Source organism: Meleagris gallopavo, chromosome 12 (assembly GCF_905368555.1).
Source record: "Meleagris gallopavo chromosome 12, MGAL_WU_HG_1.1, whole genome shotgun sequence".
Classification (NCBI taxonomy): Eukaryota; Metazoa; Chordata; class Aves; order Galliformes; family Phasianidae; genus Meleagris; species Meleagris gallopavo.
The window spans coordinates 12223991-12284938 of record NC_139415.1 but is presented as its reverse complement, the minus strand read 5'-3'; the positions used below and the strand labels follow the sequence as shown (position 1 = coordinate 12284938).

Below are 60948 nucleotides of genomic sequence, written 5' to 3'. Positions count from 1 at the left end.
CTATATTTCCCTGTCCTTGGCAGACTTTGAGCTCCCCTCTCTCAGGCTGTGAACCCGAGGTTTCTATTTTTTCCCCCCAGCCAACCACTTCCGTTGCTTTATAACAGGCGCTGGTTCTGGGCGGGCTGCTCGAGCCGGGACTGCAGGCGGGCACCGCGAAGCTCCCATCGCCCCCCGAGGGCTCCTGCACCCAAATCTGCCCGAGAGGAGGTGACAACAGTGACGTCACGGTCACGCGCTCCCTCCCGCCTTTAAATTTTAAATTTGCAGCAGCGACCAATCAGCTCGCTCGCACCACTGGCCCCACCCCTCCTCAATGCGTCACGGACACTGGCCAATGGAACGCCACTCTTCACCCCTCTGCGAACGGCCGCTGGCTAATGGGCGGAGAACTCATCTCCAATGGCCGCCCTCGCTCCGCTCTTCCGCTCCGCCCTCACCTGGTGGCGCACAGCGCGGGCGCCTCACCGCGCAAGCGCGCTCTCCCCACGCTGCGTCAGCGGTCCAATGAGAAACGAGAAGCGGAGGGGGCTGGCTCGTGGCGGCGGCCAATGAGAGCGCACAGTGAGAGCGCGCGAGCGGTTGGAGAGGATGATGGCGGTGGTGGGCGCGTAGGGATGGCCGCTCCGTGAGGGGCTGCGGGCGAGGCCCGCTATGGCGTGCTCACCTAGCGCCGTCTTCTTGTTGGACACCGCCAGCCCGGGGCGGCGGGAGCGGCTGCAGCTGTGCGCCCTGCGCCTCCTCAACCATCTGTGCTGCCGCTTCAGCCTGCCCCGCCTGCGCTGGGCCTACCGCTTCTTCGACTCCCTTGGGGGTCGCGGCGGGGCCTCTCGGGGCGGCGGCTTTCGTCCTCCGGCACCCCGGGCCTGGGCGCGCTTCGAGGAGGAGCTGGCGGAACGGCTGGGAGCTCGGGGCTCCTCCGCCGCGCTGCCCGGCCCGGCGACCCGCCTCGCCCTCACGCACAGCGGCCTGAAGGAAACACTCCTCGACTTCCAATGGGACCGCCCCGAAATCGCGTCCCCCGCCAAAGCGCCCCGCGGGAGCGGCGGGGCTGGCGGAGAGCTTTCCCCGAGCGACGGCTTCGTGAACGCCGTCTTCCTCTTCTCGCCGTGTCCCCGCTCCAGCCGGGAGCTGCGGCGGTTCGTGTCCGGAGGCGGCGCGGCCCCCGCGGAGCCCCCCGCGCTGCAGGAGGTGGCCGAGAAGCTGCTGCCCCGCAGCGTCCGCGAGCTGCTGGCCGAGCAGAGGATCACGCTGTACTGGGTGGACACCGCCGAGAGCTCGCAGGTGAGGAGCGAAGGGAGCGCGGCTCTGTGTTGCGGGGCCGATAGGCGTTTGTGTGCCGGCTTCCCGTTGTTCTCAGTTGTAATCTTTGAGTGGGGGAGGTGTGAAGGGTCTTCGCTTACTGCTGAGTAATTCTGTTCTGCGCGATGCTGAAAACGAGGAGCGATGATCCCTGTGGAGGCTGAGCTGTGTCAGCAGTTTATTGATGGGCTGTCTCCTGATTGGAAGTTACAGATATCCAGAATGGCAGCCCAACAGTTCCAGTACCTTAATGCTACATTAAAAAGCCCACACTTAAAAATAATGGTTACACCTTAATTCAGTGGCAGTTTTATCTTTGTTGTATGCCCGGGTAAGTTACAGTCCCTGAAAGTACTTGGAGGATGCTGCATTGAGATACTCTGTATAGATTTCTTGTGCTGGTTCGTCTAAAATGATGCAGTGCAGTCCTTGTTGGTTGTTTGGATGGATGTAATCTTACTGCTAGCATTAGAATCATAGATTCAGAAGGGTCGTTTAAAGATCTAGTCCAATTCTCCTGTAATAAACAGCTCAGTCAGGTGCTCAGAGCCCAGTCTGGCGTGACCTTGAATGTTTCCAGGGGTGGAACATCCACTGCCTCTTTGGGCAGCATTAACTCGAGGTCTTTCTGTGTCTTCATTTCAGCTGATTAAATCCCCAGATCACGATGGATACTGGATAATGCTCCAATTGCTCCAGCAAATAGGAGGCACCATTTTGCCATCTGAAACCTTAGTGCAATGTCCGAGACAGCGCAGGGCAGACCTTGCTGATGTCTTTCTCAGAGACCCAGGTTTCCCAGTGCCACAGACTGTGCCATGGACAACACTTCTGCCATCGGATTCAGCCTTGAACAGTTTGTTTTCAAAGCCCTCTGTACTTCGTGCAGTGTTCCCCCAACAAGAAGGGACGTTATTTCTCAGCATGCCTGGTAATCTTTCTTCTTTTTTTAAGACATAATAATAATTGGTCTGTGATGTAGAGTTCTTGATGAGCTTCCCTTATGAAGAGTATATGTGTGGCAGAAACTTCAGGTATTTAAAGACCTGTTTTTTTATTATTATTAACAAAGTTATCAAGGTGCTCTAGTAGCTTTGATACGAGAACTATTAGTCTGCATTCCTAGTCTGCTCTCTATGTACCCAAACTTTGGGAAAGCTTAGGAGTCTGATGAGCTCTTTGCTGAACCCACACTATAGAGGTGTGTGCACTCCTTTACATGCTTAGTTCAGTTTCTTCAATATGGTTGAACTAAAGGAACTAATTGAAAGGCCTGACAAAAGAAAGAGATTAGCTTTAAAGCAACACGTTGTGTGCATCTGCTCTTTCTGCACTCTTCACTCTGCAGGCCCCTTCTGCACTCTTCTCTTTTGTGAGAGAAGCTGGAGGGAACTCACTGTAGAGCTGTCTGATGTTGCAATTTGTTTTCCTTGCATTGAAGTTCTCTTCGTGTAGATGAGAAATACGTTTTGTACTGCTCTAGACTTACACTTTCTTTTACCCTTACACAGAAGGAAAGAAGGAAAGCTGTGCTGTGATTCTGGAACCTCTAGCCATGAGTCAAAGACAACTTCATTGTCCACTCAACATCATTCTGAAAGGCATCGTGATGAGCTGGAACTGGATGCAGGCTGTCAGCTTTCTCACAGAGAACTGGATACTGAGAAGCTCTGAGACTGAATGCACAGAGCAGAACTGGTTCTATCAGCTGTTACGGAATCTAGTGATGAAAGAACTGCATGTGGTAAATCTTTCTCTTTGCCATAAGCTAGTAGCTAGTTTTAAATGAACTGTGGCAGGAAAGGTGACAGTCTCACATGTGATATCATAAAGACAATAGCAGTGGTATTTGTTATGCAGCAAATTGGTCATTTGGAGCTAAATTCAGAACATCCATCTAATTAAGTCTCTGTATATTTCTAGAAAATGTAAATACATTTTCTTTTTTAATGTAGATTGCTGAAGTGTCTCAAACTACATCTTCGTGCCCCTGCACTGCTGTTTTGTCACCGCTTTCTGAGAGTACTGCTGTCCTCACTCTGTTCTGCACTGAAAAGACAGCTGAAGTTCAGCGATGCAACCTTGAGGGTGCTGTAGTGCAGACCTCTTCCCAGGATGATGCTCTGCACCTCCCAGATGTTGTACATAGTGTGTTGAGTGAAATTGACATGGCAGCGGAAGACTCTCTGGCTAGTACAGGTAGGTGTTAGGAAACACAAAGCAAGTCTTTTGTTCATCTCTAGATCTGATTTGGGCTGGAAGACTCTGCTGCTTATGAGTTCCTTAATGAGGAGTCTCATTTCTTGGGGCTTGTTTTTTGTGGCTCAGGTTTTATTATACAGAAATCTGCTCTGATGTACTTTACAGTTTTATTGACAGTGTTAGTTTTTATCGGCTTATAGATAAAGCACAGCTGCACATGCTTGGGTGCAGGTTTTTATAATGAGGGTTCCTGAAAACTGTCACACGGAGCATCCCTGGCCAGTCAAATCTTTACAAGTGCTTTCAAGATAACTGCATTTGGCTCACCTGTTTTGTGTTGTTGTGAATCTTATGAGTCTCTAGGCCTGGCAAGTAAACTGCCCCTCCATGATCAGAGTTTTGGGAACTGCTGCCTTAGAGCCTTTGTGAAGGCCAAGCTTTCTACCATTTCATTTAAAGCTTTGTTCTGATATTTTAATTTCTCTATTCAGAAGAAACTCCTATGCCAGAGTGGGTCCAACGAGAGCTGTCCAGTACAGGGGGCTGGCATCCTTCAGTGCTCGAAGCGTGGTATTCTTCTTCAAATGCTTGTGGAGCAAGCTCAGATCTGATGGATTCATTCAGGTACTTTTCTGAAACAATGCTATGCTTCTTTTCCACTTTGGTGCAGTTCTTTTAGAATTGCTTTTTGTTTTTCCTCAGTGTTCCTTAAGTAAGGCTTTTGGGAACAGGCTTTGGAAGAATACTGACGTGTTACTTGTGGTATAGAATTGTGTTTTCCTACCACTTGGATGTAGGAAAAACAGGTCCTGCGGAGTAAGAACAAGTAGTATGCTTTCTTCTCCACTGCTTTTCATACCTGTATTGACTTATCCTTGTCTGCAGACTCCTGCAGGTTCCATATACTAATGTGAAGGATGATGCAGACCAATCTGAAGTGGAACTCTCAGAAAGTCTGTCTGAGCTGTACCAAAGAAAATCAAGCGAAGTATCTGCTGGAGCAGGAAATAACAAAAAAAGACGTATGTATAGTGTGGGATTGTGTGTATTTTATCAATGAAAGATGATAGAGAAACCTTATTGCATAAACCCTAATGATCCATACTCAGGATCATGAGTAGTGGCATGCTTTAGATTTTTTTCTCCATTTTAAGGACAGCGTAAGTTACGTATCAGTATTATTGTTTAGAACAATCCAAATGACTCTTAAATGCAGGGTACTCAGTGACTGACAAATCTGTTAAGAGAGCAGAGTGCAGAGCTCTGCAGTTTCACTGATTCTTGGAACAGGGACCACTACAACTTCTGAATATTGGAACACCTCTACTTTATTTGAAATTGGAGAAACTTCAAATAAGAGTTTCATTGCTTTTTAATGTACAAACCAAAGGTGCATATATACTCATCTGATGTATGCTTAAGTCAGCTCAAGATTTCTTTCCTATATATACAGATTCTGATTCTACTTCATAAGCAAAGTCTTCATCTACTTTTGACTCCAAGAACTTGCTGCCTCCTGTGCTGCTTGTACATCTATTTTATGGAGGAAATAAATACCTTCTAGAGAGTGTTCTTAACTAATGATTACTTATCTTGCTTGACTGCAGTGCAGAATTCTATGTTGTGTTCTAACTTGATGTTCCTACCTCACCCAGTGTATCTGAAATTCCCTTCTTGTGGTGTTACAGGGGGGGTTCCTCGAACTCCAGTCAGGCAGAAGATGAAGACCATGTCCAGATCCTTGCAGATGCTCAATGTAGCAAGGTTGAATGTAAAAGCACAGAAGTTTCAACCTGATGGTATGCCAGTGGTGAGTGAGAAGGTTCCACAGAAGCTTTCAGCAAAAAGATTGGATGAGAAGTTGGAAGGGAAAGAAAAGGCACTTAAAACATCAGTAGGTGCGTACTGACTTACTATTTATTCTAATGTGGGGTAAGGCTTTTCCTTGTAGCTGCCTGTGGCTGGTGTGGTGAGCAGTGAGACATTACAGTAGCTTAGAAGCTTGGTGAAATGCATATATCTGAACTTTCTATTTGTTCTGGACCTAAGGCACCTCTGTTAATGTTCTGAGGTCTTGCATGCATATTTGCATAATAACTTGAATTCCGTTTTTCAGCTGGAATGAGTTGGTTTATTTTTTTTTTTCTGCCAGTAATGTGTGGTAAGCTGATATTTGGTTGATGTGGACCATTTCCCTTTCAGACTTGAAAACTGAAGAGGAGCTGCAGTCTCATTTAATTACGAGCTATCAGAAGGTGGTTGCTGAGGAAGTTCTTTCATCTGTGTGTGCACAGAATATGATCATGGCCATTAAAAGGTTCTTGAAAATACAGGATACCAAAGAGAAAGAGGTAGGTAAGAACATGTGAGCAGAGCTGTCACTAGTTTAAGTATGAAACAGCAAGATCTTTAAAACTACTTTTCCTTCAACTCAAGTTATTTATATGCACATTTGGAAAACTACTAACAAGTTGTTCTATCTTGGCTGAATCGGTACTAAAAACTAAGAATAAAGAACATAGGATAATCCATTTCAGGTGTTAGTTTACACCTCTGTGTAACACACTGAAACAGATTTTTTTTCCTTTACATTGACCTCCATCTGAGTTTTAATTTCATTTAAAGACAATGTTTTCAAAAAAAGAAAATTCTTAGAAGACGACTTTTAAAATATGGTGTCTGTTTTTGCTTTCGTGGTTAATCTAGGCAGATTAATTCTCCAAGGGAGAGAAATAGTCAAAAGTATTTGAGTTTGAGTAGTGTTATGGATTGTACAAAGATGATCAGGGGACTGGAGCACCTCCCCTATGAAGACAAACTGAGGGAGCTGGGCTTGTTCAGCCTGGAGAAAAGAAGGCTGCGGGGTGACCTCATTGCAGCATTTCAATACCTAAAGGGAGCCTACAGAGGGGAGGGGAATCAACTCTTTGAAAGGGTTGATAACTGCAGGACGAGGGGAATGGTTTTAAGTTGAGGGAGGGAAGATTTAGGTTGGATGTCAGGGGGAAATTCTTTACAGAAGGAGTAGTGAGGTGTTGGAACAGGCTGCCCAGAGAGGCTGTGGATGCCCTGTCCCTGGAGGTGTTCAAGGCCAGGTTGGATGGGGCCCTGGGCAGCCTGGTCTAGCATTAAATGTGGAGGTTGGTGGCCCTGCGTGTGGCAGGGGGGTTGGAGATGCATGATCCTTGAGGTCTCTTCCAACCCTGCCCATTCTGTGATTCTGTAGCTGGATTAAGCTACAATTGGTAAGTTGTCACTAGTCAAAGCAAGTACTTTGAGAGACAGATCCATAGGTAGGTACTGAAGACTTGAAGCTGCAAGCAGTCCTGTGCCTTTTGTCGTTAGGCTGTATGTTTTTGTGCATCTTGCATTGTGACTTTACTACTAGAAGCAAGAGAGAATTCCTTCCTTGAAGGAAGAAAACAAAATTAAGCTGTTCTAAAAAGACTGGGAGAAGAGAGGCGTGGGAAGAACCTGTCCTGCATACAAGGAACACACCTGAAGTTTTTGCTCTAATTATGTGTATCTGCAGGTCGCCTGTGTGGAAAAAGTCAGAAACCATCTCCTGAAGACAAGCAAGTTGCTCAGACAACAGCATGGCTCAGAGAAGGAAACCAAAGTCAGAGAGTATGAGACACCCTACCTACTTTAACTCCTGAGATGCAGTGGAGTTGGTTAGCACTTCTCAGTGGTAGCTTTTTTGTGCAAGTGAAAATACTTATGTTGGTGAAATAGAAGCATGAAATGCAAATATACGTACGTTCTGTGATAAACATTGCAGCCTAAGTGTAAGATGTGGCATCCTTCCTGCTGCCAAAAGAAGTGCTAACCAAATTATGCTGTCCAGACCTTACTGCTTTATGAGCAATTGTTTTAGAGTAAATACCCTGTTCCCACCAGTAAATGACTGCTTCTTTTCTAAGGTGTCGACTTCAGGTTTTTTTGCGGCTTGAGTTGTGTCTTCAGTGTCCTTCACTACAAAACAACGCTGATGAAATGGAGCAACTGTTAGAAGAGGCAAGTGTACTATAGAGACCAGAAATATAGACCCAGAACTTGTAATTTTCCCCTCAATCTATTGTGGCATTCTGTGTTCTTTGCTAAAAATGCAGTGTTGACAGCTGTTATATCTTAATTCTTTTTCCCACCTGATGTTCTCTTGCAGATGACAGATATGCTGCGCATTTTATGTCTGACTGAAGACCCAGGGTACCTTACGAAGTTCTTAGAGGAAATACTAGAATTGTAAGTTCTTTGGGATGCCTTGAGTGTTACTGGGGACTGTGGGTTTTGTTGCATCTTTTTAGAGAAAACAGATTTGATTTGCTGCATTATTGTAATGTGAGAAGCTTACACTGTTGTTTGCTGCTAAATCTAGCTAATGAGCAAGTAAACTGATAATGTTTTATTTTTTTAACTGATGCTTAAAAACAAAGGTTTGGGACTGTAGTGTTGACTGTCTTGTTGGTGATTGTATTTGATGTGGGTTCTCTAATGTTCTAGGTATATGAATTCTATACCAAAGACCCTCGGAGATCTTTACTACAGTCTGGGTACACAAATACCCCCAAAGCTGGCTTCTGTCCTGCCTTCAGACTTCTTCAGTGATGATTCAATGACTGTGGATAGCAAATCTCCAGGCCTTCCACCATCTTTATCGTCTGTCCTAACTCCCACTGCTGTTTGCCTACTTAGTGAGAGTGATCAGCTGGAGGAACTGCGCACTCGATCTGCCCAAAAGAGAAAGTAATAATCCCAAATGAGGGAGCCAGCTGGTTGTGATCTGACCTGTGTTGGTGGAGCTATCTAAACTATAGCTCAATCATTTGGATTTCTGTTGCTGAATAGCTAGTTAGGGTGAGCTCATGCTTGTTGAGAACTCTGAGCCTGAGGAACATATGAAGGACTCCTATTTTTCATGTTAATTGCTTATTGTTACTGCTAAGAGTGAATTTGGTGGGTTCTGTATGTCTGTTCTATGCATTAGTAGAGTTTGTGAGTCTCCTGTAAGAGGAAGAGGATGTTCCAGTATGCACGAAGTGACCCTGTATCACTGAAGTTAAGACTGAGGTTTGCTGTGGACCTCTGTGGTGGGGATCCTGTGTTCATTTCTGCAAAGTATGAGATGAGTTCTAATACCAACCTTAAAGTTAGTTACAGCTGTTTATATTGCAGATGACCTCTGTGTTGTAATGTGAGGGACCACCACAAAGAATTTACAGTCTGAGTTTAGGTTAAGATTTTCTATCTCTAGAGTCAAACCGGTGTTGAATTGTCAATTAGATTGATAACTCCATTTCTGATCTTATTTTAACTGAATCTTTGTGTAACTTCTAAAGGAATAATGTATTAGCCAGACACAGGAGCATGACAGAAGCATCACAGAACTTGCGTCAGATTGAGATTCCCAAGATAGACAAGAATCTCATCAGAAAGGTAAAACTCTCCCAGAAGCACTGTGGGTGGGTTGCTCATGCAGGGGTGTAGCAGTGCTGTCAAGTGACACGAGTGCAAAAAAAATAAATAAATCATGCTCTGTAACTCAGTAGGCATATAAGAACTACTGGTATAAGAGCTACTGCTGAGTCTAATTATAATTATTACTTTTTTATTTCTAGGAGAGCTCACGTTCTTACCTTGCTATTGAGAAATCCCAACCAATGCCTTTGCTGCAGAAAGAAGCAGTGCAAGGTATATTGACTTCTAGCTTTTCCGTGGAAAGGTGCGTCTTCAGCACATCATCCCTGCATCCCTGTGAATTTCAGTGAGCTGTGGTGCAATCATGCTGAAGCTGGAATTCTGAAGGAAGTTTTACTGAATTTTGGAAAAAAAAAAAATAATAATAATTGAGAAAAGTAGTTGTTTTGTGTGCTTACACACAGCAAACTTGTATCAGGTCCTGAAAAGAAAATGTCTCAGTTCTTTCTTGATTCTTGCAATTATTTCCATCTATTGAAAAAAAAAAAAAAAAAAAAAAAAAGAAAAAGAAAAAGAATTGAAATTGAGGACAGGAGTAAGCATTTACATCTGGAAACACATCTCTCCTCAGAATGTCCAAGAGAATTAAATCCTGTATGTGTTCCGTGAGCCCACATGTACTTCATCTGGTTAGCATACTTTCTGCTGGGGTGCCTGCTAATAGCATATTCCTGTAAAGAATGAATAATATAAACTTGTAGGAAGTCCAAGATAGATTTAGGGAAGGACACATTCTGGTAATAACTATTCCACCTCAAGGAAAAACAAACAAACAAACAGCTGCTCCCAGTGTGCCTAATTCTTGTGTGTTTTTTTTTTTTTCCTACACTGGTCTCTGATCCCATTTCCAGTGCCCTGATTGAAACATGTCTTTTTTTTCCCCTTTTAATTTCTTGCTTTCTCTCCTCACACAGAGGTTACAAAGGTAAGGAGGAACCTTTTCAATGAAGGGATACGTTCACCATCAAAAAGAACTACAAAGAAAATGCCCAGAAGTCAGTCAGTATCTGCTGTGGAAGGCTTAAGATACAAATGCCCTGATGAAGGGGCTAAAGGTAGGATGTGGCTTGCAGGTGTAGAACAGCTATAAGAGCTGCACTGATAACTAATTTGTGCATTGTTTTCAGTAAAGGAGAAAACTTTGGATCACAGTTGTTACTGTATAGTGAATAGGATGGTTTTGAAACAGAAACCTACTTTAGTTAAAAGTTGATAGACCTCTCAAATCAAATGTTAAAAATAGTTACAGAAATGATGTGTGAATGAAGGATGAGGAATGAAAGTTACCTCAGTAGGCTTATTACATCTGTCACATCAAAGTCAGTGCTATTAATAAATAATACTGAAGGAGTAGGAGATACATTTCAGAGTCCAGTATCTATATCTATGATTATAGCTTGTGAGTGTTGGGAGGCTGATACACAATGATTCTGCATTGGCAGTCATTCTTAAGCTGAAGCCCATGTGAAACTATTTGTTCTAACTGCTTTATAATTATGTGCTGTTATATCCATTGGTTCAATTTATTTACTTCTGTTTTCAAGATCATCACAAGCTACTGACCAAGAGAGTTGCAGAAACACCACTACACAAACAGGTCTCTAGGAGACTACTCCATAAGCAGATTAAAGGCCGGTGAGTAAGCTCTTAATTTCTTCAGTAAGTGCTGGATGTTTAATTAATGGCTATGAGCACAAGAACCAGCTCTCCTTTCTGTGGTCAGAATGTTGTTTTCACCTAAGGTAGGAAAGAGAATCAGTGGAGGCATGTCCTATGTATGGCTGTGGGGAAAAATTGCTTGCTTCATTGTGTGTGTCCAAGTATTTGAATTCCTGCAGCAAGGTGCTGTTCAGGTTTAGCTTCTGCTTTAAGGACTTCCAAACGAAGCCCTGTGCTGGAATCTGTGCAGTTCAGGTTAAAACTTTTGTTTACTTACATTTAAAACTGTTACTTCTAATACAGCTAGAAAGACCATAGCTTAATAGAAGGTAAAGTTGATACTAATTGCTCAGAGTACCCCACAGAGCAGTATATTGCTGTAGAGTATGGTACTGCTTTTCAGTTTTCATGGTAAGTTCTGTTTTTGTAAATGTGAATGGTGTGATGAGTCCAACGTTGTGTTGTTTTTCAAGGTTGTCTGATCCAGGCTGTGAGACTGGTGTTGTAGAAGAGTCTCCAGAAAAAGCCATAAGAGGTAAGCACTATTTTTTTTTTTATTATTATTATTAAAGGTGTTTTTGCTGTGTTGAAGCACTCAAAGCACATTCATCCCATGAGCTACAATTTAGATAATACACAAATAGTATACTAATGTTGTATTGACTATTGGTGGAGCACAACATCCCCAGTTATCTAAAGGATGGGTATCAAGTGGATAGGGCCAGGCTGGGCCCTAGTAATGCTCTGATTTCTGTTGTAACAAGCGAGTGCTCTGCGAAAAAGTTGGCTGTTGCTGTTTCTTATGTGCAAGAAGGAAAAAGAAAAAGAGTATGGTTGGGTAAATAGGAAAGTAAATCTCTAGTAAAAAAAGAGACAGGAGAACTAATTTTGTAACCTGGATGCTACTTGAATCAAATATGGATTTTCTGGTATTCCTTCTCATGTAATTGCTGGAGGGGAAGGAAAGTAATCATGACTTAGAGCACAGAGTGCTGTGATTTGGAAGGAGGCTTGCGTGCATTAGCATTCCAAAGCCCCTGAAAGCTGAATTTTTTCACACAAATGTCTCAGTTTGTGAGATGGTAAGCGTACAAAAGCTGCTTCTTAGAGTGTGGTTTTTTCCGCTGTGATCTGTTCCTAAAGATGTCCCCATCGTTGAAGGAGAAAGAAGGCTCAGTCTGTGATATCATTACATTTCAGAAGCAGGTTTAAGAAGAAGTCCTCGCATCAGACAGCTGACTTTGAATAGGACCCACTCTGGTGTTTTCTATTCTGCTACGCAGTCCAGCTCACAGAATTCACAGCAAGTCCACTGGGGACAAGAAGAAGAGAGCTGTACTCAGCAGGATGTAGCAGGTACCAAATGGAATTTGAGTAGGCTTTTATTGCTGCTCTGAAAAGCTGACCTGGATACCTCTAAGTTTGATTTGATTTGGCTCTACAACAGACTGCGAGGAGCTAAGAGCTATTATGTAATGTCTTCTTTAGGCAGGATTAATCCCTAGTAATATTTGAATTGAGAATCTGAATCTGGAGGATGGAATGGCAGCTTTTTCTGTAGTGAATAATATACTGCCAACTTAAACTAGTCAGGCCTGTCTAACAGAATATCACTGATTGTCAGTCTGCATTCCTTAAATGCAGTGAAATCCCTGTAAAATACGAGACAGAAATCCTAAAGTTACCTTCAGTCTCTTCTGGCAGCATAAAGCAACGACTGATGGCATCTTTGCAGGCTTTCTCTGTAGGATTATCAGCTATAAATGGTGACACTTAATTCTTTATATTATACCTACTAGGATCCTTAGTCATGAACCAAATTTTTCTGATGCTATCAGCTCTAAGCAATAGGAAGCTGAGCTATCTAGGTTTTTTTTCCTCTAGAGCACTCTTTCTATGGATGATTATTAGATTGGGAAATAATTCTATTGAATCTTAAACATCAAGCAAAAAAAAAACTGCTAGGGCTGTGAGATGCATACACTACCTCTCCATACACTTTGAAGTGATTGAGACAATTGTGGCATTTTAGTTGATTTGTACCATTCCACTTTCTAGATGTTGGGCTGCATTCTGGGTGTCCAACTCCCAAGAGATTTTTTTTTGGTGCAGTCATTGATGCGTGTAGTCCTGCAGTGAAGCATTCACCTGGAAGGAGGAGAACAAGAAAAGATTCCTTGAACTTAGAAGAGCTGACTACCTGTCAGGTAGAGACAAACACTTCTTTCTTTCTTTCTTCAATCTGTTCATTCTGTTAATGTTTAGTGAGACTTACATGTCTTAAACTTAGTGCTTCTGCAAGTCTAACAAAACAGTTTACTTTTTATTTACTTCTCAAGATTTGGAGGGATAAATAACAGTACTGGAGCAGAACAAGCTTGATTTTTTTTTTTTTTTTTTTTTTTCCTCCTCTCTGTAGACTCCTAGAAAAACACCTCGTAAGTCTGCACAGAAACTACTGAATTCTGCCAGCAAACCGCCGAGGAGATCACCTCGCATTCTTCACAGGACACCACAAAAGGTGGAGAAGATTCCCAGCACAAGTCCAGCTGCTAAGCAGACTGCAGCTAAGTGTTTGGGAAAGTACTTTTCTCATCCTGTACAAAGGATCAGGTCACCATCTGCGTTAACAGAAGGCAAAAGGGCTTGCTTACTGCAAGTAACTAAGGACTGCTCTCCATCAGAAAAACTTTTCTCTCCCTACAAAGATACTGGTTTACAGATGCCAGAACACAATGAAATATTGAGCACTGTGAATCCTCTTTTACCTCTGCCAGACTCAACTCCAGCTGCTGCTTCCTTACCTGACACCCAGAAAAGCGTTTTTGCAGAACTACGAACTCCAAGACGTTCCTGGAGATCCATCTCAAAATCAGTGTCTCCAGTTGGTGCTCGGAGGCAAATCCTTTCAAGTGAAATTGAGATGCAGCTGGAACCAGCATCTCAAGCAATGGGAAGTACTCCCAGGAAAGCTGAAGATTCAGGTTCAAAACTCTTAACCAGCCCACTGAGCGATGTAGAAATGTCTCAGCTCACCATGAAACTGGAATCTCCCATCAGTTCTTCTCTCTCTGAAAAAGCTACAAATGCTTTAGCAATCAGCTTTCCTTCCCCCACAGAAGCTAAGGAATCTAACAGGGAATTTAACATGCCTGAAAAATCTCTTCTAAAATCTCTGGGTGTCAGTGGCACTTTGCTGGAGTCCCCACTTAACACTTCTAAGCAGGCCAAAGGTGAACCGAATTCTGGAGGGGAGAGCCACACACGTGTGTGTGAAACGCCTTCCAAAAGTAAGGACAGTCATCACAATAACGGTGATGATTCTTGTTTAGGAAGCCTCCGGTTCAGTAAATCCCAAATTCCTGAAAATACCCATGTAGTGGAGAATAAACAAATGGATGCGATGGCTCAAAACTCTTCTCTGAGGAAGGACTCAGAAAACTTGAAAAAGCATTCCTCTCCAGAGCTGTCTGCTGGAGAACATATGCTGAGTGCTGAGATGGAATGTGAGCAATCGAGTAAGGAGGGCAACCCCAGTGTAAGCACCTGTGAATCCTTCCTAAGCAGTTCTCAAACAAGCGTTGATGAACTGGAACCAAAAACTCTGCAGAAAGAAGAATGTACAGGGCGAAAGGCACCAAGTCTTAAGAGACACTCCAGATCTGCCCGGAATACCTCACCTCCCCTGCCCAAGTCAGCTCCTGCCTATTCGTTACGCTGTACTGCAGACAGGAGGCAACGGGAGGCTGCAGCACGGATGGGAAATCCAGAGCTTCCAGCCAAGTTCTCAACTCCTAAAATTCACTGCCAGCGGCCTTCTGAGAGCTCAACAACTTACGAAGTTGAGCTTGAAATGCAAGCTTCAGGCCTGCCCAAACTTCGCTTTAAGAAAATTGGGTCTTGTTCAACGTTAGATGTTCAATCTGAAGCAAATGTTAGCAAACCCAAGGGAGGGGAAAGCCCTTTTGGTGATCTTGCTATGACCTGGTGTAGCAAACACCCAGGAAAACTAGCAGCTGCCTGTGTTTCACCCTCCTGCTTTCGCTCTTTCCACGGTACGCCTGGGAAGGGTGGAGGACAGACCTACATATGTCAGTCGTACACCTCGACAAGCTGTGCTTCTAACACCACTTCCCCATCCCCCTTGGAAGCAGAAGTACCCTTGACTCCTCCAAAGCTGAAGGGGAAGACAACTCCTGATGCTATTAAGGACTGGCCTCGGAGAAAGAGAGCAGCAAGCAGCACTGCTAATAGTAGCTGTGGTCAAAGTGAGAAAAATGCAGATGAAGCAGTGGCAACAAGCAGAGAAGGCAAACTGAAGGACTTGGAGAACTGCAGTAGCAAAGTAACATGTGGCTTTGGAGAGTTTGAACTGGAGGGGATTTACAGGCTCCAGGATCAAGTGTCTCCTAATGACACGGAACCCAGAGATGAAGAGAGATCTGCCATGGGGGCTTCTGCCTCGACATCTCGTAAGCGGGTCTTTACGTATCTATCACCAGAGAAGGAGAATCACGAGACCAAAAGAGCTTGCACTGATAAGTGCAACATGGTTCTCAGTGCCTTTTCCCCAGAAGAGGGCAACAGAAACAAAGCAAGGACAGACTTGGTTCTTCCTGAGAAGCCCAGAGCCTGTTTGCTTCTAACTCCTGGGCGGCACATTTGCATAGGGGATGATGATGTCTTCCCTTTGTCAGGTAATTAAGTGGAACAAGTGACACTACTGAAATTCAGAGTGGGGAAAAAAAAAAGACAACTGTTTTGTCTGACTGTCTGAGGGATCCTAAGATGGAAGGGGAGAGTGGGCTGCAAATGGAATGTAAGCTAATTATGTGGAGAGGCAGATCAGGTGTGAGGAGTTCTGCTATTGTCATTACATGTGAGCATTTAATCAGTGGAGTAATAATTAAGAGACTACAAATAGGGAAGAGCAGGAGGCTGGAAGAATTGAAATATTAAGAACTTGGCTTTGTTTAAGGGAGGATCTCTGTTACAACCAAATGCTATCTGTAGGAGCAAATAATGAAAACTTGAACAGGGGAAAAAAAGATGCTGTAAGGTAACTGCAGTGCTCAGGATGCAATACAAACAATGACTTGGCAGGGACTGGCAGCACTAGTGCAGTATGTTTTGAAAATTAGACTGGGCAGCAGATTTGAGTTTGTGGATATTCTTGGCTGTTTCTGCCCTGTTTCTATCCAGCACTGAATATAGCTGTCTCAAGTCTAAAGCCTTGGCTTCTTCAGTGTAGATCAGCACCCTGGGGGTTGATGTTACATGATGTTGGTATTTATTGGTGCTCCAGTTCTCCCGTGGGCCTGTGGCAGTGTAGCTGTTGAAAGCATGTATCAGAAACCTTTGCTCTGTAGCAGTGATATTGTATCAGGTGTTGAAGTTTAAGCAAGGTTTCTGCTTTTATTTTGTGTCTGACCTTGATAAAGCTATCTCTGAGCAAGGCCCTGTGAATTTCAAATTCTTCTAAAACAGTTTTTATTTTCTAGAACAACCTTCAGCTTTACAGAGGACTATGGCAGATGGTGTTTTATAGTCATTGCGTGCCCTGAAGTGCCAGTGTCTTATCTCTTAGAAGAAAAGTTTTGTTCACAGAGGGCGGTGCCTTAGGTGTTACAGCAGGTATCACCAAGAAAAAAATGAGTGAACTTCCAGGCAACATTAGATCACATTCAGGATGTGAAATAACAGCAGTGCTCAACCTTGAGTTGGTTCTGTAAGAGAACCATCTGTACCTACAAATCTTATTTTTGCATTTACAGGGTGGCTGTAATGGTGATTTTTTTCATTCAGGACACTTGAACTGTGAGCAATGATACGTTTAGATGAAGTGGAGTGCTTGCCTGCTAAGCTAAATCCTTCAAGAGCTATTGCAGACTCTTTTGGTGGCAGAAATGCACTGTGCTAGCCTGGACTATGCTGGGAATAAATACCAAGTATTGTGCCGATGGAAGCTTCAAGGCAGAATAAGGGCTGTGTTTGAGACTTAACTGAAAGCACTCTTGAGCTGTCAGTTTGCTGCAGTCTGTCACTGTGCTTCTCCAGGTGCCACCCCTCCAGTGAAGAGCTCTCTCTGTGCCAGCAGCCTCCTGGCACTGACGCAGTCTCCACTGCTGTGTAAGGGACAGACGCCGCCATCTCGGAGAAAGTGTGTCCAAGGTAACCTCTTGTGCTGGAAGGAAGGGCTGGGTGTGTGCTCTGCGTGCCTACAACCAAGTGAGAACTAAAGCAGGCTGTGCTATGGATTGTTCTTCGGGTTGTTCTTTGTGCAGAAAGTGTGTGGGTGTGTTTGCCATTGCTGTGTACCATGTCTGTCTTGCATGCTTCCAATAAACTTTGCGTGAGGTGGGAAGTTGAGGAGGGTGAGGTAGAAGCAACGAATAAAAGAGTAGCTTAACAAGAAGTGCAGCGTGCTGATCCTGCTACTGTTGGTTTTCTTGGAGTCACTGGGAAGTGAGTTTTAATAAATTGTGGCTTTAATTTCATCTTTGTATTCTGTAGATGAGGAATCTGATGACCTTGAAGTTATTACCAATCAGGAGCTGTCTCCATTCCACAGCATGGCTTCCAGGAAGCGCTCCCTCAGCAGGACTTACTCAAGGAAAAGGTTGCTGAGCTGAAGTCTGGAGCCAGAACACTATGGGAAGTACTGTGTTATGTGAGCTGTACACTATGGATTTTTACGAGGAACTCTTCTATTTGGTTCTGGCCTGGAGCTGTCTACAGTAATGTGAGATGGGATGGCAGTGGAAATAAGGAACTACTCCAAATGTTTTAACTTGAATCGCAGCATCTCTCCATCCTTTCTGGCTCTTCTCCTGTATATAGTTAGTAGCTGAGTTCTGAGTGAAGGGTTCAATCCTGCTAGGTAAAGAGGGGGGATTGTCACTTTTCTAATTTACTTATAAAATAAACTGATGTGGATTCTCATTGTGTCACTTCATCAGAAATCTGGCCTGTCTCATCCTGATCCAGGCATGGCAATTCAGAAGCTTGTTGATTGGTTTTTCAGGCTTTGAGGGGCTAATAGTGTCAAATGAAACTTGCTTTTCATGCAAAGGTATTTGCTTCATGGAAACCCTATTTGTTGAGAAGGAAAGCTGACTTTCCTTCTTCAAGCAGAGGAATGGTGTGCTTAAGTGATATAGGTGCACTTCTCTTATAAGCTTTGGGAAGTATTGAGCTCTAAGACTACTAATTCTTTTTAAGAAAGTAGGATGAGTTTTCCTTTTCTCTGCTGAATAGCTCTGTAGAGAATAAAGGCTCTGAACTTAAATGTACACCTCAGCCAAACCTAGAGTCCTCAATAACGCTAAGTTCCTGTTTCAAGCATCAAAACCAGCCCTGCAGCCAAGATTAAGTGTGTAGGAAGGTGACTTTGTGCTTCAGATGCTGGCTCTTGGTGCGCTATGCCTAGAAGAGTAGTTGTGGTAGTGCTCATGATTTCAGCTGAAACAGAAAGGCTTGTTTTTACTCAGGCAGAGGAACGAGCGCCTGTTTCCCTCCCTCTTGCCCTCCTCAAATCAGCTACCTGGGTTTTTATTTCTTGTCCTGCTGGAGCAGAAAATGGTGCTGAATCAGGTCTGCTTTTATCCTGGATTTTTCAGGCATCTGTGTTGCTGTCTGGAAATGCTTTTCCTACTTAATGTAGGAAAAATGTAGGAAGCCTACCACATCTGCTACGTGAGTGGAAGAAATGCTGAACTAGTAAATGAAAAGCCTTTTCATGAGAAGGTATTTGTCCAGATCATTCTGAGCATTTACAGAACCAGATACTCAAACATTAAGGCACCACTGTGGCACTGCATGGCTGTGTTCCCATGCAGCGAGCTTTAAACAAAACATCTTTCCTACATGCCATGTCCACAGAGGTCTCTGACAAATGACTGTTTCACTGCTTCATAGAACTCACTCTGCTTTATTAGAAAAGTTACAGTAGGAATGTATTTCTTTAAAAAAAAAAAAAATGTTACTACAAAAAAATCTATGTACAAATTCTTGAGAACTGCTGAGCATCTCCTTCTCAGGCTGTCGAAGCTGAGAAGGCCCTCCAGCAGAGGTTTCCAAACTGTAAAAATGTTCTTAGTGTTAGAGGACAGGGTGGGAGGTGTCTCCTGCTTTCCAGCATTCAAGCTGCTGAGGGCGCAGGAGGAAAAGTGTTGGATCAGTGCTGCCTAGACTGGCAGCAACGCTGTAAACTGTCTGTCCCACACCTTGCACACTTGTTGCAAGTGAAAAGTTGCATTTCTTTCTTCCTTGGGCCTCATCAGGCTAGCTTAGGGGGGCAGAAAGGCTTCTAATCTCACGCCAGCAATATCCTTCCTGCCCTGTGCTAGCTAAGCATTAAGCCTGTGCCTAGAGGGGATTTTTCCTAACATCGATCATTGTTGGGTGGTAAGGCAGGGGGGTGACATTCAGGCTGGCTCTGCGGGGCTCCCGGCGTGCCTTGGTGGGCCCCAGGCTGCGGGGCAAGTGCACCTCATGCCTTGGGTCTCCGGTGCTGTCGGTGGGCAGGGAGGAACGTCTCCATGTTGCAGGCAGAGGAGCGTGTACCAGCTCCCTGCTCTCATCCCTGCCCCTATGGTTCTCTTCTGCAGGAGGCAGGGGCAGCTCCCCATGGCTGAATTCCTCACAGGTCCCTGTGTGCACATTTCTCTCCATCCCTGCTGGGAAAGAGCGAGATGAGTTTTAGGATCTCTACTGCTACATCAGAAGTTGTTCCATGCCAGCACTATTCCTTGGGGGCTCAGCTGTCTTCCCTCTGGGGAAAAGAATTTAGAATCCTGTCTTGAATGGGTAGGAAAAGCACATGGCCTGTTCTCACCTTTGGCTGCTCCTGGGTGAGGATTAATGCTATTAAGCCTCTGGCTCAGCTCCTGGTTTGCCCGCATGTAACGGCTCAGCTCCTTTTCCAGCACCTGGATCCTCCCCTCGTACTGCAGCTTGCTGCTGGCCAGCCCCTCCTCCATGTGCTCTGCAAGGGAAAACCAGGTTATTGCAATCAACGTTGCAAGTTGCAAGACCTAGGAAAAGCAACAACAGTGCTGTTCTGGGAACTGGGCCTTTACCACGGCTCTGCTGAAGCAGCAGCTGCATGCTCTGCTCGTGCTCCTTCTGCTGCAGGGTGAGCTGCCGGTCCATCTCCAGGCGCTGCCGCTCCACGGCCGCCTCCAGCCAGTGCACCAGCTGCTGCTGCTCCTCCAGCTGCATCTCCAGCTCTGAGAAGGCAATGTGCTGCCGGTGCTGGTCTTCTCGCAGCGTCACCACCTGGCCAGGGCACAAAAGCAAGCTCCTTCAGAGCCTGGGCAGCTTTCCTCACCCCGCTGTGCTTCACCAAGTTAGGTTTTTAGTGTATCATATGAAGGAAGAGCAACGTGTGGCTACACTGGTGTGGCAGAGCCCTACAGGGATGTATGCATCCTATCCCCGGTACTTAAACCCTGTTCCCAGGTGCTGGGAGAAGCAAGGACTTAAAGGGTCGTGTAGCTCTGCAGGGTGGAAAAAAAGGCAGCAGAGGAAAACAAGAGGTTGTTCACACACTACAGCTCCCTCCAGCACAGCCAGCTTTCTCTCCCACCTTGTCAAAGTACTTGCAGAGCAGAGCTCTTGTCTCAGAAGAGGAGAGGTAGCTGAGCTTGGCCATGAGGTTCATCTCACACTGGGACAGCAGGCTGGCTGAGGCCCGCAGCACGCGCTGCCGGCATGTGATGGATTCATTCTTGTACTCAATAGCTGCATCCAGAGCCTCGATTGCCTCATCCAGCTGGAACAGGATCCGCTCCTCCTGGAAGTGCAGAGCAGCAGTCAGTAGAGAGCAAAGGATTTCCTGTGTGACCCCCATCCCTACCTCCTTTATCATCTCACAGCCAAGACAACGCTGGCAGGAAGGTGGGACATGCCCCGTTCGGGGACGCGGAGGAGCATCTGCCCAGCCAAAGAGCAGGTACCTCTGGGGACAGCAACGTGCCCTGGCGCAGCTTGTTGTCAAGCTCTAGCCTCTGCTTGAGCAGCTGGTCCTTCTCCTGGCGCAGGTTGCTGATCTCTTGACGGATCTGCTGCTGGTCATGGGCGCTGCCGTGGCGCAGCTGCCCGTTCTTTTCTGTCAGCTCCTTCTCCAGGTGCTCCAGGCGGCTCGACACACGGACTATGTCATCTGTCAGGGCCTGCAACAGATGTTTCAGGTTGGATATTATGAAAAAAAATATTATCAGGGAGTGGTGAGGCACTGGCATAGGCTACCAAGGGAGATGGTGGAGTCACCATCCCTGGAGGTGTTCAAGAACCATGGGGATGTGGCACTGAGGGACGTGGGCATGGTGGGGTGGGTTGAGCATTGGACTTGGTGATCTTAGTGGTCTTTTCCAACCTTAATGATTCTATGCTTGACTGCTCTAATGGGAAGTCAAGTCCCCAGCCCCTATCTACTGCACCACTTAAGCCAAGCACTACTGGAATAACTCGGTGAGGTGCAGCACAAGCACATTTCCTTCCCCCTTCCCAACACCCTCACCTTATCCTGACATGCAGCCTTCTGCCTGCCCCAGGTGGCACCGCTGTCTTTCAGCCTCCCACCTCTGCTGACAACGAAGCAGGGACACAGGTGTCACACTCTTGTCCTACCTGGCTGGAGCGCAGCCTCTTGCTTTCCAGGCCATTCTTCTCCTGCAGCAGAGCTTCCTTTTTGGCCACTATAGCTTCACGCTTCCTCAGCTCATCCTCCAGCTCATCTAGGGCCTGGCGCTGCTCCAGCACTTTATCCATCTCCATGTCCAGCCACTTCTTCTGTTCCTCAATTTTCTGAAGGGAGAAGGCATAAGTCATATACATGCGTGCATACAGCAACAATTCCGGGGACTCAAGGGCAGTAGAGTTGATTCCATCTCTGTTAACCCTATGCAGCCCTGGCATCACTACTTCTATCATTCTCCATCTCCCACTACTCTTCTGCAAATATTTTGCAGCTTTTTTATTGATGCTATGATTTATAAGAAATCCTGGTCCTGGAAGCAAGATATGATTTGAGTTTTTTGCTGTTTGAATGACACTGTGAGCTGTTCTTAAAGGGAAGATGGACTGCTGCAGGAGCCCCTTTTGGCCAGGATGGTGCCTGTACCTGCTGCTGCTCCAGGCTGATGACGGAGCCATTGCTTCCACTCCGCCGCTTCCTCTGGAAAGCTGCAATTTCCTCTGTTTTGATGCGCAGGATTTTCTGGTGCTGCTCGTGCTTCAGTTCCAGTTCCTACAGGGGAAGGAGAAACCTTCAGCCATCTCAAAGGGATGTGAGCTGTTTCTCCAGAACCGAGGGCTGCGGGTTGATGGGCAGCTAATGTTCTCACAGCAGCGCATCTTTGCTACTTTTAAAAAGCACAGTACCCCCCAAGCCTAATGCTGTGCTGACCACAGTCACCATTGGAGCTGCTCCTGCTGGTTCCTACCTTGACACGGTGCTGCCGCTTGTTCATCTCCGCTTCCAGCCGCCTCTTCTGCTCACTCTCCTCCCGCAGTCGTCTCTGCAGCTGGCCCTGCTGCCGCCGCATCAGCTGGATGTTCCTCTCCAACTCCTGCACTCGCTTCTCACTCTGGGCCGAAAGCGACACCAGCCTCTCAGTTGCCTGCTTCTTTTTGCTCAGAACCTGCCGGAGGACCAAAGCTGCCCCTGTGCTCTGGGCAAGAGTGTTGCCAGCTCCCATCAGGGCAGAGCCATGTGCTCTCTGTCCACACTCACCCGTGCCTTGCTCTGGGCAGCTGCCACGCGTGTGCGGTACTCCTGCAGCTTGTGCTTTTCTCCAGGGTCCCAGGGCTCTTTACCCTCCAGCTCCTGCAGCTGCTTCTGGCTGTCACTCAGCTCAGTCCGCACCTGCTCTGCTTCCTGCTCCAGCTCACCGATCTTCTGGCAGTACTGCTTGTTCAGAGCCTGTGCGTCCCTGCCTGTAACACAATCCCTCATGCTCACTTCTGGGTCCCTGCTGTTCTAGCCCTGCAGGATGGCAGGTTTCCCCACCCCCCCATGCCTTTGGTAGGTAGCTACAGAAAGTGCAGGGGTGGAGCACACCAGGAGGTGAGGATGGAAGCAGGGACTGAATATCCCACCTAGCAGCTCCCTAGCTGCCTGATGCACACTGCCCACCAGTAGCTTTGCACCTGTCTTGATGAGCTCTGTGATCAGTTCCTCCTTCATGCGGATGTTGATGGCCAGCTCCCGGATCTTCTGCTGGGCTTGCACCAGCCTCCACTCTGAGTCCTTCCCTGCAGGGCGCTCCTGCCTCCTGGGTACCTCTGCAACACAAACTGCTGGGTAAGGACGCCCAGGGGACAGCAAGACAATCACACATAAGATCTGCAGCAAAGGACCAGTGCAGCACCAGGATAACTGCCCCTCAGCCTACAGCTGCCACCTACCTTTGGGCAGCTCCAGCTGCTCCTCCTGAATGAAGAAGGGATGGCCTCCGCTTGGCTCCTCACTCAGCTTGCTGCTCACCTCTCTCCTACTCCAGCTGGGAATCCCATTTCTACAAAGATGAGCAAATTGGTCACTTGGGTCTAGGCACCTCTTGCTGCAGCACTGTCATTTCTAACTTGCACAACTGTCATGGCAACGTGTGGTGTTGCCTCAGCCTCAGCTCACCGGCGCTGATACAGGGACCGCCTCAGCTCCCATTCTTCATCCTCTTCTGAGGACATCTCGGCTGCCTTCTCCAAGCCCTGGCTGTGTTCTCTCTGCAGGGCTGTGTCCCTGAGCTCTGCACTGCTGGGTAGGTTTGGGTGACAGCCGGCCGAGTCTTCCTTTAAGGAGGAACTGCTGTTGAGCTGTAGGGGTAGGGAATTGCAAAGAGATGAAATATGCTGCAGGACAGCCAGCATTAAGGAAGGCAGCTGACTTCCAGCTGGGCACTGCTGCTAGGTGCAGCAAAAAGGCAGAGCTCCAACTCACCTTCTGACAATGGCTCCTTCTGCTCTGCTCGGTGGGAACGCTGCTGAGGCCATGGGGCTTTGTGGCTGCCAGTGGGGCTGTGTGTGGTCTCTGGGTGGCAGTCACCAGGTGCAGGTTCTCCAGCAGCTCTGGCACACATAGGTTTGGCATCGCCATCTCCAGGCGCACGTGCAGCTCTGAGATCTTATCCTGCTGCTCTTGCAGTTTGTCACTCTAGGGAGGCAGTGAGAAAAATGTCACAAAGTAACACAGATCCCAGAGGTGCTGCAGAGGAACTCCAAGGCTGGATTGCACCTTGAAGCAGGGGAGGTTCCATTTAAGAAAGCACATCCTATCAATACCTGCAGCTTATACTGCTCCATGGCATCCTCCAAGGCAGCCAGAAAATCCCTGTTCTCCTCCTCCAGGCGCTCCACTTGTCTCTGCAGGTTGGCCACGTGCTTGTCCTTGATGGCCTCAAAGCTCTTCTCAGTGCTCACCTGCCCCTGGGACACATAAGAGACATCAGTCTGCAGACACAGGACAGGTAGGCAGTACGGCTGAGCTGAAACCCCCCAGCCGTTTGCTACCTGGGCTTTGGGCAGCTTGCACCCCTGTGCCTCCAGGCTCTGATCCTCTGCAGAAGTGCTCTCGATGCCGCTATCCAGCCCGGCCGAGGTCAGCTCGCTCCTCTCGCTCTCCACCGCACACAGCCACTCCTTCACCCGCAGGATCTGCTCCACGGTCAGGTTGCTGTCCTCCTGCAGCTCCATCAGCAGCCGGTAAGCGGCATCTGTGCAGGTGCGGTAGTGCGCGCACTCAGCCAGCAGCCGAGCACTGGGCTCCTGGGGACAGCGCTTGGTGGTGTCTGAGCGGTTGATGATGCGAGTCTCGGAGCGGTGCCGCTGCTCCAGCGCCTTCTGCAGATTCTTTATCTGCAGGTGGAGCTCCTCCACCTGCTCTGTCTCCTTGCGGCAGTTCACCACCGCTTTGTTCTGGATATTCTGAGCTCGGCTGGCGTAGTTCAGTGTGTTGAGGCTCTCGTCGAAGTCAGAGGAGGAAGGGCTGACACATGCTATCATCACAGTCTGGGCATTGCCCCCCAGGGAGTCCTTCAGGATCCTGCACAAAGCAGACAGCGGTGACTGAGATGGCTGGAATGCGTGGTAACGCAGCAACCAGAATGTTTCCAGTCCTTTTCAGAGGCAAAACCCAAAGAGAATGATACACGTGCTCTGCACTATTGGAGAGAGCAGAATGATGAAATAGAATCATAGAATTGTTTCAGTTGCAAGGGTTCCCTAAAAGTCTTCTGGTCCGACTCCCCCATACTGAACAGGCACACTGACAGCTGATGAGGTGCTCAGAGCCCTGTCCAGCCTGACTCCGGGTGTCTCCAGGGACAGGGCATCCAGCACCCTTCTGGGCAACCTGTGCCATTGCCTCACCATTCTTATTGCTAAAAAAAAAAAAAAAAATGTCTTCCTTATATCCAAGCTACATATCCTCTCTTATTGTTTGAAATAATTTCCACTTGTCCTATTAGACCCCACTAAAGAGTCTGCCGCCTCATTCTTCCAGCTCCTTTTGGTACTGTGAGGCCACTTTCTCTCCTTCCAGACTGCGCTGTCCCCAGCTCTAAGTCCTTTTAGAAGTGTTCCATCCCTTGGGTCATTTTTGTGGCCCTCCCTGGATGTGCTCTAACAGGTCTGTGTCTCTCCTGTACTGAGGACTCCACCTCTGGATGCAGTACTCCAGGTAAGGTCTCACAGAGAAGAGGCAGGATCTCCTCCCTTGCCCTGCTGACCACTCTGCTTTGGATGCAGCCCAGAATACAGCTGGCTTTTTCAGATTTACGTCCCCAGCTTGTACTGACAGTGGGGTTTGCTGTGACCCAAATGCAGTACCTTGCACTTGGCTTTGCTGAACCTCATGTGGTTCTCCTTGGATGTAGTGCTTGAGCCTGTATGGATCTCTCTGAATGGCAGAGGACAGAGGAGTAACAACTTGCATCATGACCGAGTTTCTACCTGAATAACTCCTGGAGCCAGGTACCACCCAATTGTGTGCTCACTGGCATGAAAGCAGAAGGGATGACTTGCCCTGTGAGCTTCTGTTCAGCCTGGGGTCTCTGCCAGCAAACCAGGTAGGCTGGGCATGAGAAGGACCACCAAAAAGCATCATGTCCCTGCTGCTGGGCCACCAGCCCATGGGATGTGTGGGGCCCCACTCCCCATCTGTACCTGGTGATTTTGGAATCCCTATAAGGAATGTGGCTGCCCTTCCTCCGAGGGTCCCCCAAGGCGCTGATGACGTTGCCCAAGGCCAGCAGCCCGCTGTTGATCTGGATGCTCTCCTTCAGCCTCTCCCCGGTGTTTCCCGTTTTGACGATCCGTTCTGAGCCCGCCAGGTCCACAAAATGGAACTTGGAAACCAGGACCTGCCCTGAAGCGGGGATGGTGGGCTGGTTGGACAGGGCAAGGCGAGTGACACGGCCAGCGCCGCGCCGCTGCTCCATCGTCACCGTGAAGATGGTGTGTGAGCGGCTCGACTGTGCATTGATGTGCGTGGCACCCGTGTGCTTGGCCGTGTTGCCCATCTCCAGCAGGCTCAGCACCTCATCCAGCCCTTCCACCTCAGACTCCTTCACACCGCAGAGCACTGCAACAGCAAATGGATAAGGGACCCAACAAAATGACAAAACCAAGCAACGGCCTTTGAGATGGGAGAAAAGGAAGCCCAAGGGCAGCTGCACATACCGATGTTGCCCTTGTCATCCTCTCGGATCTGGATGTCTTTGCTGGCTGTATCCACCTGCAGAAGGTCCCGGAACTCCTCCTTGTACACCTCCAAGTAGGACACGCGCACTGTGTAGTCAATGAGGTCATTCTCGTCAATGAGCTGGAAGGTCTCTGCCATGGCTCGTGGGATGATGCCCTGCTCATCCTCGTTGATGGAAGCTGGCGAAGAGACATGGACATGATCATGGGTTATGGCGTGTGCCTGGAGCCACGCTGGCTGGGGATGGGCTGGAGCCAGGGCTGCAGTGTAGGTTTCATCAGTGGGGAGCAGCCCCCCGGCCTAACTACAGCCTGCACTGCCTAAATTCAAACTCCCTGCAAGAGGTTTAGGACTTGGGGAAAACCTCACCCCACTGCTTCCTGGCACAGCATTGGTAGACTCATGCAACAGTTCTTCCTCGAGAAGAAAAAAGGATGTCAGTGTTCCCACTGATAACAAACATCCAGTGCAAAGCAAAAGAGTGCTGCCCTTTGGAGCCAGCGTTTCCCCATCAGCTCACCCAGCTCGTTATCTGCTTGCTCTGCCATTGTGATCTTAAGCTGTTCTGCTTTTGTCTCCAGCAGCCATGCAGAACTGCAACTCCACAGCTGGAGCTACAGCCTGACCTGAGAGCAGAGCAGAGATGGATCTCAAAGTACGGACATAACTCAGCATCCCAAACAGCGATGGGGTCCACACTCACTGAGGTAACTATAGATCCGATAATACCACTGAAACAACTTTGGAAAGAGGGATGGGTGGGATGGGAGCTACGGGATTGGGATTGAGGATTGGCGATGGAGATGAGATGGGCGGGAAGTCGCTGCCCGCCACTCACCGACGCTGGCTTCCCCGATGGTGTAGGTCTTGCCGGATCCCGTCTGCCCGTAGGCGAAGACGGTGGCGTTGAAGCCCTGGAAGAAGGCCCGCAGCAGCGGCCGGACGCAGGCGCCGTACACGGCCTCCTGCCCCGCCGCCTCGGGCAGCACGGCGGCGAAGCGGAATCGGCGGCGGTGGCCCAGCGCCACCTCCCCGGTGGCCGCATCCCCGCGCAGACAGGAGCGGTGCCCGCGCAGCACCTCCTTGGGCAGCAGCGGCCGCACCCGCACCGCCACCCGCACAGCCGCCCCCTCCGGGCCCATCGCAGGGCGGAGCGCTGCTCGGCGCGGTGCGATGGCGTCAGGCGGCCCCGCCCGGCCCGGCGCCGCGGCGGCCGTCGGTGCTGGGAGCGCGGCGGGCGGTGGGTGGGGTCGGGGCGCGATGTGCTCCGTCGCTTCTGAGATGCTCGTGGAGTCGTAGGATGGCGTGGGTCGGAAGGGATCTTAGGACCGTCCGGTTCCGTCCGCTGCCGTAGGCTGGTTGCCGCCCACCGGATCGGGTTTGTTTAAAACCCCATCCAACCCGATTGGAGCATCCACAGGTTTTTGGGCAGGCAGGGCCGGGGCCTCGCTGCTTTGTGAAGAGTTCCTTGTCTGCTCGTATCCACAAGTCCATCACTTTTGAGGTTCTCCATCACTTATGCTGTGCTCCATCACGATACGCCCCATCCCTGGCGGTGCTCAAGGACAGGCTGGATGGGGCCCTGGGCAGCCTGAGCTGGTGGGTGGCATCCAGCCCACAGCAGCAGGATGGAGCTGGGTGATCTTTAAGGTCCTTTTCAATCTTAGCCATTCTGTGATTGATCATAGCACGCTCCGTCAGTCGCGAGATGCTCTATCATCTGTAAGATGGTCCATCGGTTGTGATGCACTCCATCACTTCTGAGATGCTTAATCTGCTTTGAGACACATCTTCCATTATGAGATGCTCTGTGGGTGATCCTCCAGCCTCCGTGAGGAGAGACAAAAGGACCACATGTCCCAGCTGAGGAGCAGCAGCGTGGGCAGCCTCCTGGGATACTCTGCAGCCAGCCCTGTGTGCTGGGAGGTGACAAGGCCAGCCCCAGCGCTGACGTACCGTGGGGATGATCCAACCCATAGCAACGTTTTGAATCCCGCTGCCTGCAGCTGCAGGCAGTACCCCATAGCCCTGGAAGGTCCCTCGGGTGCACGTGGAGGAGCTGGGGGTGCTGCCATGGGGCTTCGGCTGCGCAGGAGTGCCAGCTTCACCCCCGAGCACCCGGCCCTCCTGGAGCTGCCCAGCCCTGTCGCCCTGAGAGCAGAAGCCAATGTGCTGGTGATGGGAGCAGACAGCGTGGGGAAATCAGGTGAGGAATGAGCGCGAGCTGAGAACTTACAGGCAGGGAAACCCATTTCTATTGCAAAAATAGGCTGCAGACTGCAGTGGGGTTTGGGGAATGAGCTGCAGAGAGCAGTCCTGCCTTTCTGCTGGTGTCCAGAAAGGGGAAAATCAGAGGTTGGTACCAGCAGTGGGAGTCTGTGGGGGAATGCGTCCTGAGTGTGTTCAGGTCTAAGCTGTGCGTGGGCTGGGTTTAAGATGAAAGTCTCAGAGGTTTGGGATTATTTTGTGATCCTTGTTCTCCCCTTTGCAGCCCTGACTGTACGTTTCCTTACTAGGCGCTTTATCGGGGAGTACGGAGACATGGGTGAGTGCTGACCACACCAGCCCCGTTCCATTCCCGTTAGGGACAGGGAGGTTGCAGGGCAAACCTGATCCTCCTGCAGGGTTTGGTTCCTTCCTGTCCTCTTCCATACTTTTCTATAGCTCCCCAGAGGCTTGATACTCATGTTTGATCAGGAGCTGTGCTGTCATTGTACTGGGGTGCAGAAGGTGCAGCTGTACATGGGCCGAGTGCAGGGACAGCGCGGCTCCGTGCCCCCAGCCCTGGGTCCCTATAGATTCTGGAGGAGATCAGCTGTGAGGGATCTCTCTGTAGAGACAAACAGCCTCAGACTCATTTTTTTGGCAGAATTCATCTACAGCCACACATTGACCGTGGATGGCCGAGAGGTTCTCTTCCACATCTGGGATGTCCCCAGCTCACAGGTGAGAGGGTTCCGGTCCCATTGTGTGCCCTCCTCCTAAGGAGGAAACCCAATCCGTTCCTTCTCCCCATTCCCCAGGATCAAGCTGACGATGGCTCCTCGGAAGAGAAACGAATCCAGTGGGCAGACTGCTTCATCCTGGTCTACAGCATCTGCGACCGTGCCAGCTTCAACCTCCTGCCCCTCAAAGTGCAGTTCATTAGGGCGGCCAAGGAGGGGCAGGGCCAGGTGCCCATCATCATCGTGGGCAACAAGCGGGACCTGCAGCACCGACGGGCTGTCTCCAGTGAGGAGGGACGGCTCCTGGCCCTGTCTCTGGACTGTGGTTTCTATGAGGTCTCTGCAGCTGAGGCCTACCACGGGGCTCTTATGGTGTTCCACGGACTGGCTGAGCGCATCCCCGATACCAGGCTGAAAAGAGGTGCTGGCATCCGGGGCATCGTCAAGACTGTGTCAGCAGTGTTTGCCCGTAAGCGGACGGACTCGCTCTGAGCAGAGTCTTTGTTTCTGTGTTGTGTAGCTGGATGAGGCCTCCTGTGTTCTCTGCAGATTGGGTGTGTTCCAGGAGCATGGCAGGTTCTCCAAACCCCAGGATCTGGGTCTCTGGCTGTACGTGACCAGCAAGGCAAGGGCCTTCCTCTGCTCAGCCCTCAGCTGTTGTTTGCAGCATCCCCAGCTCCTTCTGTGGGCTAGCAGGGAGAACATGCAGCTATGTCCTGCTCCATGTCCCTTTTGTCACCCTGGCATCCTGGCCGTGCCAGTACTGAGCCTGGAGGACAACAGGCAGAGTCCTTCACCCTCATCCTCTCCCACCCCATCTCATCCTATGTGACTTCAAGCAGTGCTGTGCTGCTGACCTCCCTCCTGCAGCCTTTTGGTGTCAGCCCAGGCTCAGCATGGGAAAGTCAGGCACTGGCCTTTTTCCCAGGATGTGGGACTGTACCGTGTGTCTCATAAATGCAGACCTCTGAGCCTGTCTGTCCCTGGGGAGAGGGGGAGGAAGGCAGGGAGGCCTTTCCCCTTCCCTGCTGTGCCTGGGAATGCAGTGTGTAGGAGGTTGTGTATGTGCAGTGCAGACAGTGATTGCTTTGCACTGTTCTGCAAATGGAATAAATCTTTGGCAGGAAGCCCCTGGTGGCTCTGAGTTTGTACTCCAGGCATAGAAAGGGGCACGTACAGTGTTGGGCATTGCCCCAGCACTGCAAAAAGCCTTCTGCACCCTGAGTGCTCTCCCTCCCTCAGTGTTCCCAGCCCTTTAAGGCTCAGTAGCCAGTAGGCAGCTCTTGTAAAGCAGACTATGCAAAGGGTGATGGAGGGGGAGAAGGTTTATTACTGCAGCAGGTACAATCACGAGTTGTGGGAAATGGGGCCTTCCTGCAGGAGGCTGGGGTACCGGTGCTCTGGTCTTTTCTCTGACCCCAAAACCGTGGAAAGAAGGATGAGGACCCAGGGTGCCCAGAGCTGTGGGTGCCCCATCCCTGGAGGTTCTCAAGGCCAGGTTGGATGGGGCCCTGGGCAGCCTGAGCTGGTGGGGACAACCAGCCCATGGTAGGGGGGTGAGACTGGATGGGCTTTAAGTCACTTCCAACTCAAGCCATTCTGAGATGATTCTATGTTGTTCTGTGATGTTTGATGGTTGTGTTGCCCTCTGATCCATCTCAGTGCTCTGTACCTCACCTGTCTGGCACTGCTTCTTTAACGAGCAGCAAGTGGCCCAGTGTCAGAGCTGGCTGGTCCCTTTTTCTCCTTCGCTGCTTCTCATCCCCTCTTCTCTGTCTACTTCTCCAATAGCAGCCCTTTGGGCTGCCTTTATTCTCCTTTTGGCCCCAAGGAGGGGATATCCCCTGGCACAGCTGTCACCAAGCCTGGAGCAGAGCAGGGACCCTCAACCACGGATGGACAGATGGACAACCGTATCTGTGCCAAGCTGGGGATGTGGGTAAGCAGGCAGTGTGGGATGTGGATACGTGAAGGCAAAGCGTGCTGGGGGCTGTTTGGGGCCGAGGCTCTCCTGCTCAGGGTCAGTCCTTCTTGAAGGCTGGGCTATAGAGGTTGGCGTAGTAGGCCCGGCTGTACATGGCCTCGGGGCTGAAGCGGTAGGAGCCCTCGCTCACACGCCGGCTGTAAGGCGCGAAGGCTGATTTCCGCGGCACAGCCTCAGGCTCCAGGGCTGAGCTGCGGTACAGATTGCTGCGTATGAAGAGAGGGTCCTCCAGGCCCAGGAAGGACAGCGGGTGGTGGCCGCGATATAGCCGCCAGTCACCCCTCAGCTGGGCCTTCTCCTCGGCGCTGGTGCCCACTGACTTGCTCTCTTCCTCCTCCTTCTGCTCAGCCTCAGGACCCGGCTTGCTGCCCCGTGCCGCCGCCTCGTCCTTGGACTGCCTGCGGAGCTGAGGGCTGGGCTGAGCAGTAGGGCTCTCCCTGGGGAGACTTTGGGACGGGTGGTTTGTCCCCATGGAAGCCCTCAGAGTAGGGAGTAGGTGGCAACAGGACAGCTCTGAGGGAGAGCAGGTAGGAAGAGGACGGGTGGAGGAAGGGGATGTGATCCCAGTATTAACTTTTGCCTCGCCTTTATGCAGGGAGTGGACCAAAAGGGGTTTTGCTGGAGGTGGGTGGGACCCGATCCCCGTGTGTCCCCAAGGTGCTGGGATGCACTCACCGGCACGTAGCTGTACAGGCTGCCCAGCAGGTGCTTAGGGGCACTGATGAGCGTCCCTCCCAGAGCATCCACTGTCTCCATGGCCCTGGACAGCCTGCGGGGTGTGAACAGGATCAACCCCTCTGCCGCATCCCAGGCCACAGCAGGGACCTTCTTCATGCCGGAGATGCCAGAGGCACAAGCACTCTGCAGGTTGTGAGCCACGCTGCCCACCAGCCCGAGGCCATCCCCTGCCTGCAGACAGAAAACAGCATCACTTATGGCAGCCCCCCCAGCCCTCTGGGACCTCACGTTTCTGCTGCAAGTGAAGGTGAAGAACACCGACTCTGACCTGCAGCTTCCTGTCCCCATGTCCCAGCAGAGCTGCTCCACCAGGGAAAGCCCTCCAGCCCATGTGCTGTCAGCAGGGCACCCCCAGACCCAGGGTCCTCCTGTTCACTGCTGAGACTACAGTGGGAGTACGTTTTGTGCTGGGACCCCAAACAAACAACTGGGAGCTAGGTGCTGATTTGGAAATTGGAGCACTGCCTGGCCCAGAGGCTGTTGCAGCCCTCTTTGGGAGTTCAGAGCTTTTTTTCCTAAGGAGGACTGAGCCAGAGATGCTGGTTGCTGGGTCCTTTGGATCGCACCCAGCCCCTGGGAGAATGCCAGAAGGGAAGTGCCTTGATTTGGCTTGTTGGAGAAGAGACTGAGAACATGGTGGGATCGAGATGATGCTCTGGGATGACCCCATCTCACCACTACCTCCATTTTTCCCTACCTCACCAGCATGGCTGTCCTCCTTCTTCTCTGCCTTCTCCTGCTTCTGCTCCGGCACCCTGCTCTGCCTCCAGCTGCCCGCAGTGCTCTGCCTCTCACCATGGCTCTGCGGCACCACAGGTGGGCTTGGCTTGGCCAGACTGCCCTGCAGGGGGGGACAGAAACCAGTGCTCAGGTGAGTTCCAGGCCCCGAGGCTTTGAGACAAGCTGGGACTCACCAAGATGGGGATCCAGACGACCAGTTCCTGTCCTTTGGCTTTGGCACGCTGGAGGTTCTGGGCAGTGTGCTGGTAAGCACGGTGAGAGGCGGTGCTGATCAGGGCTCCAATCCGGCCCAGAGTGCTGGGAGCACTGCTGGGAGCACTGGGAACACTGTGAGCCCTGTAAGTCCTGGATTGCTGCTGGGAGACCTTTGCTGCTGGTCTGCAGGTCTGCTTGGGCTTCAGATCTAAAGGTAGAACTGTACAGGGAGAGTGTGGGATGTTACAGCCTGGTGGGACAGCCCTGCACCAAGATCTTTCTCTTTCCACCTATACCCCATCAGTGAGTCCCCATCTCCATGGGGACCGTGTTGGGTGCTTCTTCCACCCCAGCAGACCCCTGCCTTACCAGGACACCCCTCTGCAGACACCCTGAGGTGATCTTGGCACCAGTACTACCTGCTTCCTCCTCCTCTTCTGGCAACAGGTACTCCATCAGCTTTTCCAGCCCACCCAGAGCGGTGTCCATCCCAGCGGCTGCCATCTGACTCACTGAGTTGCTCCTCGTGTACCTTGCTGTTGTCTCCACTGTGGTCTTGGTTGTCTCATAGCCCCCCACCGCCAGACCCAGGATCTTGTCCATGGAGTACCCAATGGTGCTCTTGGCACTTTGGATGGGGGTGGAGATGGTGTCCTTCAGTTTGGAGGCAAGCTGCAGGCAGAGAGTTGGAGAAGAGCCCTTCTGATGTGCTCTGGATGGTACAGAGTAGCTGGAGAGACCGTGGGCTATGCAAGAAGACATTCCCTAGAGCAGCAGGACAATTTCCTATGGCCTGGGCTGGAGGTAGCCAGCCATGCAGTACACTGCTGGCCTATATTTAGGAGCAATCCAACCACACCTGTGGCCCAGTCCTTGCTTTGAGGTGCCCTGTGGAAGCCCCTTGCTGTCACTGGTTGCCAGGTGGGAACCAGGGTCTTGGCCCAGAGGAGAAATCCTGTGGGCTCTGCAGGGGGGCTGGAGTGTCCAGAGGGTCCCAGAGGCTTTCTCACCCATGACTTACCTTCTCAACAGGATACTGAAGGGCTGGGATCTTCTCCTCCAGGTGGTCCAAGCCCCGACATGCCAAATTGTTGGCCATGGAGACTGCCTTGGGCAAAAGCATGCGGGGTGGAGATTAAGGCTAGGGGCTGTGCCAGGGGTGAGCGCGAGTGGTGTCCCACTGTTGGCTGCCCCGTCACACCCCTTCTGATGGACTCACACTGAGGCTCCAGCCTGCGTACCACAGGCTCCACGCTCCACATGGCCAAGGCGCTGGCACCCTTCACTCCCTGCTCATAGACCTCACACACTGAGGCCACAACTGGGTGGATCTCTTTGGTGCTGCTATAGGTCCGCTGCAAGCTTTCACAGGTTGAGCTCACCACCGGCAGCTGCAGGACACGCTGCAGCACGTTCTCCTGTGCATCAGATGGGGACCAGTTAGGGGCCAGCCAGCAGCCACTCCTCAAGAAAAGCTGAGTCTGGCTTCATGGCCCGATTCGTCTGTGAATCTGCATGTTCAACAAGGAAAATACACCTCCTGCTAATTTTATCTTGACATGGAGCCAGCTGACCCAGAAATCCCATGGCTAAATACTGATACAGTGCTGACGGGTCCTATTAGATCAAGGTTACCTTTGTTGACTCTCATTTATTTTATTTCAGGCATGTGAATGATGATATTTTGATGGCTGCTCTGTATTATTACAAGCAAAGATAAGACACAAGACAGCACGGTATGAGCTATTCTCCTCCCCCTAATTCCTCTCCCTCTCCCCACACTCACCTTGGCTCTTCCGTTCTGCAAGGGCTGATTCTTCTTTGCCGTCATTGTGCCACGTCCTCCTGCAAAGCAAAGTGCAGAGCCGCAGAGCGTGCAGTGAGGTCTGAGCCAGGCTGGGGCTCAGAGCATGATGTGCAGGGGTTGGGCTGAGCCGCACAGCTCCCCTGGGAGCTGTGATTGTGGTGTTGTCCAAGCTTTGACTTTTTACCAGTTAAACCCTAGAGCCAATGCTCCACACACTCCTCCTCTGCTGGAGCACTTCAGCAGCCTGTCCTCGCTTCGGTCCTGTGCCTGGGGTGTGTGGTGTTGGGGCACTACTACCCCCAGGCTCCACCTCCAACCTGGGCTGGGCTGGGGGGGCACGGGTTGCTGGGGAAACAGCTTCCCCAAAGGCTCTCATCTTGTGGGATGGATGGCTGCAAAATCATCCCCGTACGTCAAATGAGGAGATGATGAATGCAGAAGAGATTAAGACCTGCCTGTGTTTGTGCAGCACTGTGGCAGTGCACCAAGGCCAGGGAGAAGAGGAGGATAGGGTATAGACTGTGTGTGTGTGTGCAGCTTGGGTTTGGAGCAGCACAGGCAATGGAGTTGAGGGAGTGATGGAAAGGTGGCTGTGGTGTAGCCAAACAGCAGGACAGGAGACTCAAAGGACTTTGAGTGGGGATGAGCAGGAGCACTTTCCCTTACTACTAACAAAGGAAGGGATTGTCAGCATAAGGGAAGTAGACCTGCCTGGATCCCTACTCACCTGGACCAGCAGGACAGGCATACAGGCAGTGTCCTGTGGGAGGAACAGGCTGCCCAGGGAGGTGGTGGAGTCACCATCCCTGGAGGTGCTCAAGAGCTTTGGAGATGTGGCACTGAGGAACGTGGTCAGTGGGCATGGTGGGGGTGTGCTGATGGTTGGACTGGATGACTCCTGGAAGAGCCTGGGCTTGTCCCTGCAATAACTCACCGTGGGCAGAGGCACATGGATGTCAGTCAAGGTTTGGCACAGTGCTGCGGTGATTCAGGGTTCTCCAGACAGTGGGACAAAGGGCAGCAGCCTGCTCACAGGTCTGCTCTCTTGGCCATGGTGAACGGGCATGATACCAGGGGCAGCGTCAGCCTTCCTTCTGCCCAGTGAGAGCAGGGATCAGCAGACAGCACAGCCTCTGCCCTACTTGTGCCCACCCCCTCCCCTTCCTATGGGGCATTGTCTTCCTGGGCAATCTTTCAGTGTTTTATTTTACATGAGTTTCAAACAACATTGCCCACACGATTTAATTCTCCTTTGTGTCAACATGTATGTATTACTCCTTGGGTGGATTGGAGACTAATTTATTGCCTTCCACTTGGCAGAAAACCTTCCACCTACCCTCCCTCCCTCCCTGTCACCTTTCCTCTACAAAACGGCTCACTTGATCCCTCCCTGGAGATGTTGGTTTTTAGACCTTTGATTGCTCCTGCTGCTCACCTGGGAATGCTGAGCAGCTCACTCTTCCTGAAATATCATGCCAAGCACAGTGTTAACATTAGGAAAGCCTTGTCTGTGAGTAGATTACTTATCTCACTTACCATTCTGCTGTTAATTGCTGCTATTATGAACTGCATGTAAGAGCAGTCATTCAGAAGGAAACTCTTGCTAAATCGTTGCTGAATGCAATGCTTTGTGTATTGTTCAGGGAACAACATTTTGGAGCCTTTACGTTTGTAAAGTTCTTGCTGCAGGGGATAGGAATAAGCAGTAAGAGCAGTATGCTACCAGCAAGAGCTCGGTTTTACTGGTTTATCCCTTCTCCGTCTCTCCCCATCTCAGTTGGAGATGCTATCCTTCACTCTCTGCCCTTAATTCATCATTAAACATCTGCAACGGCTTCAGAAATCTCAGTGATATGAGAGAAGCCTCCTTCAGAATCTCTTTTCCCCATCCTCAAAGTCACACACAGATGCAGTGTTATATGCATCAAAGTTTATTGCTTGTGTTCAAACAGCTCTCCTTATTCCAATTATTGTATTAGAAACATACACAGAAAAGGCACCAAAAGGATTTTTTCCATTTGATTGCAATTCTATGGCTTCAGTCACGTTACATTAAGGTACATTAAACTGCTAGCCCCCAGCAGGGGAGCAGAAAGGCAGTATTAGTGCTTAACATCCACTGAAGTTACTCCTGTGTGCTCTGACCCGTGTTATGCCAAATAGAGGTAAGGCTGAGAAATGCTGAAAATTCACTGCCCCATCTCCCAGGTTACGTCTGTACTTGCTGAGCCACCCCAGCCCCTCCAGGAGGAACACCAAGGACTGCTCTCCATTCCCCCTTACTTATGAACTACACAGGAAAAAGAGGAATCAGTCTGCAAACCAGCATAGGATCTGTTTTGTACCCAAGAGGTCTCCTGAGAGCAATTCATAATGCAGCTCTTGCAAGAAGACAGATTCTGTAGGCCAAGAGTGGCCAGGGCTCTGCTGATAAATCACCAAGACTCTTCTCCTTTCCTTACCGGGTTGCTGACACTGGAATAATGGTCAAATCTGATCAAGGGAGGAATTGGCCACACAGTGCCAGCAACTCAAAGGCACACTGTATAAAGAAACTAAGAAACAACAACAAAAAACCCAACTGTTAAACAAGTAGCAAGAAGAAACCCTTGAAGACAACACATTCATTATGCCCTGACCTGCAGAGTGCTCTACTTTTAGTGGTACTCATTTCCATATTAAAAACAAGAGTTGCTACGGGCCATATTTGGTCTTCAGACACACTTAATTACCCTGCTCAGCAACCTCTATTTTCAAACACTTCATTGGCAGCCTAACACTTCAGATTCAAAGTGGAAGTAATTCCAAGCACGACCATACTGACTTAAGGTAAACTGGGGCACTGCATTACCATGCCTGCTCAGTTCCACAGCCTCCTCCTTTAATAAAGGTGACCGGCACTTTTTAATTTCTGTTTACATAGAGAATCAGAAATAATAATCGAGTACGTTGGTCCTGGTTAGGATAATCTCTATTCACATCTCCTGACAGATTAAACAAGCAGCCCTTACAGCCAGAAAGCAACAGAACACACAGGCCTGGCAATGATGAAGAAAAGCAATAATTTTGTGTCCTATGCCACGTGCAAATCTTTCTCAGATGGTGTTAGAACTGATACTCTGCAAAGTCAGGAGCAACAAAGACAGCACATCATGTAAGCTGTTAGATTGCTGGACACAGCATTTCTCCTCTAACCTAGCTCACAAGCCAGGCAATCATTCCAGCCAGAAAACTGAAGAGCAGTTATGCAGTCGCAGGGCAAACATGAGGCATTTTCAAACGGTAGAACCAATGAGGGAACACACAAGAAATCTTGCTGTCATGATGGAAGGATAGAGAGGATCAGGAAAGAAAATCTGAAACGTGAATGCCCAAGTCCAGGTAATAAGCTTCTCTTCTTGAGGACATTCTGATATATGATCAAGTCTGACTCCATTCCCTTCCCACTGGGAGCTTGCACAACTAGAAACACCCTTGCAGCCTTTCTTACTTGACAAGCTCCAAGACGACCTTTTCTCCTTAACTGCAGGTTCCAAAGCTTCTTATTACACTGGACTTTTTCAAGTAAAATTAAAACAGCAGAACAAGCTGCTTATCACACTGTCATTAATGTAAAATGGCTCACTTGGAATCACAGGAATTAAGGTGTGGATGTAATGGGAAACGTAGTGCTTATGACAGGTTCCAGATTCACAGCTTCACTGCACTCAGATCCCTACGAATCACAGCATTAGCAGCAATGAGACCAGCATTTCCCACATGCATTTCTTCACCAAAATCCTCAGCCATGGTCTGCTGGAAGAGTTAGTTGGTGGCCAACCCATCTTGGCTTATATTATCAAAGGAAAAGAAGTTTTTGATCTCTTGAGACGTAAGTTGGCGCTCACCAAACTGGAGGTCCAGAGTAAGCACTGCATGTTCATGTTACACAGGGATCACTGAAAGCTCAGATGACACCACTTTCCAGTTATCATCAAACCATTGCCTACAGAAATCAGGATCCAGCAATCCAGTCCTGTCAGAACACTCAGGCTTTACTTTAGGCTATCTAACCACAGTTTCTAACTTGTCTGAACATATTACAGAAAATTTGGCTATAAGAACATTTGATTGCTGAATTTTAGCTTTCCTGTGTAAACATGATTAGTTATCAGTCATACACATACTACAATAGTCTAGGCAGCTATTTCATAAAGCTGTATTAAAATATAGGATCATCAATATTTCCTTATCTAGCAGCCATGTTCCAAGTCCTCCTTCTGTTTGTGCAATATTACTCTGCCTTCTTCCACCTTCGCTCTGTTGGGCACCAAACTCATCTGCAAAGGCACAGGGAAGGACAAAGGGCAGAAGTGGCTTATTCAGAGCGAAAAGAACTCATCTTGAGGTTAAAGTGAGACATCTTCATTTTTAAAGTGCCATGTGGAGAATAAGAACCTGTCAGAGGATCAAAGCTGCTGGCTCACTGCGCACTGAGCAGTTCCTCTTACATCACTCTTTCAGCTTCAGATGCGGGCTCGCTAGAGTGAGGATCCCCACCAGAGAGGAGAGGAGCCCACAGAAACCAATCACGCCTGGATTGGTTTTGTAGATGCCCAGTGTGTCCAAAGGACCAGAGAGATCACAGAGGTTCTTCACCATGTCTAGCAGCAGAGGAGGATGACTTCTGAGTATTTGAAACAGCAGGAAGAGAAAACCATGCAAGCCATTACATTTGGAAGAGTTTAGTTGCTGATGTTGTTCATCCCAGAAACAGTTCTCCTTCATCTTTTCTTCCTGTACAGCTTGTTCCAGCCTCCAAGAGACTTCATACCAATCCCTGGCCAGGTTCATCAGCAGAGAGAAGTAGTAGCACTTGGTAGCCCAGTTCTGCCATTTTGCTTTATTGATGTCAGACTGGAGCCCAACGTTCTTCAACCACAGCACCGTGTCGCAGAAGAAGTACAGAGCACGGGTCAGGTTGGAGGCTGTCAGGCAGATGCGAGGAAGCACTTCGGGAAGCTCTGTAGTTTTCCTGGCTGCTACCAAGGCGTGCACCACATTGCCCAGCCGGAACACTGCAAGAAATGCCACAAAGGTCAGAATGGCTACTGCAGGGGCACAGCTCTGTGCACAACTCAGGATGTCACTGCTCCATGTGTACATTTCAAAAACTTAACAGGCTTTGGGCATTTGTATGTTTAAACAACTCCTGTCTTCAGGAAAATTGTGAAATGGTGCCTCCCCAGCCATGAATTTGTTTGTAGTTCCCTGCAAACAAGAGCAGTATATTTATATTCCATTTCAAGCCTTACCACAGGGCAAGATGGATTTCATCCCTCGTGCAGGTTGGGTTTCACCCCACAAATGTTAATACAATAGTATGCAAAATACTTTTTATAACCTGCAGCTTTACAACAGTGGCAGATGTTGGCAGCACCCGAGGGTTAGTGGAACTGCAAGGCTCTGAATTTAGGCCTGAAGTCTGTTAGAGATTTGTTTTGCAAGCGAATTGATTAAGCAAGAGAATTACAGTTATGCTGATACTCTCTCCTAGAAATGATGATCCTCCAGATGTAATTGCAGTAATAAAATTAATCTATGGTAACGTACTAAGTTTGTGTATTTCCCTCTGGAAGTTCCTCTGGAATTGAGCAATTGACAAGTAGGTGTAAGGTCAGCCTGAAAGCAAACTACAATTGCAGCAACAGCACAAGGAGAGCAAGTGTGACACGGGATGGAGGGATGCATTCAAGTTAGAGTGTGAGGAAAGTACAGAACGGTGCATGACTGAGCTCCCAGAAGCGATAAATGTCATTCTGGCCCTATTGATTCTGGCTGGTTGCTGCAGGACTGCGGGCAGTTCTGGGAATACACTAAAGGGGGTTTTGCAGCCCAAAGAAAGCCCCCAAGGCCAGGAGCTGTTTGGATGGAAGGAGCACGTGGGGAAGGACCCCTCTGCACACCGGTACTTACTTTTACGGCCAGAGCTCATGCTAGATTCCAGCTGCTTGAGTTTCAGCACCAGCTTCTCGTTATCAGCATTACGCTCTATGACATAGCTAAGCAACATGCATGTGTACTGAGTGGCTCTGGAATGGAAAAACGAGGAAAATGGCACGCGGGTGAAACGTGGACAATTCGCAGGGGTGGTAGAAGGAAGACAGGGCGGCTGTGGGAGCCGGGGGGAGGGGGGGCAGCTACTGGGGACGGGATGGACGACGGGGACGGGGGGGAAACCTGGGAGCTGCGGGGGCAGAAAGCGGCTGGGAGCCCCGAGGAACCCAGGATGGTGTTGAACACTCACCGGAAGATCCTCTCCCTCCCCTGGCTGCGGTTGGTGAACTCCACGAAGCCCTGCATGGCGGTGGCAGCTGGGCGCCCCGGGAGGTGCGCGGCCGCTCCGCTCCGCCCCGTCTCACGGCGGAACCCTCCGCTCCGGAGCGCGTTTCCGGCCGGGCGGCGCTGTTGCCATGGCAACCCGTACACAGCGGGGTCGGAATGGGGGGGGCGGCGGTGTCACCTCTAAAAGGGTCCGCCCAGGAGCGCCGCGCTGGGATAGCGGCTTTCGGGGCAGGCGGCTGCGTTCATTTGTTGTCTTTTGCCTCTCGGTTGGGTTTATTCACTGCGAAGGCTTTTTCTTTTTTTTTTTCTTTTTTTTTTCTTTTTTTTCTTTTCTTTTTTTTTTCTTTTTCCTTTTTTTCCTCCTTCCCCCCACCCCCCCCTTTTCTCTCTTTTCTATTTCTTTTCTCTTTTCTTTTCTTTCTTTTCTCTCCTTTCTTTTTTTCTTTTTCTGACGTGTAGCCCCAAGTATCTGTGTGGCAGATGTTCCCAGGCCATGAGTAATGCATGCAACAAAGCAGAAATGTGCTGTATCTAACAGGCTTGCTTTCACTGCAAGGAACCCCATTCCCACTTGGAGCTCATTGACCAGCTTTCTCTTTTCCCCCATTACCTCATGAATGCTGATACTGTACGGTTCCTTGTTCTGCATCTCCTCTGGGGGCCGCATCTGCGCTGTGTTTTGCATCTGGAAAGGCAGAAGGATGTTTGTGCGTGTCGGGCAGCATCCCCCGGTGACTCTTCTGCCATCTGAGCAGGTCTGGAAGAGGACAAGGAGGATTTCTTCCTGCAGGATCCCAACTGGCTGTGTGATGCCACACCTCTGCCCCTCAGGGTGGTCAGCAAAGTGGTGGTGTTGGTCTCTGACAGTCCCTGAGAGAAGGGAGGCACTCCAAGAAGCACAAAAATGGAAGGCCTGTTCCACCGAATGCTTTCCTACGGCTGAATTCCCGATACAGAGCGCCTCAGAGCGAGGAGAACACTGATTACCTTAGCAGTGTTTCTAGAGAATATCTACTGAATTAATTTTGCATCCCTCCATCCATCACCTTCCTCAGAACGCACCACCACCCCACTAATTCACTGCAGTTTCTCAGCTTGCCTGACAGGTTCTGCTTCTCACTCATCTATCACGCCTCTCTGAAAAGAGAGAAGCAGATGCTAAACAGCACTAAATTCACCTTCTGCTTTTCTGCCTGGCTCCACCCTTGCTTGCTCAGGAGAAGGTAATTAGTAGCATACAAATGAGTGAGCTCAGGGTTGTGTTATGGTGAACATTAGAGAAAAGGGCTGCTCCTGGGGCCACAGGGGTGTTTGGAGCAGAAGTCCTGCCTGTCTCATCTGTCCCCTGCCCAGGGAGGTGCTGAGGTCACTGTCCCTAGAGGTGTTCAAGAGCCATGGGTTTGTGGCACTGAGGGATGTGGTCAGAGGCGTGATAGTGGTGGGCTGACATTTGGGCTTACAAGTCTTTTCCAACCTAAGAAGCTATGTCTGCTGCTAGTTGGGTGCACTTATCTTTTCCCTTTCTTGGGGCAGCCAATTGCCTGGCAGTATCTGGAAAATACATCTTTGTTGGTCTGTGTGTGGGTACGGCTGCCTTCAGGATGTTTGACTGTACGCAGGTCAGTGCTTGGGATGCAGTCAAGACAGAGGTTTGTGCCATCAGCTCCACAAATTTAGGGAATGAGAACCACACTGCACAGGCTGTGGATGAAATTGGTGAGCGGGACATGGGTTTCCCCATCTTGACTGGTGGGTTGCTGTGCTGAAGAGTTGGCAGTGACTTTATGGAAGAGTGCTAAATCAGGAGGAGTGTGAATATGACTGACAGGTTTCCTAGAAAGTCCTGCAGAGAAAGGTGTTAGATAACAGATTGTAGGGTGATAGAGTGGCCCTAAGGCCTTGGGATTAGAAAAGGGTGTGGGTTCGGTGTCCTGACTGGAACAGCAAAGGTAGATGTGGAGCTGAGGCTGAAGAGCAATATATTTTAGGAATACATTGGACCAGACAGAAAAAAGCATTGCTAGGTGTCACCTCTTGCCTCTGCTTTGTTTCAGTATCTGGAATTGCACAGTCCTGTGGTAAATAGCTTTGTTTCTTGATTCATCTGAAACCTGTCATTTCTGGCAGAGATAGCTTTCAAAATCCATTATGCATCGCTGAGTACAATCGAGTGCTTGCTGGTGTTGACATAAGGAAGCCAATGAAAGTTTATTGCTGGAAGCAGTGGGATATTCTTCCACCTGCCCAGGAAAAAAATATAGCCCTGTTCACACACCAGCACGTTATAACAGCCCACTCTCAAGAGCATGGCTGCCATCTGTTCACTTTCCTTCTGCTACTTCTGTATTTCCATTGCAGGGCTTGTTTGGCTCTTCTGCTTTCACAACGAAACTTCCTGCTCATTAAAATCCTAAACGAGGTGGTAAGTACCGAGTCAGTTACCATCATCATAGTATGGCTTGGGTTGGAAGGGACCTCAAAAGCACCCAGTTTCAACCCCTCTGCTGCAGGCAGAGTTGCCAACCATGAGAGACTGGTCAAGGGCAGGCATATAATGTCATGAAGAGAACTAATTGCCCATGACAGAATTTCCTGAGGTCAGCAGAGAGCCTATTCACTAAGCCAGGAGCATGCAGGTAGTTTTGTGATGTGATGTACACTTTCTGAGTGCCAAACTCATTTCTGAATGCCATCATCTCAGGTGTGTATCTGCAGCAAAAGCAGCTGCTGGAGGTCTCTGATACCTTCCATATAGGAGCAGAGGAATGAACCTGCCTTTAGACTAGTCTCGGGGAAGTAATTTCCACTGCTTTTCAAATATTCCAAGCATTCTAGGTGCCTAGGAATTCTGTTTCTAACCTTCCCCATTCCTCTTCCAGCTTAAAGAATTTCTTCTGCCACTACTTGTCCTCTCCAAAAGGCCTGGTGTGAATCAGTGCTGATCCCAAAAGTTGGCTGACTGAAACTGGTCAGTGCAGTTCCCAGAGCCAGAAGGCTCTGTAAAGCAGCTTTCCTTCTTGTGGTGCTCACTGGACATTGGGAGGCTGAGCTGGAGGCTGTGGTGTCCGTCTCAGTCATGCACATGAATCCTTAAGTGAGAGGAGAGGTGGACTGCAGGGATCTCACAGGGATTTTGTATTTTAAAAAATAGCTATATGTTTTAAGGATGTAAGACAATGGAGGCTGCTTGCTTGAGAGACCTTTCCTCCTTGCTTCCAGTTGCTCAACAAGGTTTCCCAATGCAAGCAGCTCAAAAGTTTGGCTGGAGGTTTATGGATTGCCTAAGGATTTCTGGCTGAAGGAGACAGGAAGGAGTTCAGGGGCCACAGCAAGGCTGACTTTTAGGGAAAGGAGGTTGAACTGCACATCTGCAGTACAGAATGGCTCCCCACTCTCTGTGTAACTTCTTCTTAGGCCCTCTTGCCTACAGGTCTTTAACCAGGTCTTGCTCTTGCAAGCAGTGACAGCAAGATACAGGCTGAACGAGTCTGGCAGCCCAGAGGGATGCGTCTCTGCAGCTGCTCCAGCCACCCAGCCCACATTGCACAAGGCCTTTGTACTATTGGGACATATGTACTCTCCCAGGACATGCTTTCCAGCAGGATTCCTTTGGTCCCAGGGCCAGCATTCCTGCTGCCCCTCCCTGAAACTGCCAGCTCCTTTCCCAGCAGCGTTGCTCCATCCTCCCTTGCCCTGTGCAAGGGTATTCCCAGAGCTTCTCCCTTGTGTCATGCAGGGAAAGTGAAGGAGCAAGCAGGGAATCAGACCTTGTACCTCCACTGGAGAGTCTGGTCCTGGTAAGGACAGTGACTTGAGTTCATGTTTTAGATTGCCTCTGAGAGGAGCTTGGTGGGTCCATAGCTGAATCCTTCCTGGCACAGAGAGCTTGTTGGGACTGACCACTGCTGCTTCTGTTCTTTGGCAGAGAAGTCTGGAGCAGCACAGAGATGATTCTGCAGAGGTGGTAGCTGACCTCAGTGAATATACTGAGCTGTTCTGGGGGATTTTAAACACTGAGTCAGTGCTAAGCCTTCTCCTGTGTCACTTTCACCCTCTTAGGTTTCACCTCTATCCATCTGAGTTCTCACCTCTTCCTTCTCAGACATCGTAGATTATTTAGCCAGAACTTCTCTGTTCAGCTGAATCCTTGATGTGTGTTAGTGTGTGGGTGGTGGTGAGGACAGAGCAATGAGGGTCCCTTTGGGATTTTCCATTCCCAGCAAAGCACGTCTATGAGCTAAAGTCCTAGGCTCTCTGAAGTCGAATCTTTCCTTGCACTCATCAGTGCTCTCCAACCTTTAGTCCTGCTTCTGAAGCTTTATTTTTTGTTGAGTCTTCATTATTCTGTTGCAGGAGTCTCCTGTGTCTGCAGACAAAGTTGATATAAAGCTGAGTCTCCAAATGCTGCTGCTGAAAGTGAAGCCACCCAAACCCATTACAGGTCAGAGGCTGTTTCTGTACTTGGAACATGCAGGTGGCAAAGGAATTATGGCCCTTAAGTCTACAGAACAGCCAGAAAGTTTCAGAAATGTCCTCCCTCCTTCCTTTCTGTGCTGTTCTTTGTAGTTATCTGTAATCCTGTAGTGGGAGCTACTTGTTGCCCAACCATCTCACGTGTCACGTTTGTTAGCACAAAATACTTCAGTGTGTCTGGAATCAGATGTCACGCGTCCTTGGCTTCATTGCCACCAGAGAGAGAGGAGGCTGCTTCCTAGGTTTTGGCAACCTGACAGCACCCTTATCTTATCTCTTTGATCCTGGATTCATAAGAATGTTCTCTTTTGCAGATGGGATGGAGAGGGAGCTAACCTTGTACTGAGATGATGTCAAAATGCCTCATAAAGACAAGGTGAGCTGGATCCTCAGATGACTTCTCCTAGTTTCTCCCTTCAAATACTGGAAAATGAGCTAGTGATATGTAAAGTCCCTAGTGTATATTCTTAATGTTGAACTACTTCTACCAGGAAAATGCACTGTGATCCTTTTCAGGACAATGTCTCCCTCAAGATGGTTTAGTGAATGTGCATCTGGGTTCTTCTCCATCTTCATAGTGTCTGTTTCTCCCAGGGCTGTGACTCTTTCCTTTATGTTTCTGATCTAGGAGCAAATTTCCAAAGAAAGCGGATGATGGCAGCATGCTGGGTTTGGGGCACAGTCACCTGATTGAGGACTCCCAGTGGAGAAGCAGGAGGCAATTTTTGCACCACTTATCAAGGGTATCTGGAGATTGAGGGTGAGAATGAGAGCAAGGATGAGGTCCTCAGGTGAGTGGGAGTCCTAGTCAGCATTCTGTTCCATGAAACTTCAGTGTGGGATACATGAAGTGCAGATGGAAGCGTCTGACTTGGTTCTACTGCTTTCATCCTAAGGTTTCAGGACAGGGGATTAGCATCACTCCAGATCCTGTTGCAGCGCTACCTACTTTTACATGCCTTTCTTTTACATGTATTTATTTCCTTCCTTACTCAGACATGCTACTTTACATTTTCTCCTGCCCATCTGGATCCTGTAGATGGGACTAGTGAGGTAAACAAACAGGGCTAAAAGTTGTTGACACGTGAAGTATGTCGCTGCATGACACTGAGCTCCAGTTAGAGATCAGTGACTCTAGGTTGGGTTGACTCTGTAAATTCCATCTTCCAGAACAAATGTCTGGCTTAAACTGTCAACCCTATGCCAGCATGGAGTCAAACAAGCTTTGCTCCTTGGTTTAAAATAAATGAGAGAGCATATAGGCAAAGTTAAAAATAATAATAATAAAAAAAAATCACAGGGAAGGGAGAGTTTGTTGTGTTCTTGTTTGTGGGAGCAGTTCCACAGCAGTTGTGAGAGCTCTAAAAAAAGTTTTCTGATGGGGTTTTAGTGTCCTGAATTGTTCCTTTCTTCATTCCCTGATCTCCTTCCCACATTTATTGTCCCTTCTGCACGCTAGATGTTCCAGCTGGCACCAGTGTGCACTGGGATGGGAAGCACAATTTCTGCTTCAATCATTTATGGAGAAAGTAAGAACTTCTTGCTTTCCCTCACAGAGCACTCTGTGGGGGGTGGGAGTGTTGTGGCCAGTAGCTGTCACTCAGGCAGTTCTTCATGATTTGGGGAAATGAGGAACGAGGAGGAGAGCAAATCTGATAATAGACTTTTTAATGCCTCCCCAGGTTACCCACTATTTGACTGCCGTTCTAGAGGATTGTCTCATCCGCTGCATCCATTTTCTGCAGAGTGCTGCAGCTGCCAGCAATGGGACATCTTGCCCTGGTATAGATTCTGCCTCTCCCATTGTGGAACTTCTAGTGCTGTGTACAGTGGAGTCTTTGTGTTTGGTGAGAGCATGCGGGGCCAGGAAGTCCAGCATCACCATGCATCTGTCAGACAGGCGAGGCAGCTCTGGTAGATCTCACTCTGAAGAGATAAGGTGTTACACTGACTGGGTCCAGCTGGGAGGCTCAGATTTCTTTGGCAAGAGGATTTTCTACTAGCTTCACCCAGATAGCTGTGCCATGCCACACAACTTGGTTTTGCTAGGAGTCAGTCCCAACCCTGAAATCCAGTGGTTATGCCAGAACTACAGGTATTTCTGCTCCAGGGCTGATGTTCAGCTGGTCAGCTCTCTGACAGGTACCCAGGGCACTTTTTTCTTGTTCCTTCTGTTCTTGACAGGTAACTTCTACCTGGAAGACAGAATAAGTGTCTCCTGCCATCTTTCTATCAACTCTGCTGCTCTGGGGATTGTGGTTTCCTGCTTGCATGGCGGATGGGACTTGCAACTACAGCATCATTCTGAGACAGGTTTTGGGGGCTCTTCTTCAGAAGGAAGCAGGCTTTATTTCCATAGGGAAGGGGATTGGCTGGAACCTCACGCCAGCCCCTTTGCTGTCATTACTCCAACCTGCTGGTACACAAGACAAGTCAAGCAGTGGCATAATCCTGAGTCAGGCGAATGTCTGAGAGGAGGGTGGGAGCACAAATTCTCACAACACGACCTCGTGGGTTAATCTACAAGAATTGCTCAGAACTGACTAGCTGTTATATACTGGTACATATTGGTACATCTCTACTAACAATCCTTCACTGTTGTTGTCTCTGACCGAGGGATGAGCAGCAGCAGCAGGCAGATGCATTGGCACAGAGCAGAGCCAGTCACAGCACCGTTTTCCTTTCTCACATCAACTCCTACCCACTGAAGGAGGCTTTCCCAGAGAAGCCAGATTTGCCTTTCATGTCCTCAGAGAACCTGCCATTGAGAGATGTAACATTTTCTTAAGTGATTTAAAAGTGCAGAGATAAGTAAGGTAAGTGCATTGTTGCAAGCTGTGGTGTCACATCCATGCAAGTTCTCATCTTGGAGCTTCTGGGCTCTTCCGTGCACTGTGACACAGACATCTGTCTGCATAAGGTTGATGTTCAACTAACTGCACCCCTGCCAGCGGCCCAGAACATGTGTCCCTTCCTCCTCTTCTTTCTGTCCTCCCTAGGATAGCTCACAGCTGTAAATCTGGGTGCCTGGGACAGGCCTCTCATTCCAGGTAAAGAGAGTGTGCTGGTTCTAGGTGAATTTGTGCAATGTAAATCATAATGCAAGACTGTCAGATAACAATACTTGCTTAACTGCCTGCCTCTTCGTTTGGTCCCCGCAGCCAGGCAGAGCTGGGATCTCTTTGTACCACGCTGCTCCCCACCATTCCTGGGTCAATTCGATACTTAAGTAGGTTTGTGTTGTGGGTGTTTTGGGTCGAGGGGCACCCTCACACCGGGTGCAGAGCTCAGCAGGTGCACTGAGTTCATGCTGTCACTAGATGGCAATGTGATATCTCTTATTGGGTCACTTCTTCCTTGAATTCTTAACCTGGAGCCAGATCCACGTCAGTAACATTCTGTTCATTCTTATCACTAAGTTTTAATTTTCCTATCTGAATTGGAACAGCTGGGCACAGGTATGACCTTACAGCACTTACTACCTGAAAGGCTTCCCTAAATTCCTTGTATCCAGAGTGAATCCAGTGGTGTTATCTGGTCAGTTAGGGACAGAAAACTTTCATATCATGCCAGTAGCTCTTTTCCTTAATCTTAAAAAGTCTGCATTATGTCAGCTGGGAGAATGGCAGGGGCTGTGCTGACTCTCTCCTTCCCTTGTGAGGCAGCAGTGACTGCTAGGATTCAGGGAGCATTATCTGAGTACTGAGGTTGATGCAGGTATGAGCAGCTGCCACGGGCAGGGAAAGTCAGAACATAAAGGGACAGAAGAAGCCGCAGTCAGCCCTGCATCCTGAGGCCAGGCTCTGCTCTATCACAGCTCTGCAGACCTATGCTCCAGCACAGATATTTTATCAGCAGCTCTGTTCAAATCCATCCTGCTCCTATCCAGCTTGGGGCAATTTGTCAGGTGAACTATCAGCTTGCTTGCCACAGTGCAGCCACCAGGACGTGTACCCCGCCTCTCTTCTTACCTAATCTTCAGCTCCTTCCAGCAGGGCTCAGCTCCTCCTCATCAGGGACAAACACAGCTGATGGAAGAGTCTCCAGGTAGGAAAGAACTATTACTGAGGTGATAGGTCCAAAACCTGCATGCTTCAGCGAAGGATTTGTGCTGAGTGTTTGAGTCTTCTCAAGGCCCTGGAACATCAGAGCAATATGGTGTGTTATAGTTCCCTCCTGAATAAAGCCTTTCCTCCAAGAAGTGGTGTTTTACCAGACTCCAGTCTCCTGTCCTTCTTGTTGCTGAGTCTCATCTCTATGTCTTGTCTACTGCTCTGAGCCAGGTGGGCAGGCAGCAACATCCTTGTGCTCAGACTTGGTCTTTTTAATCCAGGCAGCAGATCAGCCATGAAGATGGGCATCTCCTGAGTACAGCAGGGCAGTGACACTGCGGAGTGACTCAGGCCTTATCTGGGCCAAACACAGGTCAGAGGCCGTGGAAAGGTGAACCATCCCTTTGTATTTTCAGGTCTGTAGTTGCGTGGCAGCACCCTTGGTGTTAGCTGCAGAATACGACTGCTCAGCTGGGGGCTGACAGGCTGACAGCTGAACTGCATTTTTGCACTGGACATCTTTGTTTCTTATGGCAGCCAAAGGAACTTGAGGGGATTTAGGAAAGGAGACTGAAAATATGCATTTCAAGCATCTAGAAAGCATATTTGCCTGGCTCCTGGCACTGCAGAGCTGTGACACTGCACCCACCACCTCAGGAGGGGCTGTGTCAGTGCATGTAATGAAGATTTATATAAATACCATCAGAAAGCTCCAGTCTCTTTACAACTGATCGTGCTTCCAGGGTGACTGTCTAATCCACAAAGAATGTACCAAAGCTGCCAACAACCATTCCTGTGTGCATGACTGAGCTGTATTTTTTCCACATCTCCTGCTGGTGACTCCCCCAAAGGTTCAGCAAAGCATCAATACATGGAATTCAGCACAGAGCTAAGCAGGCACTCCCACACCAAAGTCCCATTTTGGGTTCTCATAGCAAATCGTCTTGTTTTGCACTGAGTTTTGGTGAGAAATCTCAGCTCTTCTGGTTGTAAAAGCAACCAGTCTGGTGCGGAGGTAGGAAACAGAAGAAGCGTCCCAATTGTTCTGCAGTTTCCGATACAAGTATCTGAATGTAAGCCTTCCTATTTGCTGCCTTGGTGAAGGGTTTTGAGAACCCCAGTAAGGCCCTTTGTGCTGCCATTTTCCGTCTGCCACAGCTTACAGCTCACAGCTCATCTGATTGTTATGGATATCGATACTGGGCTGTGTGAGCACTTGCCATCTGCTTCAGTGCAATGCCAAGCTGGTAAGCTCCAACCGCCTCCAGTGCCTGTTTAAGCCGAACCACCTGGTTTAGCAATGAAGTGAACAAGAAGCAGTCCTCCATCCTTTGCTCTGCTCTTGCTGTGGTGGCAGTAATGGCTGAATTATTTTGTTTCTGTGGCAGTTTAAGAAACAATGGACCTTCTGCCATATCTGGGCATGGGGGATTGCTCCGGGCAGGATTTCCCATTCTGCAGACAGCCAGCACAATGAATATGTGGCTGCTCCAACAGCTAATTCTTGCTGTTTGCACACATATAAAGGGCCTGGGGACCTGAGTCCTCTAATCACATCCCATCTGCTGCCTGCCCAGAGTCAGGACAGGGCTTTCCCTGCATCTATAGGAGAGGTAGGGCAGGATCTGCTAAGCAGCGAGATGTGCTGTGCATCCACCAGTTTGTGTGTGTTCATCTCAAGATGCGCTTGTTTGTTTGCAGTTGGAAGTTGCTCTAAAACCCTAATCATGTGCTTGGCCAAGATAACCAGAAGCTGGCAGGCTGCACAGAGAAAGGAAAACAACAAGCAGCTGCAGGAGGCTGATGAAGAGCCTTTGTTTTTCCTCATGACTTCAGCGGGGGACCGTTTGTTTCTGCTTCTTTGGAGGGATACAAGAGAATTGGTATGATCAGGGTGTTGACACGTGTGTTGGTGATGGAGCTGTGCACTGAGCTGATGGCAAGTTCTGCAGAGGATCAGGGGCACCTGCTGGCCTCTTCCAACAAGGATGCCCCTGCCAGCTCTTTTGTCATTCCCTTCGCTCCGTGAGCCCAGGCAACTGTAGATCTGAGCCAATTTGGGCTGTTCCGCTGCTGGAAACTATAGAAAAGCTTCCAGAGGTATCGTAAAGATGACTGTCAAAAGATGAAACATAGTTTTCCCCGGGCCAAGTGACAAGCTGAGAGGTACTACAGTCAGGCTCCGTGTTTAAGAAGGGAAAAACATCCCAGCTGGTGGGTTGTGTGCAGGACGAAGAGGGCTGGGATCCACAGAGAGGCGCTGGAGCAGCACTGCTCAGCACAGCCTGCCTGCTGCCCAGCTGGGCGGAGATGGTGTCTGGGGGAGAGGAGCTGCTCTTAATCTCTCTAAATGATCTGCTGTTCTCTGCAAGAAGCCAAATGTCAGCTTACTTCTTTGCATGTGCTGTGGAAGTGAAGGAAATTGGGCTGATCTGATAAGATTCTGCCACTCCTGAGGGCCAGCAAAGGGCTGTTGGGGTGAGCCCTGTTGGTGGGGTTGGAAGGAGTATGGTCCTGGGTATGTTTGTTCCTTGCACCTTTGTTGGCAGTCCTTATATCCCCCAGCACCTTGCTAACACGTAACTTGAAGCCATCCTGAGGAGGAATGTGCAAAGAGTTCTGTGTCCTGTCTGGGGCAAGCTGTGTCACTGCAGCACACTGGGATGTACAGTGGGAACTGGAGCAGAGCAGGCCCAGCAATGCTTGTTCTGTTCTCTCTGGATGTAGGGGCAAGACAGGTGTAGGGGCAGCTCTTGCTCCTAGATATAGGGGAGCCAGGTACTGCATCCCTATCACTTCTGTTATTTGAGACCAGGCTATAGCTGGAGCTGTGCTGTTGGGCCAAACTACACACATGTACTCTTTAATCTCCCCTAGTGCTTTGTGCTCAGGCATTTCAGTCTAGTTTAATTTGGGTTTTCTGCAAACCTCTTCCAGTTGTCCCAGTTTGTGGTTGCACAGTAGTTCTTGTACTGCTCTGTCTGGGACCCAGTATAGTATTTCACATGCTGTCAGTCTCTCCTGGGGCATGGAGAGCCTGACTTCACTGCCCTTTATGCTTGATACTGGCTAGGATGGGAAGTCAGCTGTGTTTCTGAGGCCAAAATGAGAAGGAAGTTGGCTGAGAGCGTCAGATAGAGGAGATGTGCATGATTACTGGGTGATGCTGCTTTCTGGCCATAGCCCTGCAAGTTTCCAGGCACCTTATGGGGTGGGGACAGTCAGAGCTGTGCCCTCTGAGGCCGGGTGCAGGGCTGTGCTGTGCACATGAGGCAGCACAGCAGTAGCAGAGGGTTTGTCATCACCAGAGCCAGGCCCTCCTGTGACACACATCTCTGTAGTGACATGTGCTGGCTCAGCCCCAGGGAAGTCCATGCTCTAAGAGGAGAGGAAGGCCAATGACTCACATCACCATGCAGCATCTGCAAGGCAAATTGGCCTGAGTTGCAAAGAGTGAGATGCTTCTCCTGCCCCCAGCTCCTCAGTGGGGTTAGGGGCTGGGGGTCAGCCCAGTTGAGCAACCAGCAGTTCCTGTGTGTGCAGGGCCAGGTTGTTGTTCCAGAGCCAAGGGAGAGGGAATAAGTGGGCGATGTGAGGGGGTGTGGGCAGGAAATGGAGCTCTGCAGGGGAAGAAAAACAAGTCCCGTGCTGAGCTATGAGGAAAAAACATTAATTAGGTGAAGAGGATGAACCTGCCAGTCCGCAATCCTCACCTAACAACCAATTATAGTGTAATATGGCTCTGTCACGCAGGGTAAACACAACATAAAGGATGCTTCTGAATTAACCCCAGTTTGAAACACATCGATCACTTGAAAATCTGGTACCCCAATTTTAGGCTGTCTGTCTGATGGACTCCATCACAGCCTGTGGTAAGTTGTCCCGGTTGCTGATCTACCTCTGTTGCCCAAAGCTGCACCCCATTCTAACCTGAGCGGGTAACATTTCAGTTTCCAAGGGGTAAAGCAGGTGTGGGGGAGAAAAGGAGGAAGCCCAGAGTCACTTTGCTTTGCTTTAATCACTTTAATCAGTGGTTTTCAGGAGCAAGTTGTATTTTTCTTCAGTGCACATTACCACTGTCGTAAATCATCGTTCCTCAGGGATCAGAGGGGCTGAGGTTATTTACTTGTGTGAACCAGAGTGTGTAGATAGAGACTTACACAGTTCCTTTACAAAATGAATCGAATCTAAAGCTTTCCTCTGTAAATTCTCCACCTCCTAAGGGAAAGGCTGAAATCCAGATCTGAACTTCACGTTGCTTCCCTCTCTGACCACTCTGAACCTTCCAGATCTGCTAAGAAGACATGGAGCTCACTTAGAACACCTGCTCTGCATGTGGATTTCCATTCAAGTTGGCCTTCACAACTCTTTCTCTTACCACATCCTGCAGTTAGGAGGTATTAGCAAGGCACGGGGCTAACAGAACAGATGCACAATTAAATATAACCAATTGTTGGTGGAAAAATCAGCCAAGCAATGCCTTCAGCTGCTGCAGCTCCAAAGAGACGTTCCCTCCTCCACAAGGTAGATCAGGCTCTGCTTTGAATTCCTAAAGCCTCTTTAGAGGATTTAAATTCACCGTCCAGGTGGAAGCTGCGGACTCACGTAGCATTCTGGCAGTAATATTTTCCCAAGGATGAACTGATCCTGAACAGAACGGCCACTGAAGTGCGTTTTGTATCGGAGGGATTTCAAGTCAGCAGGAGCTTATGGTTATATAAGGAAGGTGAGTTTAATCTGTCAGAAAGTTGTAAGCATTTCCCCAGGAAGTTTGAAAAAACCTTGTGAAGATGTTTTCAACTTTTGAGTACAAATCCAGTGTTTTTTGCTTGTCTTCATTATCTAATTAGAGGAGCAGGGTGAAGAAAAAGGACCTGAAGGAAGCACTCATTTCAGCCCTCCTCTCGGTTTCAGTGCCCCCTCATTGCAGTCAGGTTGATTATTTGCGCTAATGTCCTCATCTCTGGTGAACAATATTGCTGCTGTGTTTAATATGAGAGAGGGTTATTACAGTATTATGCAGAATGAGCCGTCACCATTATATATCGCTCTGCATCTCAAAGCTGGTTTTAATTAAATCTGCCAATAACTTTGGAGATCTTTGCCTTCTGGAGTTGGAGCAGAGGAACAAGGTGCTCAGGTGGTTGCACCTAATGGCACAACTTGTGCTCAGAAGGGAGGAGCTGGCCTTGCTGGCAGCCCAGCCCTGCAGCCAGATTCCAGCCAGGCTCCCAAGCACACGGTGCATTAGGGCAGTGGTGGGTGCTCCATCCATAGGGACACCTCGGGTCAGGCTGGACGCTGCTCTGAGCACCTGATCAGCTGTAGGTATCCCTGTTCAGTGCAGGGGTGTTGGACCAGATGATCTTTAAGAGCCCCTTCCAACTGAAATAATTCTATAATTCTATGAATATCACCTGGTGAATGTATGCAGCACAAATCCTGCACTGATGTCAGCCAATGGGCCATTTCCCCACCTCAGGTATTGATGGGTTTCCTCTGTTCACCATCACTGCCCATGCACTTGGGGGTGTAATTGCTACCTGCAGGAGCAAAGCACCCCAGATTTACCCTCATAGGAGATTTAGGCTCAGGTTTGCAGCATGTCCTGGAACACCACCAAGCCATCCATCCCTTGGCTGGAATGATAAGGTTAGAGGCCTTTGTAAGCAGCCCTGTGTATTTTGGCTTTATTTTGGTACCTAACCTTGTCATACTGAATCAGAATTAGCACCATAATACACAAATAAACCCAGCTTATTTGTTTGAGAAAATACAGGCAGGCACTGATGGGATGCATGCATGATATTCGTTCTTAGCGGTGCCTTGAAACCATTTTTTCTCAGTCTGGATCTCCAGTCTTGTTTTCCTTAATAGCTTTCATTCTGTTCTCCTTCCTTGGCCTTAAAAGTTATTTACAAGGTACTTCTGAGAGGGGTGATTTTGGCTGCTCTAATTCTTGGTTTGTTTTTGTCTCATCACATTGCCTGCTGACCTGCAAGCAGTGGCCAAATCAGCCTGAAATTAAAAAGGTGGTGGAATATGCCCCAGTCTCTCCTCAATCAATACCAGCCTAAATTACTGCAAACCTGGAGCCATGGTGCACGTAATACATCATTTTGTAACCCCATAAATTGCTTTTAGCCAGTCTCTTCTGATTCCTTTTTAATGGCCTTTCAGCTAAGATCAAGTGTAGCATCAGTTTCACATCAGTGTGTGCCCTGCCTGGGGACCGTCATGTTGGAACTGGGATGATCTCAGCCAAATTGCTGTAATTTCTCAGTGCTGGTCATTTCTGAGCTGCCTTTCTGCAATGAATGGCATTCACAGAGACTGTAGTTGCCTGCCACAGACCTTCACATCCTGCACAGGGCTGGGTTCTTGCTCATCTCTTTCTTGTTTTAATGAAGTAAGCAAGAGAATATGTTGGATTTGGGATTTAACCACTGGGTTACATGGCTCCAAGGCACTTCCTATGGCTTTTTTTTTTGCCGATGGTGCAGTTCCCCAGTAGGAACCAACCTACCCTGCAGTCACGGTCCCACAGGTCTCTGCCCCAAAGATCTTTCTGCACATGTCTGGCTGGGAAGAAAAGTCAGCTGGAAGCTGGCTATACCATCTGCTCCAAACACGAGTTAAAAAACATCATACAAAAGCATTTTCCTCTATTTTAAGTGACATTTGTTTTGGGCTTAACCTGAGGGACAGGTGCAAGGGAACAGGTAAATGTTTGGCTATGAGTTTTTGGAAGCCCAGGAAGAGCTCATCTCCAACCCCATCTCTTTGTTTTGTGCCACTCGCTTCCCCTCTTTCACCTTTCCTGATCTGCAACATCCTGAAACGATAACATGGGCCAAGCTGCAGATGTTTCAGGTGCTCAGAGACAGCCAGAGATCAAGTTTTCCCACCAGAAGTGTCAAATACGCCCTCCTTCCACCTTCATAGGAAAAAACATCCAAGGTGACATGCAGAGGCTGCTGCCTCCCCTCAATGAGCTTTGAGTGAATTGGCACACAACTCCTTGTGATGCTTAAGTGGTGCTGTCCTGGCTGCACCCAGGATAAGTACCACTTCTCCCTGTTATTCCCCACTGGGAGCCTTATAGCTGCTCAGATCTGTAAGGAGAGAAGGCACACATCCACCTGCAGAACCTGTAGGTAGGCAGGTAGGCAGCCCCCAATGCCTTTCTACACCTCTGTGGAAGATCGCGGTATTTAAAACTTTCTGTTAATAATAATAATAAAGATACCCTCTTAATTAATAGAGCCTGTAATAGCCACTCTGGCATAACAGAGCAAAACGTGACAGGAGGATTTACTTCTGCAGAAACATAATAGTGAACGTGTGTGCAGATCACAATGCTGATAGGCGTAATGTACTGCATCTGGTTTCAATTTGCATTTCTGACCTTTTGTTGGAAATGAATTTTAATAGGCAATTGACTTAAATAATTGGTATGTGTTCAAATCAATACCAGAACGCGATGGCTAAGTGGTTAAAATAATTGAGGTGTGTGAAAGGGTCGTAAAAAGATTTTTAGATTCTGATCAGAATGAGAGCTTTGTAGAGATCCAAGCTCAGCTCCACGGCTGTGTTATCTGTATCTATAGACACTTTTTTTTTTTTTTTTTTTTAAGTTGAATATATGTCCTTTGCTGGCCTTTATGTCTTCATATTTTTTTTACTACATAGAAATGTTTGTTACTTTCTATGGGAAAAAAGAAAAAAAGAACTGAAAAGGCCACCATTGGTGTTTTTCATTTGGGCAACCTCCTCTTCCTCTGGGCTGGCCTCCTTTCTCTCTCTCAGGAAGCAACACTGATTTGCCATGAAAGTCACGCATTTCTTCCCTGGGAAATGCATATAGGAGGTGAAATCCATCAAGGGATGAAATCCATCGTTGCTTTGCAGGGCACAATGCAGTGTGGATGAAAACACACTTGAAACCTCCATGGAGCTCAGTGACAGCTTTTCTGTAGCAAAGAAATTGAGGTTTTCAGCCTTTTTTTTTTCTTCTACAAGAGAAGAAAAGTGTATGTAAAAAAACAGGTGTCTTGTAAAACCACTCAACTTGCTTTGTCAAAAACTCAAGTTTTCTTTAGAGAAAATGATTTGGTGGGACCCAGATCTTCTATTGCCTGGGAACAACTGGCTAACACAAGTCCCAGCATTTTACTTCAACACATCATTATTTTCCAGCTCTAGGAGCCTGGAGTAAAGATCTTCAACTCATTGGATATTTCAGCATCTTCTTGCACACATCAGTTTTACCAAAACATCCTTTCCATCAGGCAGACCCAACCTGCAAAGCACAGAAATCAAGGCCTCCTAACAGGAGGCTTGGGGGGAGGGGGTTAGAACCTCCAGGTGAAGAAAATGAGCTCTTTTGGTGCCTTGAATCCACCTGAAAATCATTAAGGGCCATGAGGTTATAAAGGCTCAGGTGGATGGTGGTAGGTTTTTGGGTTGGTGCCTGTGAGATGAGGATGCTCTGTGGAAGAAAAACTGGCTGCAGGAAGAGGAGCAGGAGCAGCTTAAGGGCCTGGCTGGAGTTTGATGTGGTGAGTGCTCTGGTTTTGTTGTGCTTGAAGCAGTAGCTTTGCTTTGGGGCTCAGCAGGATTGCTCCACCTGGTGCTGGAGAGATCCTCCATTGGCCTGAATTTGCTCCAATCCTGCAGGAGGTGCTTAGAGATGCAAGATGTGCTGTTAAGTCAGTAGGAAACAATGTGGTCTGTGCTATGGTGCAATTTCTCTTCTGATAGATATTTGTCCTGGGTACCAGGGTGTTCCTTGGTGCCACAGGTTCTCTTATGTGTGGTGCTGGTGTGCACAAGAGTAGCATGGAGAAAACTTGTGTTCCACCTGTGTGTTTGCTTAGAGGAGCAAAGCCTACCTGGTGAGGAAACATCTTGTAGTGCCTTACTCCCTGCAGACCAATGTTGTTCAGTGATTGTTTTGCAGCGTGGTCTTAAGTTAAACTTAGGCTCTGCTTAGGAAGAGTTTCCCATGTTTTTAACTCAGCTTATCAATCTGCTTTACTGTGCAGCTGTCATGGAGGTAGTAGCGTGGGGCTGAGGAACTGGGGCAGGAGGGTGTCCTAGTGGCTATGCCCAATTCACCCCTGGAGTGGGGCTCTGAGCTCCCCAGAAGGGTCAAAGTGAGAACAAAAGATAAAGAACCTGTCTGCAGGGTTGGGTAGCAGTAGTGGTTGTGTCTCTGCCATGCCTGGCACCAGCATTTTGGCTCAGACCAAGCTGAACTAGACTCAGCCCCATCTGGCAGTGCAGTTGATGTTGTGCTCTGCCCAGAGAGGAATACAGCCCCAAGGCAGGTGAGTTTGAAGCAAGCTGAGGCTGGGCAGCCTCTGGCTCCAAACGAGATCTCCCTCTTTTCCTTTGCTCTCAGAACTGGATTCCTGTAAGGAGATTGAGCAATGGTAGTGACATCCTTGCCTGTATTTTAGCAAATGCTTCATGCTCTTAAGGCTTTTTTTCCTTATTATACCAACCAGGCAGAAGTGGAAGGACTGTAAGGAGAAATTTGTTTTCCACACTTCTTATAAGTTGTAAATTTTATAGGATAGAAAACTCTTTTAGCTGTATTTGCTGTCAGAACAGAGTGCTGCCAGCTCTAATATTTTTGTGTTGCTTCTGTAAATAAGGCTCACAGGTATGACTGATACAGCCATCTCTCACTGTGCCAAGTGGCTGCTCTGCTCCATGGCTGCAATTTGATCCCAGTGCTGAGTTTTTCACTTAATGTATAGGGGCAATAGGCACAGCTTGTTTTCCCAGGGTGTTGCTTCTCTAGGAAGATAAAGAACACAAGTCCCTCAGTCAAAACATGTTAATTAAATGCGTGACTATCAAAAGTCTTGTGGCACACTTCTGGGATATGTCAGTGATGATTTTGGCATTGGGCAGTACGTGGATCTGACACCGATAGAGACACTTAAGTGGAACAATTTTACCCTTTTCTCTTTCAGTAAGTGGACATTCTCAGCAGTGTATCTGTCATAGGGCTGTTGAGATAATTCATCTTCCAGAGCCTGAAATCTGGTAGGATTTGAGAGTGACAGAGTGGGAAATGGAAAATGCTTTGGCTCTGGGCATAGAAATCTCTTCCTGGGGTGAGATTGATGGCACAGGGAAGCCAACTCCTTTGGACCTCAGGTTACAGGCATTGCACTTCTACAGAGAATGTCGGTGTTGTAGGAACCGGCCTTCTGGGAGCTGCAGCTTATGGGTTTCCTGCACTTGTCTTGGTTGAAGTGCTGCGTGGAAGCTGTTGTTATAGAATGCTTTCTGCAGCTGTACATCATGTACTTGAGCAGTTTCCCAGCACCGAGGCAATGTCTGTAGGATCAGTGCCTTCTGGAGATATTTCATCCCAATGTCTTCTGGAAAGTTCATTGCTGCCTTGACAAAATTCAGTTTTTATTAAAAATGATTAATGCCTAGAAATTTAATCAATGTGTATTCACACGGAGGCGGCTTTACTATAATAGTCTGATTTTAAGCAGCTTGTGTCCTGATGCGTGAGGTATGTTATGCTATCTGACAGCAGTGACATTTATATTTGTAATTACTAAATGGCGACAGCCCACTGGTAAGCCTGCCCCACTGGAAGGAGCAGAATGGATGTAAATGCACGGCACTGAGAAGCACAAAACTCACAATATATCAGTGGATCCTGAGATTAAAAAGCAGGGGATGACATTCTCCTTCCAACGGAAGCACGTGTGTGTTCTGAGATCAATTGCTGAGTTCTAATTATTTCTTTTGCATTTATGAAATAGTCTCTTCCTGCTTATTGCCTGACCCTGTTGCTTCTATTTCATCGTGTGGGAACATCTTGAAAACAAAAAATGGCACGCAGGAATATGAGCCTCTTAGAGTTTGATTATAGAATGCTGAAAAATTGGGTGAGTCTAGCTGGGATAGAGATCCCTAATTTGATATAAATCTTGATAAATTGGTCAGGGAGAATATTTGGAGCTGCTGTTTTAAAGTGCTGAGATGTAGGATAAAGTTATCAGCTGGTGGAAGCTATTTTGGAAGTGGCTTTAGACTATTAATGCTGTGCAGATACAATCCTTTCCCTGCAGGAAGAAGCCCAGTATTTATCCATGTGCCTGAAAAACTGGGGCAGTAGGGAATGCAGATATCCCCTGGCTTGTTGGTAATTAACAGGATTATCTCCTAGTTAGGAAAGAGTTGTGGGATGTGATTTGCTGCTGAGATTGGGCAGACACAGAAAGCACGCAGAGCTTTAGATGTGATCTGTAACTTACCTAGCTTATGTCGTTACACTCCGATGTCTCGTGATGCTGGGCTTAGTCTGT

At 48.7% G+C, this 60948-nt stretch overlaps 6 protein-coding genes across 13 annotated transcripts; 3 read left to right on the top strand and 3 right to left on the bottom strand.

Moving 5' to 3' along the window:
* Positions 1-533: 533 nt before the first annotated feature.
* TICRR (TOPBP1 interacting checkpoint and replication regulator) lies at positions 534-17583 on the top strand. Its single transcript, XM_085233744.1, has 22 exons — positions 534-1284; positions 1948-2233; positions 2814-3046; positions 3258-3501; positions 3996-4128; positions 4390-4526; positions 5193-5402; positions 5707-5855; positions 7037-7131; positions 7428-7521; positions 7670-7749; positions 8008-8250; positions 8844-8940; positions 9123-9195; positions 9897-10037; positions 10527-10617; positions 11115-11176; positions 11842-11997; positions 12700-12848; positions 13061-15338; positions 16699-16812; positions 17155-17583. Exons 1-22 carry the CDS (start codon positions 655-657, stop codon positions 17271-17273), a joined length of 5814 nt encoding a protein of 1937 aa, XP_085089870.1. The 5' UTR covers positions 534-654; the 3' UTR covers positions 17274-17583.
* Positions 17584-18551: 968 nt separating this feature from the next.
* Positions 18552-27547, bottom strand: KIF7 (kinesin family member 7). 5 transcript variants are annotated; one of them, XM_085233748.1, is made up of 18 exons: positions 27183-27547; positions 26323-26523; positions 25807-26224; positions 24154-24685; positions 23926-24069; positions 23585-23797; positions 23279-23460; positions 23053-23162; positions 22795-22944; positions 22379-22581; positions 22089-22286; positions 21767-21892; positions 21274-21450; positions 20601-20816; positions 20231-20437; positions 19722-19920; positions 19478-19627; positions 18552-19319 (listed from the first exon to the last, which is right to left on the bottom strand). In XM_085233748.1, exons 1-18 carry the CDS (start codon positions 27484-27486, stop codon positions 19009-19011), a joined length of 4041 nt encoding a protein of 1346 aa, XP_085089874.1. In that variant the 5' UTR covers positions 27487-27547; the 3' UTR covers positions 18552-19008. The 5 variants fall into 5 exon arrangements, with proteins under 5 accessions (XP_085089874.1, XP_019474828.2, XP_085089872.1 ...); XM_019619283.3 differs by having other exon boundaries at positions 22795-22929; positions 27183-27545; XM_085233746.1 differs by having other exon boundaries at positions 22795-22941; positions 27183-27543.
* Positions 27548-27591: 44 nt separating this feature from the next.
* On the top strand, positions 27592-30416 carry LOC100545125 (ras-related and estrogen-regulated growth inhibitor-like protein). 2 transcript variants are annotated; one of them, XM_003209503.5, is made up of 4 exons: positions 27599-28550; positions 28836-28889; positions 29214-29290; positions 29368-30416. In XM_003209503.5, the coding sequence occupies exons 1-4, from the start codon at positions 28199-28201 to the stop codon at positions 29779-29781; spliced, it is 897 nt and encodes a 298-aa protein (XP_003209551.2). In that variant the 5' UTR covers positions 27599-28198; the 3' UTR covers positions 29782-30416. The 2 variants fall into 2 exon arrangements, with proteins under 2 accessions (XP_085089877.1, XP_003209551.2); XM_085233751.1 differs by lacking the exon at positions 28836-28889 and having other exon boundaries at positions 27592-28550.
* A 183-nt stretch (positions 30417-30599) lies between these two features.
* On the bottom strand, positions 30600-35023 carry PLIN1 (perilipin 1). Of its 2 annotated transcripts, XM_010717476.3 has the most exons (9): positions 34939-35023; positions 34734-34792; positions 34167-34365; positions 33969-34051; positions 33367-33619; positions 32926-33167; positions 32709-32852; positions 31949-32182; positions 30600-31679 (listed from the first exon to the last, which is right to left on the bottom strand). In XM_010717476.3, the coding sequence occupies exons 2-9, from the start codon at positions 34776-34778 to the stop codon at positions 31311-31313; spliced, it is 1569 nt and encodes a 522-aa protein (XP_010715778.1). In that variant the 5' UTR covers positions 34779-34792; positions 34939-35023; the 3' UTR covers positions 30600-31310. The 2 variants fall into 2 exon arrangements, with proteins under 2 accessions (XP_010715778.1, XP_010715777.1); XM_010717475.4 differs by having other exon boundaries at positions 34734-35016.
* Positions 35024-36669: 1646 nt separating this feature from the next.
* Positions 36670-41840, bottom strand: PEX11A (peroxisomal biogenesis factor 11 alpha). 2 transcript variants are annotated; one of them, XM_085234026.1, is made up of 3 exons: positions 41689-41840; positions 40710-40825; positions 36670-39811 (listed from the first exon to the last, which is right to left on the bottom strand). In XM_085234026.1, the coding sequence occupies exons 1-3, from the start codon at positions 41823-41825 to the stop codon at positions 39246-39248; spliced, it is 819 nt and encodes a 272-aa protein (XP_085090152.1). In that variant the 5' UTR covers positions 41826-41840; the 3' UTR covers positions 36670-39245. The 2 variants fall into 2 exon arrangements, with proteins under 2 accessions (XP_085090152.1, XP_085090151.1); XM_085234025.1 differs by lacking the exon at positions 41689-41840 and adding an exon at positions 41041-41209.
* WDR93 (WD repeat domain 93) lies at positions 41833-49732 on the top strand (the record flags this gene model as incomplete). Its single annotated transcript, XM_085234198.1, is given in 12 exon segments — positions 41833-41936; positions 41938-42029; positions 42600-42794; positions 43437-43466; positions 43469-43638; positions 44275-44451; positions 45432-45529; positions 46183-46272; positions 46274-46342; positions 47194-47553; positions 48099-48310; positions 48313-49732. Coding segments are annotated over 12 exon segments (1647 nt in total), but the record flags the coding sequence as incomplete, so codon positions are not given.
* Between the last annotated feature and the right edge of the window lie 11216 nt (positions 49733-60948).

Bases quoted from the DNA above. Each gene is read 5' to 3' on its own strand.
- LOC100545125 (XM_003209503.5), top strand. From the start codon at position 28,199: ATGTCCCAGCTGAGGAGCAGCAGCGTGGGCAGCCTCCTGGGATACTCT. The intron at 28,890-29,213 runs GTGAGTGCTGAC...TTTTTTTGGCAG, and splicing joins CGGGGAGTACGGAGACATGG to AATTCATCTACAGCCACACA. The intron at 29,291-29,367 runs GTGAGAGGGTTC...CCCATTCCCCAG, and splicing joins GGGATGTCCCCAGCTCACAG to GATCAAGCTGACGATGGCTC.
- TICRR (XM_085233744.1), top strand. From the start codon at position 655: ATGGCGTGCTCACCTAGCGCCGTCTTCTTGTTGGACACCGCCAGCCCG. The intron at 4,527-5,192 runs GTATGTATAGTG...GTGGTGTTACAG, and splicing joins AGGAAATAACAAAAAAAGAC to GGGGGGTTCCTCGAACTCCA. The intron at 9,196-9,896 runs GTATATTGACTT...CTCCTCACACAG, and splicing joins GCAGAAAGAAGCAGTGCAAG to AGGTTACAAAGGTAAGGAGG.
- PLIN1 (XM_010717476.3), bottom strand. From the start codon at position 34,778: ATGACGGCAAAGAAGAATCAGCCCTTGCAGAACGGAAGAGCCAAG. The intron at 34,366-34,733 runs GTGAGTGTGGGG...TCTGATGCACAG, and splicing joins TGCAGAACGGAAGAGCCAAG to GAGAACGTGCTGCAGCGTGT. The intron at 33,168-33,366 runs GTAGTACTGGTG...CTCCCTGTACAG, and splicing joins AGAAGAGGAGGAGGAAGCAG to TTCTACCTTTAGATCTGAAG.
- KIF7 (XM_085233748.1), bottom strand. From the start codon at position 27,486: ATGGGCCCGGAGGGGGCGGCTGTGCGGGTGGCGGTGCGGGTGCGGCCG. The intron at 24,070-24,153 runs GTAGCAAACGGC...TATGTGTCCCAG, and splicing joins GCAAGCTGCCCAAAGCCCAG to GGGCAGGTGAGCACTGAGAA. The intron at 19,628-19,721 runs GTAAAGGCCCAG...TTTCCCTTGCAG, and splicing joins GCTGCTTCAGCAGAGCCGTG to AGCACATGGAGGAGGGGCTG.
- PEX11A (XM_085234026.1), bottom strand. From the start codon at position 41,825: ATGGCAGAAGAGTCACCGGGGGATGCTGCCCGACACGCACAAACATCC. The intron at 40,826-41,688 runs GTAATGGGGGAA...TTTCCATTCCAG, and splicing joins ACAGTATCAGCATTCATGAG to AGCCACTCAGTACACATGCA. The intron at 39,812-40,709 runs GTAAGTACCGGT...CATTTCTTGCAG, and splicing joins CATGAGCTCTGGCCGTAAAA to TGTTCCGGCTGGGCAATGTG.